The sequence below is a fragment of the Balaenoptera borealis genome (genome assembly GCF_965194805.1).
Source record: "Balaenoptera borealis genome assembly, chromosome: 11".
Taxonomy (NCBI): domain Eukaryota; kingdom Metazoa; phylum Chordata; class Mammalia; order Artiodactyla; family Balaenopteridae; genus Balaenoptera; species Balaenoptera borealis.
Window position 1 is genome coordinate 6,076,059 of NC_138868.1, and position 62,329 is coordinate 6,138,387.

The 62,329-nt window shown below is 44.9% G+C and overlaps 2 protein-coding genes across 29 annotated transcripts; one reads left to right on the plus strand and one right to left on the minus strand.

Annotated features, from left to right (window-relative positions):
* The first annotated feature begins 638 nt into the window (after window positions 1–638).
* LOC309605243 (RNA-binding protein 4B) lies at window positions 639–10,760 on the plus strand. Of its 7 annotated transcripts, none has more exons than XR_014231308.1 (5): window positions 639–811; window positions 1,481–1,904; window positions 6,962–7,638; window positions 9,247–9,563; window positions 10,071–10,760. XR_014231308.1 is itself a non-coding variant. In XM_082340877.1 (4 exons), exons 2-3 carry the CDS (start codon window positions 1,493–1,495, stop codon window positions 7,627–7,629), a joined length of 1,080 nt encoding a protein of 359 aa, XP_082197003.1. In that variant the 5' UTR covers window positions 639–811; window positions 1,481–1,492; the 3' UTR covers window positions 7,630–7,638; window positions 10,152–10,760. The 7 variants fall into 7 exon arrangements, 3 of the variants coding, with proteins under 3 accessions (XP_082197003.1, XP_082197004.1, XP_082197002.1); XR_014231309.1 differs by lacking the exon at window positions 639–811 and adding an exon at window positions 995–1,106; XR_014231310.1 differs by lacking the exon at window positions 639–811 and adding an exon at window positions 995–1,106 and having other exon boundaries at window positions 9,247–9,468.
* Window positions 1,911–52,572, minus strand: LOC309605235 (RNA-binding protein 14). 22 transcript variants are annotated; one of them, XR_014231303.1, is made up of 5 exons: window positions 52,366–52,556; window positions 35,265–35,688; window positions 31,436–32,123; window positions 31,015–31,242; window positions 29,330–29,745 (listed from the first exon to the last, which is right to left on the minus strand). XR_014231303.1 is itself a non-coding variant. In XM_082340834.1 (5 exons), exons 3-4 carry the CDS (start codon window positions 35,674–35,676, stop codon window positions 31,444–31,446), a joined length of 1,092 nt encoding a protein of 363 aa, XP_082196960.1. In that variant the 5' UTR covers window positions 35,677–35,688; window positions 36,802–37,004; window positions 52,366–52,521; the 3' UTR covers window positions 29,330–29,745; window positions 31,436–31,443. The 22 variants fall into 22 exon arrangements, 21 of the variants coding, with proteins under 21 accessions (XP_082196945.1, XP_082196947.1, XP_082196954.1 ...); XM_082340834.1 differs by lacking the exon at window positions 31,015–31,242 and adding an exon at window positions 36,802–37,004 and having other exon boundaries at window positions 52,366–52,521; XM_082340819.1 differs by lacking the exons at window positions 29,330–29,745; window positions 31,015–31,242; window positions 31,436–32,123 and adding exons at window positions 1,911–4,599; window positions 10,789–10,854.
* Between the last annotated feature and the right edge of the window lie 9,757 nt (window positions 52,573–62,329).

Here is a 62,329-nt window from a genome sequence, read left to right on the forward strand (position 1 = left end):
CACGGATCAGGAACTGTGAAGGACACACAATTAGAGCTTAATTCTCTAGGTAGGGAGAGAAAACCAGCCTTCATGTATATGTGACAAAACTTGACTGATTAAGTGCAGCTAGGATAGAATGCCTCTTAGAGCTATCTCGGCTCTGCCATCTTTGGTTCTCCTTTTCCTCACCAATGCATAACGTGTTTGCAATTTTAAAATTTTAAATTATGTATAAAAGCTCTACCAAAAAAAGACTAGGTTAGCTTAAAATGTGGCGCGCCTCTATTGCTAAAGTGTTGTCCCAAACTGCCATAGAGGTTGGCAGGCGCAAAGAAAACCCCCTTTTAAGGGACCCAGTTAGATAACCCTTTGTCATCAGCAGCCGCCTTCCACCCCCACCCCCGCTCCCCCACAGGGCCCAATAGCACGATCCATTGTGATGCTTAGTGATTCTCCCGGGTTTCTGATTTCACCAAGTCAGTGGTTGCGTCCAGGGCCCTTCTGACGCTTGAGCGACGACCGCCCACCTTCCAAGGTGGTGATTGGCTAGTCAGGCCAGAGGGCGGGCTGACCTCCGCTCCGCAGCGCCGTCACCAGTCGGCCCCGCCCCCGTATCGGGGCGACTGCGAGCAGAGCCCGGGGCAGCCATTTGTATGCGGCCGCGGGATTGGTCGTCCGGCTCCCGCGAGGGTGAGGGGGGGGCAGCGCGCACTCGCGCGTGCGTGAGCTGGCGCGCGAGAAAGGGCCCGGTCGCGCTGAGGCTCGAGCGGCCGTCGCCATTTTGCAGGGTTCTCTCTGACGCGGGAGCCGCCGCCGCCGCCACCCGGAGGTGCGAGGGGTTCTTGTGGGTGTGTGGGGAGCCTAGGAGAGGGCCGGGCCGGGCCTTTGGCGGACGGGGTTGGCCCAGGGTTAGGGTTTCTCCTCTTGCTGCGGGAGGTCCGGGGAAGACACCGGGAGGAGGCGGGGCCGGGTTTCCGGAGGGGGCGGGGCAGAGGTCGGGTCGAGTCTTTGTTGGGGCGAAGGAACTGGAGTTGGGCCGCTGGGGCGCGGGTGTCCCAGGTTGGGGCAAAGGGGGCCTTTTAATTCTTAGAGTATCTTGAAAGGTGATGCCGCACGGAAGAGAGGTACACAGATTTCCCTCCAAAACCTTGTTACCAGGGGCAGTAAGATATATGCCTCTTGACCCCTGCTTGGACTCTTCTCTTACCTGCCCCCCAAAGAGAGTATTTTCAGCTAACCCTGTTACTAAAAATGCGCCTCATTTAACGGAGATGATGGGCTGTGCACTGCCTGCTGACACCCGACCTGTTCGCGTGTCACACACAACTCACACTACTCCTTAAGAGTAAATCTTTTCTCCCGCTATTGAAAACATAATGAACGTCTCTGTGAGGATCTTGATGGTGCCAGGAACTTTGGAGGATTAATCCAAAATGCAGTGCACTGAAATTTTTCCCTCCACCCCTAAGTTTTGGAAATCTCCTTTCTTCTTTTCCAGGCTCTTGTCAGGATGGTGAAGCTGTTCATTGGAAACCTGCCCCGGGAGGCCACAGAGCAGGAGATCCGCTCACTCTTCGAGCAGTATGGGAAGGTGCTGGAGTGTGACATCATTAAGAACTACGGCTTTGTGCACATAGAGGACAAGACGGCGGCCGAGGATGCCATACGCAACCTGCACCACTACAAGCTGCACGGGGTGAACATCAACGTGGAAGCCAGCAAGAATAAGAGCAAAGCTTCAACCAAATTGCATGTAGGCAACATCAGTCCTACTTGTACCAACCAAGAGCTTCGGGCCAAGTTTGAGGAGTATGGTCCAGTCATCGAATGTGACATCGTAAAAGATTATGCCTTTGTACACATGGAGCGGGCAGAAGATGCAGTGGAGGCCATCAGGGGCCTTGACAACACAGAGTTTCAAGGTGAACTGCTCTGGGGCCTGGGTGGCAAAACTGAGTGGGGTCTAGCTCTAGACAGAGGCAAGAACACAGGACCATGGGGCTGGCAGGGTGGTTTCTTCCATTCCGTTTTAGCCGGAAGTAATAGAAAGATTGTATGTTTACCACACTTAAGCACAGCTTACTCTTGGAGAAGCAAACACTTCTCCTTTTCAGATTTGCCGAGGTGTTTCTCAGCAACTTTGTAGAATCACAAACGGTGGGTTACTTTATCCTGCAGGCCATCATTCATTTGGGTGCTGTTGGAAGTTTAATCTGCCTGGGCAAATGAGTATCTCATGGGAGAAGGGAGGATAAAGGTCTGTGGGTTACCTGCTTTTTCTGTTATGACAAGGAAGCTTTATATTTGAGAGTTTAAATGCTTAGGGTTTATACTCTTTACTGCCTTGGGTGATGGGCTGTGGTGGGAAAGAACAACGAAGACATCTCGAAGAATCCCTATATTATAAATCTGGGTGGTGAATCTGGATTTGGGGAGTATCTTTTGAGTACTCAGGTTTGTTCGGTCTGAACTATACAAGCAGAGCCAAAAGCCATGCCATGGACTGTTCTGCCCCACCTACTATTATTTAACCCTAAGGGGAAAAAAAGGAATTTCTAAAAATATTAGGTTGAATGGGAATGATGTTCCTGCTTTTGAGGAGATTCCAGTAAGGGTGTTGTATCGAATTATTTATGTCATTAATAAACGTACATATGTTGTCATTAATACCACAAGAGGTTGACTGAAGACTCTCTAGGACTGTGCTAATATGGTAACCACTAGCCACATGTGGCTATTAAACTGAAATTAAATAAATTTAAAAATTCAGTTTCTCAGTTGTGCTGCACACATTTCAAGCACTCAGAAGTCGTATGAGGCTAGTGGAGAGTGTATTCGTGCAGTTATGGAACGTTTCCATCGTCACAGAAAGTTCTCTTGTACAGCGCTGTTCTACAGGTTTTTTGTTGACACTATCTTGGACCGCACGTTTATAGCCGCTTTTCAGGTTCATAAATTAAGACCATTTTTTCTGAGTGCCACTAAAAGGGTTGTTAAGAAGTACTTAAGGGTCCTCTACTAAACCTAGAAAACAGAAAAGAAATGAGGAAGAGGAAAAATTGACCAGAAAAGGGTAAGAAAGTGTGCAAATAGTAGATTACAAATGGTGCGTCAGATATCTTTGGCCTCAGCCAGTGTTGTCTTGGCCTTTAGCTACTCTTTAAAGCACAGGGCAAAAGTTGTAGATACTTTCTACCGTTAACTTGTCATATGACTTTGGACAAGTGTTTTAACCTCTCAATGCTTCATTCCCCACTTATAAAATAGAATTAATGATCCCTGCCATACCTCCTTCACAGGATGGTAGTGAGGCTAGAATGAGGTAATAAGATGTGAAAGTGTTTTGACAGTAAAAGCACTGTATGATGAAAGGTGAGTAGTGTTTGCAACAATGAGTGTTTCTGTTACGGTTAGAAACTTACTTAAAATGTAATAGTCGGCTTTCATTATTAGCTGTTGCACTTCAGACAGCTTTAAAAATATTCTTAATTATTTTCATTTGATGAGAGAGGGGATCATGAATGGACGGTGTTGGGGAAATGGGGGTTCTCTCTTGACAAGTAACAAGCAAAATGTAAAAAGTGCAATTAAAGTCAGGTACAAAGTGCAGAGGTATTCTAGTATAATACTGCATGTTCTTGCCTTTTTAATATGCAATTGAATAAAAGGGTAGGGGCCAAAATAAGTATATGGAAATCAGTTAATTGGGGGGAGTGGACTTGATGAAAGGAATGTTTGTTTTAATGTAGTGAGTTTAATTACTTCAGGAAGCAGATATCTGAGTAACGCAATGATCCATGAGATTTTTTTTTTTAATGTCTTTATTGGAAGAAAAGGATCCTTTATTTGGTTTTCATGTTATTAGCCTGGGCCCCTGGAAAAAGCACTCAACGGCGTACGTACGTACAGACATTTTTATAACCAGCTCTGTTTTTTTCCCAGATGACAAGAGAAAGTTTAGCATTGGATGATAAGTTGCAGTTTTACAGAAAATACAATCTAGATACCAATTTGTCACATTTTTCCATAAAGCCTTTTCAGTCATCTAATGAAGGGGGCCTCTTAAGAGTGCCACTTTGGGCATCTTTTGAACCTTTGTGTTAATGGCTGCCATAGGCTTCCTCATTGTATGACTTCTGAAAGAAAGCAGCGGAATCTGAGTTTACCTGGGTCTTTCAGGATGTTTCCTCTCCACAGGCAGCAGTGAACTGAACCACTATTGAGTTAGCAAACAGTTTGCATTGGAAGACCCTAAAGAAGCTATTCCCAAGTAACTACTCAGGCAGCTGAATTGGGAATGATATGTAAGAGTTTAGACGTTTCATTTTTCCCCAATATGTAAACAAGCATTAAATTGGAGTACAGTTGTATATCAGCTATATCCCTAATCTTCTCTGGATCCTGGCACTTGATAAGAGCTCAGCAATGAGGACCCCAAGTTGCCCGCCTCTTTGTTTCAAAACAAAACACTTTTGCGGGGGCTGGTTTTCTGGGAAATGTTGGCGACACATCTCAGTAATTTTTTGGAGATCTCAGAAAATCTTTAAGCTTTTGGCCTCTCCAAGTGTAGTAGAGTGGTAGAATTTAATCTTCTTTCAATTTTATTTGCCCTGGTTCCTTAAGGTAATAGAGAAGCACAGTATATTTCAATTATAAGAACTTTAGGGCAGGGGTCCCCAACCCCCGGGATCTAATGCCTGATGATAGGAGGTGGAGCTGATGTAATAATAACAGAAATAAAGTGCACAATAAATGCAATGCGCTTGAATCATCCAACCCCCACCACCACCACCATCACCCTGGTCTTTGGAAAAATTGTCTTCCACAAAAAACGTCCCTGGTGCCAAAAAGGTTGGGAACCGCTGCTTTAGGGGATTTAAATTAAAAGCCTAGTTACAACCTCTGGAAAGATTATGTGAAAAAAAAACTTGTCACTTCTGTTGCAGATCTTTTAGTTCTGGGTAAAAAATTTTTTTACCTGAATCCTTTTCACAGCTACTACAGGGGTAGATTTTGCCACAGATGTTTATAAACTTCTGAGTTCCGCTCTAAATAAAGCAGTGGTGAAGACTGGATGTATTAATAGAAACATCAAGGTGGGGGCAAAAAAAACTGGGTTTTATTTCTCAAAAAAAATGGACCCATAATCTATAAAGGAGCAAGTTAAATATTCTCCTTAAAAATGTACTTCTAGGTTTCTGGATTGGCTGCTTTTTAGATTGGCATTGTTACACTGACTTCAGAATTGGAGCAGTTTGTGTCTTTCACACAGATTAATGTCACCATGCATGTTTGAAAGCCAAGTTAACTTGTAATCCTCCAGTCTAAATTATAGGGAATTCTACATTTGGGATATAAATTGGGGCAAAATCAGTGTGTTTCTGTTCTCAGCACAGTTAGCATTTGGCCCATAATAACTTCTAAGAATGGGAATATCTAAATCTCTGAAAATACTGGGATGGCTAACTGCTGCTTTCAGAGAATTATTGCCATTTAGTATTTGTTGACGGTATCAGCGTTGATGGTGGATGCTGCCTCTCTACTAGCAGCTGGAAGTAACCTTTGAGCACCTTTGTTTCTGCTAAAGAAAGGGTTTTAAGTTTGAGGCGGCAACTGCTAGAAACTGGGGTGGTAGGAATGTTGGACATTGGGCAGAACTGAGTTTGACTAAAGTGATATTACTGCACTAACCCGCTCCCCTCTCAGGGTCAGTGCATGGCGCTGTTCTGGCTGCCGTCCTGAATCGGGCTGTTTCCAACAGGATGGTGGAGCACGAGGCCTCCTATCGCATAGCTGCATCCAGAACAAGGTCTGTTAAAGAGAGAGCAACTTACTGATCGCGGAGGGGGGATTTGTTCTGAGCCGCCCATTAGAGTGATGTTCTCTACGTCTGTACTGGCTGCCTTTTGGCTACAATTTGTAAAGCATTGACTTGATCTCCAGAGTCTTAGGCAGTTTGGCACTAAATGCTGCCAAGAATATGCCTTTTCTCAAACTGCTTTTAAAGACCTTGGATGCTTTCATTAGTAAGGGTCCCTTGGCTTGATGGTACACACGGCCAGGGCAAAGATTGTTTCTTCTCTTAGCTGTTCCTCGTTCTGGTCATTTTCTGGAAGTATGGATGTGGCTTGTTTGTATGGGTGCCCAGAAGCCTTTAGGCAAATGCTGCGTTTTTCTAACAAGTAGATAATCCCCTATAAAGAATTGTAAACTACATAGCAGGATGAAATGCCGATCATTGCATTACATGGAAGCACACTGTCCCTGAGAAACCAGTACTGCTTCAAGACCTAATTCTAACTGTTGACAGGCCTAGATCAAGTAGTTTTCTTTTCCACAGTAGGCATGGGTTCACCCTTGCTGAAAAAAGTGGGGGTGGGGTTGAAATGTGGAGGGTCTTATAACTAACTCTTAGAGGTACTAGAGTTGAAGCAGATGATGAGCCAGGTATGATTTGTGTACCCAACATAGCCTTCTGGTGACACCTGGAAAAATGGCTGGAGGAAACAAGATGGACAGCATATTGCTGTGGTTTTTAAGCTACAGTAAATGCTCAGGCCTTATGTGGCCCTGAGTAAATCAGTGAGAGGTAGGATGCTTTCCTCTGTCATAAGTGAGGTTTTGTTGGATATTTGATTCGGAAAAACGGTCAGGTTTTGAATGGTTAGAATTAATAATAGTAGTGAAAAGTGGAAACTTTCTCAATTTCTGTGTTGGAGAAGAAAGTTGTGGAGACGGAAGTAGGAGGGAATCCTGATCTACTGGTGTAAGTAGAAAGTACTGACTGGTTTCTGAGGACTCAAATTTTCTAGCTCTCATCTGTTAAAACTTCAGCTTCTTTTGGAGGGGATTGCTGAAATAGGGTTGCAGGAGTGTGCGTATGTTTGTGTGTCTTTTGCCAACTAGTTCACTTTCATTTTGGGGAGGATAAAGAATGTCAATGAGTTATAATAAATCTTCTTACGTCTATTTCCTCAAGGCAAACGAATGCACGTGCAGTTGTCCACCAGCCGGCTTCGGACTGCCCCTGGGATGGGAGACCAGAGTGGCTGCTATCGGTGTGGGAAAGAGGGGCACTGGTCCAAAGAGTGTCCGGTAGATCGTACGGGTCGCGTGGCGGACTTTACCGAGCAATATAACGAACAGTATGGAGCAGTGCGCACACCTTACACCATGGGCTACGGGGAATCCATGTATTACAACGACGCGTATGGAGCGCTCGACTACTATAAGCGTTACCGAGTCCGTTCTTATGAGGCAGTGGCAGCAGCAGCAGCAGCTTCTGCGTACAACTACGCAGAGCAGACCATGTCCCATCTGCCTCAAGTCCAGAGCACAGCTGTGACCAGTCACCTCAACTCCACTTCTGTTGATCCCTACGACAGACACCTGTTGTCAAACTCAGGCGCTGCTGCCACCTCAGCTGCTATGGCTGCTGCCGCTGCCACCACTTCCTCCTATTATGGAAGGGACAGGAGCCCCCTGCGTCGTGCTGCCGCTGTGCTCCCCACAGTTGGAGAGGGCTACGGTTATGGGCCAGAGAGTGAGCTGTCTCAGGCTTCAGCTGCTGCACGGAATTCTCTGTATGACGTGGCCCGGTATGAGCGGGAGCAGTATGTGGACCGAGCACGGTACTCAGCCTTTTAAAAACTGGAGGTGAGAGTGGGGTGGGTGTGGTTAAGAGATTCCGTTTAGTTCCCCAGGAGGGAGACCTGTGCCCCATAGAGGAGGCTAAAGCCACCTGTTTGCTGTCAGGACAGTATCCAAAAGGTATAAATTGCATGTTAGTCTTAAGTATTTCTCTAACTTAGGCCAGGGGTTCATTTGGCCTGTTGAGGTTTTAGTTTGCAACTCGAACCAACCATTTGTTCCTTCTGAGAGAACAACAGCAACTCAGTTTGTTAGTAAGCATATTGTTCTTTAATCAAGTGTAAGCAGATCTGGGTTACAGAGACATAGTTAAGAGAACTAACACTTGTTGAGTGCCCTCTTTATACATTATATCATTTAATCATACAGCTAGCCTTTAAGATATTTTCTTTTATGGAGAAGGGAACTAAGGCTCAGAGGGGTTAAGTACTTTGCCTAAAGTCATTTGGTAACTGAGAGGTAGAGCCAGAATTCAAACTCAGGCGTGCCTGAGTCCAAAACCACTTTCTCTTTGCACCACAAAAGTCACTGTAGTGTATGCTGAAGAGTACAGGTTCAGGAGTTAATAATGAATGTCACCAGTAAGAATTTAAGCTATAACTTCAGGCTTCCAGTTTGCTAATAAAACTACTACTTCGGTCATGAGCCTTTATCAGAGGAAACTCTTCTAATATATCTATAAGCCACATAAAATCCTCTAAATTCTAGGTGTTTAGTTCCAGGATACTTGCCTGAAAGCAGAACGTTTTGATGCCACTGTCCCATGGTGTCCCTTCCTTGTTAGTAATCCAGAGCATCGTGTTCTGTGTGGGCACTTAAGCCGTATTTCTGCATGGCTTATGCTATCATTTAGAGCCTGACACTTCCCATTTCTTCCAGCAAATTTTGTTTTTTTTGTTTTGAGAGGAACATTTAAGGAGCTAGATAAAACAGGTAATTTTCTGATGTGTGTAAGTCCCATTGGTGGTAACCCTGCAGTTTTTCCTACTTCAGAAAATGTATAGCAAAGATGTTCGAATGTCAAGAATAATTAGGAGTATCTAGAGATTGATAAAACTCTTCATCTTGGTGGAAATTGCATCATCTTGTACCTTGAAATTGAGCATCAGTAGAACTGGAGGCCTCGTAGCAAAGTTAAACTGAGTTACCACTGAGTTTTCAGGGTTCCTGAGTACCCCTTTGGTACATGTGTAGAAGAAAACCAAGTGACAGGAATTTGCCCTTTTACGTAGTGGGAAGCAAATATGATGTGAACCTGTGATAAGTTATGTCCTGTATGACCATGACAAGACAGATCCCCTGAGACCGCTGTGTAGTGTGTGTTCATGTGCATGAAGAGGATAATCTTAAAACTAGTGTAGTTTGCCATTATTTTTACTTTTATTGCTGCTGGATCTGCCATGAAGTAGGATATGCCTCTAAAGTAAGGTGGTATCTTCTATTGGATAACTTATATTTCTCTCAGATATGTTCCAAAGTTAAATATTAAAGTAGTGTATATTGTGGTCTTTAAAGGGTATTGCTAAGGTATTTTTAAGTGATTTTTGACTGCGAGCAGTGGTTGTTCAACTAACCTCTTTTTAGTGATGACTTTTAAAGAAACTTACCTTCCAGGTGTGAACCTCAAATGGACTGAATAACCTTGAGTTGGTTGCAGTCCCAGGAGCCTGATGTTAATGAGGCTGCCAGGATGAAATACTCCAGAACTGCTGGGGATCCAAATTCGGGTCTCACCCTAGCAGAACTGATTCAAGAACGTCACAACTTTTGAAGTCGATTGGCACAGATCAAGACCAAGATTTGGCCCTTTGTCTGTAATAAGTAGAGGAACTTGGTGTGAGTTAACTTTTTTTTTCCCCCAGCCATTGGTGTCTGGAGTTCCCATCATCAGTGGAAGAATTAGAGAATTTAGGATTTCTTCTTTTGATTTGGTAAGGGAGATTTGGTCAATTAAAGGAACTACTGGAATTATGGCTCTAAATCTGTGACAGTATGATATGCAGATATGTTGGAGGATGAATGAACCACTCCTTGAAACCCTTTGTGATTGTCATTTCTGAAAATTTGTTCACTATGAAAGATTAAAAATGAGACAAATTTAGAAGAGTGCAGTTGGCCATATTTGAGACCTTGGCATCTTCTGATTTTTCTGGATAAATTATGGTTCTTGATAATATCTGTATGCCCTTTGTTGCAGCGACAGTAGCCTTGTATCACAGAAGTAGTCTTGCCTAAAAGATTGGTAAGAAAGTGAGAAAGATATGTTTATCACCAGCACAGCAGTCTTCCAGATAGACTGCTTCTTCTATATATAGCTAAAAGTAAACTCCTGTATATAGCCATAGTAGACTCCTAGGTAATTATATGAGTTGTAAGTTTGATCCGGTCTGACTTGGTTTTGTTTTGTTCTGTTCTTTTTTTTCCCCCCTGGAATACAGGACGGGACCAGGGCCCTTGTACTCGGAGCCAAGCTGCTCTCCAGGCATTGTGTAAGCCTCTTGTGTTGTGCTCTCTTTCAGGTAGGATAATTGCGGACTGAACCCTCGGGCTGCGGTCATATATGAGAACTTGCTCCGCGCGGTCCCCTTTGCCGGGATGTTTCCATTGCTTCATGTTTCAGTAAACAAAGGAGTTTGTGACCAACTATGTTTTCTTTCTTAATTTAATTCTTCTAAGTTGACTTTTCTTTCCTCCTGATACTAGTCTCTGTAGCCTTTCACTCTATTCCTTATGTTCTCAGCCTCTGAGCAGCCCTAGGTAAGGATTATGCTGGCATCCCCTTTTTCCTGTACAGTGGAGTCCCTCTTATCTTGCTTTCCTTAGGAGTTGAACCCTTCTCCCTGTCTACCTGCAACATCTCCTTTCCCTTTAAAATGACCATGTAGTGGCAAGCAGCCTTTTACTCTTCTCTGTTAGCTCTGGACTCTAACGTTGAAGCTAATCTTCTGAAATTGCTAGGACCATTGGGGTTTTGGTTATTGTTTTGTTTTGTTTTGTTTTTTTATGTCTGACCTGTGATCATGGTACAGCATTGGCTGAAATTTAGCCTTGTTTTACTCCACTTCTCCCCCCCTTTTTTTTTTTTTTTTAATATTTTGACAAATAAACGTTTCTAACACTTGAGTATCTTTTTGTATTTGTGTGACTGTTATTTACCACCAATATCTTCTGGTTCTTTCTCAGTTGTGCTCAAACCACAAACTTCAGTGACAGAATAGATATCTGAAGTTTAGATGTACAAGGAAGGATTTAGTCAGATAAGTAATACGGCTGCAGCAATAAGTGGAGATAAGTTAGCCAACATCTTGAGACATTGATAAATATGCTATACCTGGTAGTCAGCTGCTTCTCTCTAAATAACCAGAGCTGCTTTTTCCCTTTTATAGGCCAGCAAACCCAGGTTAGTAGTGATAGAAGTAAGCCCCACAGAGAGAACCCTGGATCAGGAAAAGGCTGATCCAGAACAAAGGACCTGTCAGAGTCTCAATTTGACTTCATAGTATATGTTCATTTAAATTCACAATTTAAACTAGGATTAGACTTTGGCTAAAGTGAATACAATAGTTATGATGATATGGGGAAACGTGTCAGTATTTTGAGCAGAAAAGCAAGTAGGGTATTCATAACTGGCAGTGATAATATTCTGCAATAAAATGTGTCCTCTAGAAATTTTTTTTAAGGATTTATGGACATATTTTCTTATTGCTTAGATCCTCATAAAACAAGTTTAATGATGGACTCAACCCCACTTAAGCTTTATTGTATCCTGTATCACATGGTGATATAAATTGTGAACCTTTATCTAACAATTATACAGTACTTTCCCCACATATTTTGTATTTAAAATACTTTTGACATAGGTGAAGCAAAACTTTTCCTTGATTTTTGAGGGTAGGATACAACAATCTAGAGAGGTTAATCTCTCTATGCACACACTCCAACTAGTGATGATGTACATCCAATACCTACGTTAGCTCCAATATTCCCCAAGGAGGCGGGATTGTCCTTGTTTTACAAAAAAGAAGGCAAAGATACTGAGATTTCCTTGTGATTGATCTGCAAGGCATCGGACAGAGCAAAGAAATAAAATATGTACAGCTTTTGTTAGCCTCACCAAAATCTCTGGTCCTTTGTGCTAAGTTAACATAGAAATTTAACATATCTTGATTTCCATATCACTGGCAGGACAAGCTAGAAAAAAAATTGGATTCTGCAAAACAGTTTTACATCAGCACTGTCCAGTAAAACTTTTGGCAGTGTTGGAAGTGTTCTATATCTGTCCTGTCCAATTTGTAGCTACTAGCCACATGTGCCTGTTAAGTACTTGAAATGTACCTAGTGAAGCTGAGAAACTGAAGTTTTTATTTTAATTAGCCACATGTGGCTAGTGGTTACTGTATTGCACAGCACAGTTTAAATGGTAAAGTAGGGACTTGCGGTGGTACAGCGGTTAAGATTCTGCACTTCCACTGCAGGGGGGCACGGGCTTGATCCCTGGTCGGGGAACTAAGATCTTGAATGCTGTGTGGTGTGGCCAAAAAAATAACTTAGAAAATAATAAATGGTAAAGTAAGTTTCTTAGGAGGAGAAAAGCCTTGAAGAATCATATAAAATATTTCTCCCTTAGAAAATCCTTTCACTGTACCCAAAATAGATGACACTGGGAAAGGGGTTAGTTTTCAGCCAGCGTAAGAGGACTGTTGAATAGGAACAAATAGGTTTATTTCTAAACCTCAGTTTAGAAATTGCATGTTGTGGGTAAAAAATTCCTTTTATTCACCAAGACCAAGTTCTTCATTATAGACCATTTTAGAGTCCCACGAGGCCTCTCACACTAAAAGCTCTGGAATTCATTCATCAGTGATTTGAATTCCTTCTGGGCCAAGATTTGGGTGATGAATGAGACATATGTGATTCCTAGTTGAGAAGCAAACTTTGACCACGTCTCTCATAAGCACAACAGAGAGACAAGTACAGGGTGCCTTGAAAACGTAAATAGTGACTGACTTTGGGGGACAGGTGGAGGGGGGCAGTTGCTATTCCAGGTTGAAACAGCATATGTGAAGGATCCTGATCAAGGAAGAGTGTGGTGCCCATTAGGAACCAGAAAGGGAGCTCTGTGGCAGGAGAAATCTGTGTGGCAGAAATCTGAAGAGGTAAGTTCCAGCACAGTTGACGAGAGCCTTGTGGGCTGTGTTAAGGAATTTCATCTTTAAGACTAATGGGGGGGCTTCCCTGGTGGCGCAGTGGTTGAGGATCTGCCTGCCAATGCAGGGGACACGGGTTCGAGTCCTGGTCTGGGAAGATCCCACATGCCGCGGAACAACTGGGCCCGTGAGCCACAGCTACTGAGCCTGCGTGTCTGGAGCCTGTGCTCCACAACAGGAGAGGCCGCAACAGTGAGAGGCCTGCGACAGTGAGAGGCCCGCGCACCGCGATGAAGAGTGGCCCCCACACCACGATGAAGAGCGGCCCCCGCTTGCCACAACTAGAGAAAGCCCTCGCACAGAAACGAGGACCCAACACAGCCAAAAATAAATAATTTTAAAAAAGAAAAGAGTATTTCATTTAAAAAACAAAAAAGAAGACTAACTGGGGGACTTCCCTGGTGGCGCAGTGGTTAAGAATCCACTGCCAGTGCAGGGGACATGGGTTCCAGCCCTGGTCCGGGAAGATCCCACATGCCGTGAAGCAACTAAGCCCGTGCGCCACAACTACTGAGCCTGCGCTCTAGAGCCTGCGAGCCACAACTGAGCCTGCATGCCACAACTACTGAAGCCCACGTGCCTAGAGCCCGTGCTCCTTGACAAGAGAGGCCGCCACGGTGAGAAGCCCGCGCACAGCAATGAACAGTAGACCCCGCTTGCTGCAACTAGAGAAAGCCCGCGAGCAGCAATTAAGACCCAATGCAGCCATAAATAAATAAATAAATAAATAAATAAATAAATAAATAAATAAGACTTAAATGGAAGCTATTAAAGGGTTTTAAGTTTGAAGGTAACAGGATCAGATTCATTTTTCCTGAAAGATCATTGTGATTGGACAGAACAAAAGTGAATAGCATTACACTCCAATGTTCATAGCAGCATTATTTACAATTGCCAAGGTGTGGAAACAACCTAAATGTCCATCAACAGATGAATGGATAAAGAAGATGTGGTATATAAATATATATAATAGAATACCACTCAGCCATTAAAAATGAAATTTTGCCGTTTGCAGCAACATGGATGGACTTGGAGGGTGTTATGCTAAGTGAAATAAGACAAAGACAAATACTGTATGATACCACTTATATGTGGAATCTAAAAAATACAAATAGTGAATAAAACAAAAAAGAAGCAGACAGTGATACAGAGAAACCAACTTGTGGTTACCAGTGGGGAGAGGGAAGGGAGAGGGGCAGTACAGGGGTGGGGGGGGGGAAGTGTTATTATAGGATTATATGAAATTGTGTGAAACTTCTGAAAATTGTAAAGCACTATTGAATTTAAAGAATTCAATTTTTTTTTTTAAGATTTATTTATTTAATTGATTGATTGGTTGCTATGTTGGGTCTTCGCTTCTGTGCTAGGGCTGTCTCCAGCTGCGGCAAGCGGGGGCCACTCCTCATCGCGGTGCGCGGGCCTCTCAGTATCGCGGCCTCTCTTGTTGCGGAGCACAGGCTCCAGACGCGCAGGCTCAGCAGTTGTGGCTCACGGGCCCAGTCGCTACGCGGCACGTGGGATCCTCCCAGACCAGGGCTCGAACCCGTGTCCCCTGCATTAGCAGGCAGATTCTCAACCACTGCGCCACCAGGGAAGCCCAAGAATTCAATTTTTTAATTTAAATTTTTTAAACTTTTTAAAAGTTTAAAAGAAGTGAATAGCAAGATTTGCCTGACATATAACAGAGGTCTCTCCCCTAATCATGAAGCTGATAGAGTTGATGTTTTGTTTTAAAGGAAGAAAAAAATACCTCAAAGACAGGAAAAGAACCATGCATAAGGAAATGTGATTCAAGGGGGCACGGTTTAAATCCTGAGGCTGACTGATCTAGCCTTTACAGGGATGGGTTGTGCCTCTCCCACTCTAACATTGCTAAGCACCTGTTGCGGGCCAGGCCCTACCTAAAGGTTTTACACTAGGCACCACTGAATGCTGAAGGGCGAAGGAGATGAGATAGATCTCAGAGATCTTAAGAGATGAGAAAGTATGACCAAAGCAGTAACTGCTATAAGAAATGTAAGGCTTCCCTGGTGGTGCAGTGGTTAAGAATCCGCCTGTCAATGCAGGGGACACGGGTTCGAGCCCTGGACCAGGAAGATCCCACATGCCGTGAAGCAACTAAGCCCGTGCGCCACAACTACTGAGCCTGCGCTCTAGAGCCTGCGAGCCACAACTACTGAAGCCCATGCGCCTAGAGCCTTGCTCCGCAACAAGAGAAGCCACCGCAATGAGAAGCCCGCGCACCACAACGAAGAGTAGCCCCCGCTCGCCACAACTAGAGAAAGCCCGCATGCAGCAACAAAGACCCAACACAGCCAAAAATAAAATAAATTTATATATAAAAAAAGAAAAAATGTAAAAGCATTGTGAGAGTTCAGAGGACAATTATTTATGCAATCCTACCAAAACTCTACAGCTTATTCTTGGTGCCTTAAGATTAAAACTTTTTTTAATATTTCTCTCCTTTGAAATGAGAATACTTACCAGTAGTCCACAAAGAGGGTGAAATGTTTGCGAGGGGTGAAGGCCGAGAGGACATCCCTGGCCCAGTTTGGAGAAAAGAAAAAGCTAGAATAATACCCGAGGCCTTCCATCTCCGTGAATTTCTTCCTGAGCCCTCAGCTATCTGAGGTGGGGTTCTGGGCACCACTCAAGCAAGGCCCAGCCACAGCAGCAGCACTCTGAGGTACTTCGGGTACAAGGCAAAAGAAACCGCAGACTGATTCAAACACTGCAGCTGGGAGAAAAGCATCCAGATTCCCCCAGGTGGTGTCTCTGAACTCCTGGCTGTTACTCAACACCTTCCTTAGGGCGGTGGGGGAGACAAACAGCTGCGGAGCCACAGCTCCAACCTGGCAAACGCTGAGACCACTGCAGCCCGAACCCTGCCTCTTAGGCCTGTGGCGGACTCCAATCTCCCCTTACCTCCAATCTCCGGCCACACGAAGAAGTTAGACAGTGTGGCACAGAGAGATAAGAGGCCCTCAGGGCACTCAATGCACTGCACAGAGCTTGTCCAAAGGGCAGGAAAGGGTTTGCTGGCTGCAAGGTAGCCCAGGAAAGGGAAGCAACGTGCCTAAGATTGGCTTCATGGCTTGTCAAAATTTGGCTCACAAATCTGGGCCTAAGAGTTGAAGTGTCTCTGGCATACCTGGGAGGAGGAAGGAGGAAATAAAAATACATTCCTAGGAAGAGCTGTCAGCTTTGTCAGAGGAATCCACCTCAAGGCTTTCTTAAGATCAGGGCTATGCTCTATTGCCAAGGAGAACCGAAGTGCAAGAAATGACAGTTCAGTCCCAGGAACCCACAAAGGAAGAGGGAAAGGTCTGGAAAGATGATTTCAGTCAGCAGTGTCTTAGGTTTGCAGGCTCTCTGAGGATCCAGGCCAAATTTAAACCGCACAGCAGCCCTACGGATTTAATGACACCCATTATCTCTAATCCACAAGAACCCAAAGAGGTAGCATCCTTTGTCTCCCCTGGTAATTAAAGCAACTGAGGTTTAGAAAGGTTAAATAATTTGGCCACCCTCCCCACACACAAACAGTGGTGAAGAAAAAAGACCCCCGATTCCTACTGCCTATTCACCACAGCAGAAAGCCAAAGAAAGAAGCTACTGAAATGGAGACGAACAGCTGGCAAAGGCACCCAGCAGTCCTAAGGCTAGACTCTATCTACCCTACTCAGGGGCGGGGTAAGCCTCTGCATTTGGCAAGGTGAACTAGACTTCCACTGACAGTGTCCCTGGCCCACCCTTGGCTCTGGTATCTCAGAGGCAGGACAGTTATTATGAGAATTAGGAAAATGAGTGGTTAGGGAAAAGGCCCTCCCCACCCTAAGTACCATTATATTCCCTCCACGTTGGGGCATGGCCAGTACGCTTCAGTGGCTGTGTTTGTGAATCATACCTCACCTCTCCATAGGGACACAAAGAGGTATTTGGGCCAAGACCACCTAAGCTGAGTAAGTGGCCAACACTCCAGAGACCATGCCACTGCTGCCACACGCCCACCCCACCCCCCCACCCGGAACCACACTGCACTGAACCGGACAAGGTGAGTCAAGCTCAAGATGGGCCGGCGCAGGTCTGGCTGGAGGAAGCTCGGAGGTCCGGACCCTGCAGGGAAGTCAGAACCCCGAGTGCGACTGGGAGTGGAGCTCGCACTGCCACATGTCTCAGGACACTCACTAGACTAATCGATGAAATTCAGGCTCTGGAGCTGGACTTAAATTAAGCCAGAACTTAAATCCAAGCCCTTTCTGTGGTCTTAGACATGCAATTTAACCTTTCAGAACCTGTTTCCTCATCGTAAACTTCCTCTTAGAGTTGTAAACTTCCTCTTAGAGTTGTTCGGAGTAAATGCAAAGCACTCAACTGGCCATCATTATCACAGATGAACTGTGATGTGTGCAAGCAAAAGAGAGGGTTCCACCCTATCCATGTAGGGAGCTAGAGGGAGGAGAGCTGTCATCACTCCCTCTTCAGTCTTCAAAGATTCCAGCTCCCCCTCCTTTCTTTCCCAGCTGTGGGACCTAGACACAAACCCACTCAAACTCTGCCCTTAGGGATCACCAAATCTCAAAGCTGAAGGGCCCTCCTAGGTTATCAGTTCTGCCACCTCTGTCTTTCTTGACTGCTGACTTATGGGATGGGGCACAACACCAACCCTAACAGGGGCCATCCAGGAATCCTCCGGTCCCACCCCCGGGTCTGGTCCTATGCTGGCACTCAGTTTCCTGAATGACTGGTAACTGCTAGGGCAATGAATGGATGAGGGCAAAGGCAGAGGGTAGTATGTTCCCAGGAGGAGCACATCATTCAAATGATAGCTTACATATATACATATTTATTATTAAATGCCTGTTACATGTCAGGCACTGTTGCCAGGCACTGGGGCAGTTTCCTATCCCCCTAACTACAATTCTGTGAGGAAAATATTCACTAAATGAGTAAGCAAAGAAATTGAGATAAGTACCACAAAATACAAAAACTGGGCAAAATGGTAGGGAAGAATAAGGGGGCATCTCTTAGAGGCTGTCAAGGAGGGCGCTCCGATGCTTGATCCTGAAGCTATGACCTGAAGGTAAGAAATCAGTCTTAAAGTGGTCAAGGGGAAAGTCCTTCCAGGTAGAAAGAAGGCCCTGAGGCAAGAAAGTTTTTGGTGAACAGGTTCTGAAAGGAGGGCCAGTGTGGTTAGAGAAAGGCAGGTGGGGAGCCTGCTGATGACACTGGAGTGCAGGGTAGAGGCCAGATATTTCAAGGCCTAAGGACTGGCGTCTTAAACACAATAGGAAGCTGGAGTTATGGAGTGACAATCTAATTTATATCTAACAACACCATCTCAGCTACTGAATGGAGATTAAATTGAAGGATGACCAGAGGAAAAAAAGGAAGGAGGAAAAGAGAGGCCAGAATGCCACTGCAATAGTCCTGGTGGGACTGTATGGTCTCCACTGTGGTGTGGCAAAGACATGGACAGAAGTGGCAACATTTGATATAAAATATGCTAAGGGACAGACAAGGGGGATAAGAAATGAGGGAAGAATCAAGGATGACTACCAGGAATCTGGCTGGAGCGGCTACGTGGACGGTAACACCATTTAAAGAAATAGGGAAGGTTGGAGGAGAAATTATTTTGGAGTGGGGAGACTCAGGAGTTCCATTTCACATGCATCAAGTTTGAGATATTCTGTTAAGACAACCAAGGAGAATGCTCAAGCAGGTCTTTGGATTCCTGAACTTTGAGCAAAAAGAGATTTGGGAGAAGAGATGTAAATTTGAGTCTTCAGCATCTAGATCAGCATTATACAACAGAAATATAAAGTGAGCTGCAAAAGCCACATGCGTAATCATTGAAAACGACTAATAGCCACGTTTTTTAAAGTGGAAAGAAACAGGTGAAATTGTATTATTTTTAATAATGTATTGTATTTCACCTAATATATCCAAAATATTATTTCAACATATGATCATTAAAAAATGAGTATTTTTACATTCTTTTCCATACGAAGCTTTTGAAATCCCATGGGTATTATATACTCACAGCACCATATGTGCCTGTGGCTCTTATACGGGACAGCACAACTTTAGATGGTACACAAAGCCAAGGCGGCTAATGAAATCACTTGGAGCAGGGTTTCCACCTCGGCACTGCTGCTCTTTGGGGCGGGGTAGTTCTCAGTGCGCGAGGGGGCTGTCCTGCGCATCGCAGGCCGTTTAGCAGCATCCCTGGCCTTCACCCAGTAGATGCCAGTAGCATCCTCCCAACTTTGACAATTAAAAAGGACTTCAGACATTGTCAACTGTCCTAGGCAAAGGGTGAGGAGTGAAGAGGGGAAATCACCAGTGGTTGAGAACCACTGACCTAGACAGAGAGAGAGTGTAGAGAGAAGAGGGCCTAGGGAGAACGCTGGGAACTCCAGCCTTACCATCTGCCTTAGGTAGTGTGCATGGGGAATTAAAAGGTTCAATTCTCTGGTTCAATTTTTCTAGGACTGTAGGCCCTAGGGAATTGAAAGGAAGGGGTGGGGTGATTTCATGTGAAAACTGCAGAGGTCCAGTTTCTAGCACATGAAAACACCCAACCAATGTCGGTAACAGCAACAGTAAGAGGTCCTCCCCCACTGTCACTTCTTATATAATCAAGTTTTCCTCTCCTCATCTGATCCCTTCCTCTTGACAAGCGGTAGCATTTACCAAGGACCACTGTCCCCAAAGAGAAACTCCATATAACTATTTGGAGAGATTGGGGGTTATCCAAATTGGAGGAAACCATGGGTAGAGATTCAGTATCAAGCTTCTATGGCCTCGTATGTAGACACACAGCTTGCTTGAGCATAGAGGAGAAAGTTTGGGACTGGAATCTAGATGGTGGGTAAAGCCAAGGAAATTGGTGATAATAGAGGGGCCCTAGCCTAATTGTTAACAGTCCTGAAAACTTATCAGCTTCCTTTCCACCTTGAAAACCCAAATCTGTTTTTAAAACAAACAAACCAGGCCTTTAAGGAACATCTAGAGGACTAGCTGGTGCAAATACTAAGGGAGGAAGGGCCCTGGCATTGACTAAGATGTATAAAAAGTCCGGCGTACAGTGTGGCTGAAGCCAAGTGAGCAAAGGAGAGTAGGACAAAGTCAGCTAAGAGGAGGAGGGGGCAGATCATGTAGGGCTTTACAGACCTTGGCATGGACTCTTACTCTGAATGAAATGAAAAGCCCCTGGGAGGAGGGGGGGTTTGAGTGTTTTGTGATGTTATCTGATTTCCGTTTTAAAAGGATCACTCTGGTGTAGACAATGTAGAAGCAGGGACATTAATTAGTAAAGAATTTAGGAAATCCAGGTGAGAAATGCTGGTGGCTCTGACTAGAGTATTAACAGGGGGATTCTAAGAAGTAGAGCCCATAAGATTTCCTAACGGACTGAATGTGGGTATAACCATCATTTTCAGCCAGAGTGCATCACATCATGATACTCCTCTGCTTAAAAACAATGCAAGACTATTTCATTCAGAGTAAAGACCAAAAGTACCCCAGATGATCATTTAACTACCTGACCTCTTCTACCTACCCCACCCTCCCCCATCACTCCACTCTTGCCTCTGGCCTCCTTACTTTGAGAACTGGCCAGCTACAATCCCATCTCCAGGCCCTTGCTCAAGCTGTTCTCTCTACTTGGAATACTAGAGGGCTGTAATGGCCAACTTCCACCTCATTCAAGTCTATTTAAATCTCAATTTCTCAGTAATCTACACCCACATACATTGCTCTAGCTCTCCCAGTCCTCCTTACGCAACTCTACCCTTTTTAATACAAAGCTCTTATTTCCTAACACACAGTTTATTTATTTACTATGTTCACTGTCTGTCTTGGGTTGGAGTGGAAGTTTCAGATGGTGGAGCTTCCATAGTTTGGGTGATGAGACTAACAAAGAGGAGAAACCACCAGCATGTCAACCATAATAGACATGTGGCATGAACAAGAAATAAGCCCTGACCTTTTTTACGTTTAAGAAAAGATCATTTCACAATTTAGCATGAAATCACTAGCAACATTCCTGTGGAATGGCAGGGGTAAAAGCCTGATTAAAGAGGGTTTAAGAAAAAATGGAAAGCAATCATTAGAGAAAGAAACCATATAAAACAATTTTGAGTTTTGTACAAAAGGAAGTGAAGAAATAAAGTGGTAATAACCGGCAGGGGAAAGAAACAGAGTCAAGACATTTGTAAAATGGGAATGACAGAATGTCTGTAATGCTAACAAGATTGATTTAATAAGAAGGAAAAATGGATGACATGAGAGGAAAAGAACTACAGGAACAAGAAGGGCCCTAATGCATAAGTAGAGCAACTAGCCTTAGATAAATGCACAGTTAATTGGGATGCTGGAAGGTGAATAGGTGTGCTGAGAATGCTAATTCTCTTCTGATTGCTTCAGTTTCTTCTGCAAGGTGGGAAGCACGTTATTCATTAGGTAAATAAGCACGAGAGGAGAGGAAGTGAATGGGAGGGCAAACGGACCAAGGACCTATTCTCTAATTCTGCCTAGCAGAATTATGGGTCTACACCAGATGTAACGTTTGTAATAATTTATTTAAAGTGAGAGCAGTCACTGAGATTGTTTTTCTCCAGCAACCTTCAGCCTCATCAGTCAGACAAATGAATAGATGAACTGCATTTAATCTGGGTTGTGGTTTTGCCAAGTATGATAAAGCTGGGGACTGGGTAGGCTTTGGGCTTGCAAGAAAAATGATGGTGTAGCAAAGGAATGACAGTGATTGGTTATGGTTTTCAAGTTGGATAAGGAGGTGATAATATTAGAGAGGGTGAGGGACAATGAAAAGTAAAATCAATGAATTGGAAGTTTCAATGGGATCAAAAGGATTGGAGTATTAAAGAAAGCAATCTGGAATGACAGAAGATGGCTGAGTTGAAGATAAAAAATAAATTTCAAAAGACTAAGAGGATGGCATTTTTGAAGGATTGTCTCCAAACCAAAAAAACAAAACACACTTCTACATCAACTGGTGTTTAAGAATGGTGCACCACCGAGGTGATTTACCCATTCCCCCTTGTTGAAGGGGGAAAACACTGCCAACCAGATTTCTTACCCATCTGCTATCTTAAGAGACATTCAAGGGCTTCCCTGGTGGTGCAGTGGTTGAGAATCTGCCTGTCAATGAAGGGGACACAGGTTCGAGCCCTGGACCAGGAAGATGCCACATGCCGCGAAGCAACTAAGCCCGTGCGCCACAACTACTGAGCCTGCGCTCTAGAGCCCACGGGCCACAACTACTGAAGCCCACGTGCCTAGAGCCCGTGCTCCGCAACAAGAGAAGCCACCGCAATAAGAAACCCACGCACTGCAACGAAGAGAAGCCCCCGCTCGCCACAACTAGAGAAAGCCCGTGCGCAGCAAAGAAGACCCAACACAGCCAAAAATAAAATAAATAAATTTATTAAAAAAAAAAAAGAGAGAGACATGCAACACCAAAACCTAAAGGAAATTTGTTTAAAGAAATTGTTTAATGACTAAGTTAATTTATGACTGACTTTGGAGGATGCCCAGGTACTGTTTATTATTTCATTCTTTACTTTGGTAAAGCAAATCAGTATGGTTCTAACATGACTCTTTCTAAATCCAAAGGTATATTAACTATATAAGAAATTAATCTCTGATGAAGAATTGGACCAAACAGTAAGAATGCTGGTCTATATACTCCAAGTCAGTCAAATACTTTAGTGAAATTGTGGGGGGGGGGGTTGTTAAAAAAAATTAAAAAGGCTGTTCTTGTTGCAGCACAAGAATGTAGGCGAACAGGACACCAAGAGGGGAAAATAAAAACAAAAAACCCATGGCTTTGGGCACCAAGAAAGTTAAGATATCTGCTAATAAGCTGTAGCTTGACCTACACAACCATTGCAGAAAACCAGTTGGGTAAAGTCTTCCACCCAGTAGGAAATCTGGGGGATAAGATCTCCACTTAGGCCAACATAATGGCCCATAATTTGATAAGTCTAAAGTATGTCTTCCAGCCAGATAACTTACATATTGTAAAAGGCTACCAATAGTCTTAAAGCCTAATTCAAGAAAAAGGCCATGGGATATAAGTAAACTCCAAAATAGCAAACATAAGAACAGGCCAAATATGGCAATGCACCTATATGAAACTGGAACAGATTTATTGCCAATCAAGTAGAAGAGCTCCTTCACCAAATATGAGGTGGTTCTAAAAACATCAGATAAGGACTCCCCTGGTGGTCCAGCGATTAAGACTCCACACTCCCAATGCAGGGGGCCGGGTTCGATAGGGAACTAGATCCCACATCCATGCCACAACTAAGAGCCCACCTGCCACAACTAAAAGATCCTGCATGCTGCAACGAAGATCCCACGTGCGACAACGAAGATCCCACGTGCCACAACGAAGATCCCACATGCCACAACTAAGACCTGGCGCAGCCAAATAAATAAATATTAAAAAAAAAAAAAAAAGCAACCCTCAAATAAGCTTTGTTTTGGATTGCCAAGGGGGGATAACTTGACAAAGAAAAAATTTTCAAAAGTTAAGGGATTAAAATTTATGTATCTACCCCCAACTGTTCTGCATGCTGTCCACCAGAGGTGGAAACAGTGTATGACAGAGAAGGAATAGGTGAGGAGAGAAATGTCATTCTCATCCATCTTGACAAATAGAGGCAGATTGGGTCCCTGTAGGTTCAATCCTATTAGAGAAGTCCTGGGCATTGTCACAATTGGATTGGGGAGCACTACTGGTTGGTTGGTATGTTCTGTAGGTTGACTCCTACAGATTGAATCCCTGGAGGACAGGCATGCCAAACCACAACAAATCTGATTTATACTCTATAAAGCCTAAATACATTATTCAAAGCACTCTAGGCACAGATTTACAACCAGGGTTGACTTTTCCCCCAACGCCAACCCCTACAGACTGTGATTTAATGGGTCTAAGGCAGTGGTTCCCCCTGGATAAGCAGGCTTTGTTCGAGTAGGTAGGACGCATCTGTATCCTGTTCATTCCAGTCTTTCATGAAAAGTGCTAAAATTTCTGCTTCTTATAATCAGAAGAGGAAATATGATGTTCTAACATTATTTTCATTCCTTTAGTTCTACTGCAATTAAATTGAGATTTCTTTCAATTTGGTCCCCAGCTGAGTGGCCACCTAGAAAGCAAAGTCAGGTATCTACCTCATACTCTATATCAAATAAATTCCAAATAGATTAAATTTTTAGTTAAAAAATGAAACCATTAAAGTATCAGGAAAAAAGTAAGAATTTTCTTATGTTCTTCAAGTGCAGAAATCCCAAATATGATGCAAATCCTGAAGTCCTAAGAATAAAGGCTGGAAATTCAACTACCATACATTTTATTTTCTTGCATGGCAAAAACATCATGAATAAAATGACAAACTGGAAAAAACACTAGCAACTCCTACCACAAAGAGCTAATTTCCTAAACATATACATTGCTTCCACAAGTTAGTTAACATGAAGACCCAATTTTTTTAAAAAGGTAAAGACTAAGGATATGAAGAGACAAAAATGAAATACAAATGGCTCTTAAAAATATAGAGATGATCAACCTCATTCATTGTAAAAATAGACGCTAAGTATAACTATAATAAGATACCATTTAACCCATCAGGTTGGGAAAGATCAACAAATACATTGATGAGGGTTTAAAGAAACATTTGAAAAACTGGAATAAATTCTGAGAACAATCTGACATGTAGCAAAATGTAAAATGCCATTCCATCTCTAGGAATATAACTTAGAGATACACTTGCACTCATGCAAAGTAACCATATTTCATCTAATCCAAATGCCACTGATTCTAAGGTCATCGTTGATTTTAAGATGCATAATTATTTTATGTACCACTAAAATCAAAACACTGCCAATTAAACTATGGATATTAAGATACATTCAAATTTCTGATATTAAAAAACGTGGGGGAAATTAAGGAATATATATATATATCCTATAACCTCATTAATTTCATTCCGTAATTTTTTAAATTGAGGTAAATATTCAAAATCTGGTTCCCTATCTTTGCTGGGCATCCTGAATTTTACAAGATGTGCCATGCTGAAGTTCTACAGGAAACCTTTTTGGGCATCTTAGCTCCCAGGCTGCTTCTCTGGCTCTCCAGGAAAAACTTTTCATCATTTACTACGAAAGTCTGCTCTTCAAACCATTTCAAGTCTATAAATAAAATCAGAATGTCCTAGTCCAGCTCAAGCTAGTGGGTAAAAACTATCCTCCTTCCCCTTGCAATAGCCTAGATGGAACAGATCAGGTTGGATGGTCTATACCATCGGTCCCCAACCTTTATGGCACCAGGGAGTGGTTTCGTGGAAGACAATTTTTCCATGAACGGGGGCAGGGGATTCAGGTGGTAATGCGAGTGATGGGGAGCGGCAGATGAAACTTCGCTCACTCCCTCGCCTGTCACTCACCTGCTGCTGTGCGGACCAGTTCATAACGCAGATCAGTACCGGTCCGCAGCCTGGGGGTTGGGGACCCCAGGTACTAAGGAAGCTCCAAACTCAATCTGGTTTCAATATTCCTTACATAGTGAAAATGAGAGGTCCCATCTCGTAGCTTAACTGAGTACAAACAATTCAGCATGTTAAATAGAGGTACTCTACTGAACCAGCAGGCTTAGCCCTGAAAAGAACCAGCCCCAGTGGACTAAGAGCGTAGTACTCAGTTTCCCTATTGGCCTTGACAAGTTAGAGAAAACATGAGCAGTAGTAACATACTCAATTCAACTTTAAGATTTACTATCATTAGCTAAGCCCCTTCCTTCTTTGGTGTCTTATCTCCTTGACAAACTGCTAGCACCACCCCTATCCTGTATCTCAGGGGTGTTATTTACCTGCCAGTGAATAATACTAGGCCCTACTCATGTCAGAAAATTTGCATTTGGTGAGAAGTTGGAAGGTTTCCCAAGTTAAGCCATCATCTCAGGCTTAGGTCAGAAAAAAGCCATTAGCATAAAACTTATTTTTATCAAAATTATCCATGAACATGATTTAGCAAAGCAAATTTAACAAGGCTTTCAAAAAGTCTCTTGCCCCATCCTCCCCAAAAGCAACAGATCTTAGCTCTTTTCAGCGTTCCTTACCTTTGTGTCTGAATAAGATGCTCATTGTTCTCCATTTACCACTTTAAGAAATTATCTATTAATTTTTTTGGGTAATATTTATTTGGCTGCGCCAGGTCTCAGTTGAGGCACGTGGGATCTTCATTGCCGTGTACGGGATCTTCGTTGTGGCGTGCAGGATTTTTTTTTTTTTAGTTGTGTCGTGCAGGATCTAGTTCCCTCACCATGGATCGAACCCAGGACCCCCGCGCTGGAAGCCAGGAAAGTCCCTTTCGATTTCTATTATGAAATTTTGAGTTTTGCTCTTACACACCCCATTACTTACCCACCCACACTTCCCTATTCTCCCAATTTAGTTAGATGACAATTATTTTATTAAATATATAAATCATGCTGCCATGATTATGACTCCGTAGAGCCCCTAATTGTATTTTATGAGTTTTTGTTTACTCTGGAATTAGCATTTACATTTTTTCATTTATTTTCTATTTTCTTATCAGCAATTGAGCTAACTCTTCAAATGAACCAAAATTTCCTCAAGATACTCAAATATGGTAAGTTTTAAAATCAGTCTTTGAGTCATTCTAGAACTCAACTTCCCCTTGCTGCAACCTAGAGTACTGTTCTCCAAGCCAAAGTAGAAAAGTAGTCCTGGGACTTCCCATTGCCATCATTTCTGGGAATTCCATTTGCCTCAGCATGAGACCACATGGAGAATTCCAGTACTAAGCGAACGAACTTTACTGGTAATTTGCACCATCATTTAATACCACAATGCAAACAGTCTACCTCTCGCTACTCCATCCCCCTAGCGTCTAGCTTATTGCTGATGTAGCTCTGGGATAAGAAGCCTGGTTTAATTCAGCATTCCAAGTCAACCCCAATTTTGAGGGTGTCTGGATGACTTTTAAGTGAAAGTTAATCTAACACCAAATCAGTATCATCCTGAAAACTGCCCTCCTAAGTCCTCTGACTCATCCAGAATCGGGCCGGGCTAGACGCCATCACAACAGAACGGTGTAACCATTCCTATCTCCACCTAACATATATACCAGTTATTTGCACACCCAAATTGCCTACGCAGAAAGCTGCCTGTGTAGGCAAAGTAAGGACAGGCACCTAATCATCTTTATTCTCCACAAGGTACTTAACATGTAGTAGGTAACCAGTGAGTACTTCACGATGTGCAAAGCAAGCTCTCAGGTGGATGCTAAGCACAGTTTACTCAACGGAATGAGAAGTGGAAGGCTACATGGGAATTCCCTGGCCGTCCGGTGGTTAGGACTCAGTGCTTTCACTGCTGAGGGCCCGGGTTCAATCCCCTGGTGCAGAACTAAGATCCCACAAGACATGCAGCGCAGCCAAAAACAAAAGTGGAAGGCTACAGAAAGCTAGTGTATTAAAGCATCACTCTTAAAAAGCTACCGTACAACTCCTGAGGCTAAGTGTTAGCAGTATAACTTTGTCAGTGACACAGGGCAGACTATGTGGCCTCAACTCGAGATACATTTGATTGGAAACTCACACAAAAATAATTTCAAAAAATGTAATGTTTAAATATCAGAGAATTCAATCATTTCAAAACACCTTTCTAAAGTTTTAGAACTATTTTTCCACTGTTCTTAACAGCGTTTTTCCTTTCAACAATAATTTAAAAAATCAAAAACAAAAAAACACTATAGTAGAAATACAGCATTAAACCAGCCCAGATTCTGGCAGTCATGAAAAACTCATGTTGTCTGTTACAGGGAGATCATGCTCTCAGAGGGAGAAAGAATGCTTTATAATGCAAAAATATATTACCCTCATATTTAATCCACTGTGACATGTCACCACCTTCACTGACCATTCCCATCTAAATGCTCTACTTGACATCATGTAGTTTCCCTCTCTTAGAATATAAGCTCCAGATCTAGACCTAAAACAGTACCTTGCAGAATATCACTCAAAATTTTTATTTGTTGAATCAATGAACACTGCTAGTCCCCATCTTTTGAAACTTGCCAACCCCACCCATTGGACCAAGGGGTACGTTCATCAGTGCTGATCAGTAATGGGTCCATCTTTGGCGGAAAAAGGAACCAAAGCAGGAAAACCCTCTAAGAAGTGGCAGTGGCAGAAAACCAAGCCAGCCAGGGGAGATAAAGACAAATCCAAGGACCTAGCCTAGATATTAGTCATAATTTTCTTTGTTGATCACTTCTTATCTGTAGGAGCTAATAACTCTCCCCGCCCCTAATCCCAACTCCACCAACAGTTTTCCCAGAACTGTTGTCTTTACCACTCGACCTCTCACGAAACACAACTTCCATATTCAGTAAAATGGTGGCTGGGAGATTAACACATAAAACACCTCTCACAGGGTTTGAGAGAGCAAATATCCAATAAATTACAAGTTGTACTCATAGTTATCCCCATCTCAGCCATCTATGAATGACAGAAACATTAAGTAGGAAAATCTGAGACTACCCAACTAAAAACCAGCTCCTTCTTATCTCCCATTACCACAACCCACCTTTCCTAAAAGCATAATGCCTGGCATACAGTAAGTGCTGAGTATTTGTTGAATGATGCTGGGAAATGCCCTAACCAGACACAACCCCACTATATATATGTTAAAACTGGAGCAAGAAGGTACAGACAAAAAACATCTGCAAGACAGTCTGTTTTGATAAAAGCATGGAACTAAGACGCAGTGGCTCTTCCTTGTACTCACCCCCATCCTTGTTGTTAAATAATCTAAAGCTCACTTCTGGGTCCTTCTTCCATGCCTATCATTCTAAAGGAAATGAGGTACTAGTGGGGCCACAGAGGAATTCTTTGGATTTTGGCAGAACTGTACAAATAGATGGTGAAAGCTATCAAAAAATGTTGCTTACTGGCCTAGGAAAATAGCAGAATGCTGTTGGAGCCACAACTTAATTTTCCATATGGCACGAAGTGAAAGCTGACCTCCTGTTCCCTCAAACCCTTCCTTATTCTAGACCTCTTCCTTGGAAAGTAAGTCAAACTAGATGTACTGATTGACTGGGTGGTTGGAATGGTAGTAGTGAGGGGTGGGTGACAATTGTTTCTCAAGCAGGGAAAAGTCCCACATCTCAAAACTCCCAGTAAGTTGATGGTTTTATAACAAAGGTGTATCAGAGACAAAGTCTTTAATGGAATAAGCCTGCTTGCCTGGGTTCTTCTATATAAGCCCTCTTTTACCTTTGGCACCTATAAATCCTATCTACAATAAAGAAAATAACTGCAGTGATGTTCACCCAGAACTGAATGTCAAACCTTACACCCTCCCCTTCTCTTCCAGGGACAAATAAAGAACCCAGACACAAGCCCAAGTAAGAACTCTCTCAAAGCACACATTCCCTAAGTTGAAAAACCATTTATTTCACCGGAAAGAAAAAAGTGATCCAACTCTATGTGTCTACCTGCCATAAGCCTTTGGGTCAAAAAGACTCAGGAGCAGTGACACTCTCACAACACCCACTGGAAGCAGGAGGTGGGGATACAGCACAACCCCCACCAGTTTCTGCACGCAATGAGGCCTGCTGGGAGAACAGAACATGATGGGAAGCTACAGAAGTATTGAAGGACAGAAAGAACAGGGAAATGGGCAGGAGAGAGGAAAGAAGAGGTGGTCTGAACTTAACAAGGTAAATTAAGGTCCATGGTTCCTGGGGGACTGAACGCACAGAGCTGAGAACGTCCCGGAGATGGGGTACCACGAAGGGTGTATTCTCATGCACAACCGCAGCTCGGAATTTCAGCCCACACACATCCCACCTGAAAGAGAGCACAATACAGGGGCTTTACAGCAAAACTCACAAGGGCTTTCCCACTTACACTTCAAAGAACATCTTTACAAAGTACGGTAACTTGACACTCCTTTTAAGTTTACTTGTATCCATCCATAGTATCATAATAATCTCTAAAGTGAAAAGAGCTTGAAGGCCAGACAGTAACTGGGAAGGGTTCAAGCAATCCCAGACTGGCCTTTCTCTAAACTAAATAGCAAATTTTCTTTCACGAGAGTAGACAGACATTGCATTTCTCTTGATGTTAGCACATTAGCATTCCTCAGAGAAGGCAATTCCACATTTACAAACTGTCATTGGAGGGCAGGAAAAAGGGAAAAGTTCCAATTAGCTCTTAGCTCTCCGGGAGTAAAAAGTATGTTTGAATCTTGGAGTTCCAAGTTAAAAACCGTTTAAGGTCTAGGAAAAAGTGGCGTTAACTGAACAAGCTGTAAGACCTGAGGGCGTCCAACTCTGCCTAGGGAAGAAAATAAAATAAAAGAACATACTGGAGGGCATGTGTAAGCTACACATCAGGTCACTCAAGTTTCTTCTCCAGCCCTATCAGTGATTTCCTATCCAATAACCCTGGGCAAGTCACATACCTTCTGCCCTAACGGAAAAGATGACAGTATCACCCACCCTGTTACTACAGGATTACAGACCAATGGTAATGTCTGGGACACAATGGGAGCTACTCAAGACAAAGGGTGTTGTGAGACACCCTTTAATACAACAGCAATCTCAAACACCTCGAGCCCAAAGCTGGCAAGCATCAGAAGAGAATACACTCAAGTAGAGCCAAATGGATCATTAGGCTCAAAATGTATAGGAAAAAGCCAGAGGACTCAAGGTAGAGCTGGTGGTTCAAGAGTGTTACATGCTCATAGCTGGTGGGAAGATGAAGGGAGTGATGTGCTTAAGGCAAAGCTCCCAACCTTGGATTTCAACATTACTGAAGAAGAGTAGAATTAACAGAGTGCATACATATTTACGTTATTATATACCTTAAAGAAGTGGAGAGAATGTCAAATCTAATACTGTGGGGACAGTTTAAAAACAAAACTGAACAAAGTAAATGGGCTCTTACAGGACAGATTCAAAGATAAAGCAATGGGGTAGGCATTCTATTCAGCTCAGGGAATGAATGTGAACTGAGCAGAGAAGTTGAATTTGAGCCTATGCCCCAGACTCCTTGTTGAAATCAACTTTATAAGTTGAAAGATATCTTTTTCTACTCCTCTCTGCCCCAACTTACCATCAGACCTTTCACACAGCATGAAGAACAGGAACCTTGCAGACCTTAGTAATGTCACACACCTAGGAATTTCAACGAAGGCTCTGAGAAACAGCACACCTGGGTCTGAATGTCTGGTTTCCAGGTTTGGGTCAATTACAGCACACAGGTGTGACCCAAGATTCATCACACCACTGTTTGCTTTTCCAGGCACAAATGGAATCAGATTGACTCCCAGGACTAGGAGCCCTGGAAAAACAGCCATGAGGAATAAGGATGTTTATGTATTTCAGAAAGTAGTTAGGACTTCTCCCTATCCTCTGAACCATTAGCAACCTTACCCTAACCCTGCAAAAGCAAGCAAGCAGGGCAGCCTAACTAGAGCCTTTAGGCTGCAGGAGTGACGGCAAAACCAGAACAAGGGACACCCCACCGCTCTCACCTCAAGCTTTAAAAGGCTGAATACCGCGCCCGATCCGCATACTGCTCCCGCTCATACCGGGCCATGTCGTACAGGGAATTCCGCGCGGCCGCCGAAGCTTGGGACAACTCACTCTCATGCCCGTAACCGTAGCCCTCTCCAACAGTGGGGACTGGGCCGCGACGCAGGGGGCTCCGATCGCGCCCGTAATATGAAGTGGAAGCTGCAGTAACAGCAGCAGCGGCTGCTGCAGCAGCAGCAGCTGTAGCAGCAGCAGCTCCTGAAGTCGGCAACAGGTGTCTATCGTAGGGATCGAGAGAGGTGGAGGTGAGGTGACTGGCCATGGCTGTGTTCTGGACTTGTGGCAGCTGGGACAGGGTCTGCTCTGCGTAATTATACGCAGAGGCAGCTGCAGCAGCCACTGCCTCATAGGACCGGGCAGCACGGCAGCGCTTGTAGTAGGCATCGAGCGCTCCGTACGCGTTGTTGTAATACAATGAATCCCCATAGCTCATGGCGTAAGGTGTACGCACTGCTCCATATTGCTCATTATATTGCTCGGTAAAGTCTGCCACTCGGCCCGAACGATCTACCGGACACTCTTTGGACCAGTGCCCCTCTTTCCCGCACCGATAGCAGCCGCTCTGGTCTCCCATCCCGGGCGCAGTCCTAAGCCGGCTGGTGGACAACTGCACGTGCATTCGTTTGCCTTGAAGAAACAGACGCAAGAAGGGTTGCTATCACTCTTAGTCATAGCCCCAGCCCCTACCCCAGACACTGGTCATAGCAATGGCTTTACCTAGACAACTCTAATGCAGGATTCATCGCCATTTTAAAGATTTTTTTTTTTTAAAAGGTCCAGTATAAATTCAGTATAATGACCTGATTTCAAGCAAAGATCAATTAAATGAAGAAATGTTTCACCTCTAACACCAGTTTAATGCTTAAGAAAGAAACTACGCTCGCTCAAAAATAGGCATTTCATCCTTTGCCAAGTAACTGTGGACAAAAACTACTCTGAACAGTGGCCCAATGTCAAAAGAAACCACAATAATAGTGCTCCACAACATTCTGACACCTCCAATCTTCACTATTCAGACTCCTGAATTCAGTACGCAGGAGAATGCAAAGGCAAGTCACCCACACCACCCCAAAATCAAACAGAATAGAGTAGGACTCTAAAGTTACCATTGATAGTAATCCAGACTTGATCCGTGGCTGAGTGCAGTAGGCAAGTTTCAAGACTTTTGGGAAAAACACTCATGAATGGGGGAAGAGGGGTGAAATACGAGTTGAAGGACTGCCTTCCCCCTAAACTGGGTCCTTTAAATTGTTAGTTCTGATATTCATTCTAACAGGGATTCTTTACAATATTTAGTGACCCCTTATAACAGGCGGTCAAACAAAACAGGGCAGGCAGTTCACAAGATGCCTGAATTTTCAGAAAGAGTATTATGAAAAATGTGGAAGAAAAGGGGGGATGAAAAAAGTGGAGAATGACCAATAATGTTAGTGTATCAAACTGTTCATGTTCGCAAGATTAAAGTACTTTTCCTCCTTTAGAGATCTAAGATCCTAAGAACATGCACTTCATACTAGTTTTTGCTGAAAATTACAATTTGTATTCTGGAAATGAAAAAGTTTAAGTTTTAAACCTTTTCACAGAAGCAGTTTCCACCTAACATGATCTACCATTTTAATAGTAAGCAAAACTCCTGCAAAACCTTTCCAATATAAATGGCTATCATGCACCCAAGCATGCAGATGGCGAAGAAGTGAATGCTTAAAACCAGGGGAGTTAACAGATAGGTCATCTACTCAACTAACATTATAGAAAATGGTAAATATACAATTTCACCTACAAAATTAAAGTTAGGTTCTAGAAGACTAAAAAAGGGAAAAGGGAAGGACCAAAACATCAAAAAAAAGTCCCGGTTTAAACATTTTATCTGATAAGTGTAGGTTGCCAGTTAAAAGCTAAGATGTGCAATTAAGTACTTAAGTGCTTTAAGTGCTAACCCGTGTCCCTCGCATTTGTCCAAGTGGCCACTCTGGCACCTAACAAAACCAGAGAAAGTAAGGGCAACCAAGGAACCAACCATGTCCCTTCAAGACATAAAGGTCATTAATAAATGTCCTGACCTAAAGATTTGCCAGAAAAAATTCCAAAGTCAGAAAAAGAAGCTAAGTCTTTAAAAATATCTAAAATGGATGTTCCTTAAATGGGTGAACAATAAAAATATCCCCAACACTGAGAAACTGAAAGGGAAAAAGACCACCATAATAAATACCGCTACTCTATATACACATAGAACTGTACTAGACAGTGCTAAGGAGAATGACTAATAGTAAGGAAAACAGAGCAAAAATAACTAAACATCAAAGAGCCTAGAGTTCAGATACCAAGAGTTATGCTCTAAGTATGATGTGTCCTGTATCAGTTCACAATATCCTTCCCTCCCTTACACGTGTTAACTGTTACAAGGAGAAACCACCACCTCTTCTATGACTTGGTTAAAGTGTAGAAGAGTATCCAAAAATTAGATATCATAAACCCTCCACCAGAGCAGCCTTTGCTCCCAATTAAGTTGACACAAAATAATTCTCAACTTACCAATTAAAAAAGGAAAACCAGACCTGAGAGACCTGTGACATTTTTCTTTAATAACGCACAGCAATACCCATGACACAGGGCACCATTAACTTGGGGGAAATGATGATCAGACTTCCAGGTCTAAGAAGGTCCAATTTAAGTAAACATCAAAGAGAGCTGAAATGACTCTTAACAAGAGGAGTGCTCAGGAGAAGCAGCAGCCACTACCTTGTTCCGGCTGAAAAAAGTTGGAATATAGATTAAAAATGTTAACAAGGAGTTGTGGGAATACTCCATAATTTAGAAGTAGTTACACTGAAGGGGAAAGGCTCTTTTCTGGCTTTGACACTGGGAACCCAAAGTGGGTGGACGAAGAATAAGAGTTAGCAACTCACCATGGTTACCACCCCCTCCACAACTGCCACCCTTGCCACAGGAGCTTAGATCTTAAACCAAGAAAATAAAATGTCTATCCACAGCATCACTCATGCTGCCTTCCAGGCACACTATTAATCTGGTCAAGGCTCCAAGGTTAACACCCATCTAAACGCTCTATACACCAAGGATGTTAGAGCTCACTCCTCAAACCAGTGAAACGGCTTTGCCGTTATCGCCCCCCAAATCCCAGTACCTTCTCCTCAGAAACTCCTGAAATTAGCCTTCAGTTCTAGAGTGTCCTCGTCCTCCAAACCGAACCTCTTGGTGCAAGCATAACAGAAAAGCAGTAAGAGCTATAGCAATTTAAAAACACTAGTTCTCTAAAGACCTGTTTAACGACAAATTATATTTACTGAGAAGCCATGAATTGGGATGAGGTGGGGGAGCTTCACAGATATTTTGCTCCTAAACATGTGGCTTAAGCCAGCTTTTGCCAGGTCCTTCCACATACAAAATAACACATGGGGTGCTGAGGCAATAAATTTCAGAGTGAAACACTGTTAGGTGCTGTACTACCCCCGCCCCAAAAAAGACAAAACAACTGAAAAAATCTTCAGAGAAAAGGATTTCTGCACTAATAGGCAAAAAAGCCTAGGAGTTCCAAACTAAAACCAAGTGGTTTTTCTCCCAGACTTGATTTGCCTAAGGTAACGCCTCTAAATCCCATGCATTCTCCATTTAAGCCCATCACCCACACACAATCCTCACCATCAGCCATCCAACAGCTGTATCTCTATCTCTATCCCAGACCCCTCCTATCCAGCCTATTTTCTACACAAAACCTTGTGTTCAGCCCTCTTCCCAAAGAGGGTGGTTCACCTTGAAACTCTGTGTTGTCAAGGCCCCTGATGGCCTCCACTGCATCCTCTGCCCGCTCCATGTGTACAAAGGCATAATCTTTCACGATGTCACATTCAATGACCGGACCATACTCCTCAAACTTGGCCCGAAGCTCCTTGTTGGTACAAGTAGGACTGATGTTGCCTACATGCAACTTTGTGGATGTTTTGCTCTTATTCTTGCTGGCTTCCACGTTGATGTTCACCCCGTGCAGCTTGTAGTGGTGCAGGTTGCGTATGGCATCCTCGGCCGCCGTCTTGTCCTCTATGTGCACAAAGCCGTAGTTCTTAATGATGTCACACTCCAGCACCTTCCCATATTGCTCGAAGAGTGAGCGGATCTCCTGCTCTGTGGCCTCCCGGGGCAGGTTTCCAATGAACAGCTTCACCATCTCGGACACAGTCTGGGAGAGAAAAAATGAAATTTCTAACAAAAGACCTCAGGCCCACGTCAGTTAAAAAAAAAAAAAAAAAAAAAAAAATCAATGCTGCCATCTCCTTTGAGTCTGGCAAATATTTCCATTTTCCCCCCTCTCAGACGCCCCACACGCACACCCCCAGATAATAATCAAAGGGAAGTGGGAATAAGGAGGCCCGCTACAATTCCAGCTACAGAACCTACAGAAAGGAGAAAGCATCTGTGATACAGATCCTTAGCAGACACAGACAAAGGATTTGGTAAGAGCTGAATAGTTTTAAACGGGAACGCAAATGAAAGCGGGGCATAAATGCAGCCCTGGGGGTACTGGGCTTTCTACCTACTAAATAGACGGCAAATTTCCTGGAGGTCCGGTTAGGACTCCACGCTTTCACTGCTGAGGGCCCGGGTTCAATCCCTGGTCGGGGAACTAAGATTCCGCAAGCCACGCGGCGGCTCCGTCGCCAAAAACAAAAAAAGACAGAAAACAAAGGTCTAACTACTTGGCTGACCGAACTGACTGAAATTATGAATTGGCTCTTCTTCTCGTAACCGAAGAATTAGCCATTTCCTGAAAAAAGGACCTTATAATAGCTACGTTTTAGGGTTTCCTTTGGAAGCAGTGAACCCGTGACTTAAGCTGGATAGCGAGGCGTTCGGAGAGTACAGAAGTGCTGGAGCGGGGAACGCCTCTCTCGGGGTGCCGTCCTACGAGCTCCTGGAGAACTGGAGAAATGCATGGTCGGAGAAGGGGCCTTGAACCTCATCGGCCAGACGAGTGTCTTGGGGCTTGAAAAATTCTCGAAACGGGGTTGTAATTCCTAAGTCTAAGGGAAGCGCGGTTATCTCGGTAAAAGCCTCGACGCAGTTAAGCCGAGCAAAGTCGGGTAGAGGGCAAGGTGGGGAGAAAGCAAGGTATTCTCGGGGGAGGTCGTGGGGGAAGGGCTGCTTGAGGCTTACCGCGCAACGCCGAGCACCGAGGTCGGCTCTCAGTGACGGGTGCGGAGGCCAGGACCACCCTACAATACCCCTAAAGCCCAAGTCGTGAGATTTAACAGGGCAAAAAAAAAAGACAGTGAAGGGGCTCGGAGTCTCTCACCCGCACGAAAAGCAGCAGGGGCTCTTCCTCGCGGCACGGACGCTTCTGACAAAACGCTAAAATGGCGGCGGCTGCAGCAGTGACTCTGGGTAGAGAGGGGGAGGTGAACCTACCACCGGATTGGCCGTTCAATAAAATAAAAGGCAGGCGTTCCCGTAGATCCTCTTCCTGATTGGTTACCACGAACGCCAATTACCTGAGGCCTGGAAGAGGTGGAAACGTCAGTAACCCCAAAGAGTTTATACGAAAGCCAATGAGCACCTCTCTCGACAAACTGAGGTCACTGATTGGATGGAAGGTCGGCGTGAGGGAGGAACTACCAACGTGGGCTTCGCTGGCGGGGTTCCGCCCGCCATTAGGCGGAGCGAGGTAGGGATCCGGTGTGGTGGTGTTCAGCTTCATGGCGCCAACTTTGTTAAGCTTCCACATTTCGCCACTCCACGTGCGCTCCATTTTGCCTTCTACTCCACACTTCTCCCTCTAATGTCCCAAACGCCATCCCCCTCGCAGCCAGGGTGCTGCGGGCGGTAGCTTACGCAGACCCAGAAGCCAGGTAAGAAAAACAGCAAAGCTTCCCACCTGAAGAAACCAACCTCCTCCTTTGGCCAAGAATCCGCACTGCCGCCCTGGGAGTCCCGGAGCTACCCCCCCATTGAAACTACTTTCATAGGTGGTGAAAGGAACTCTGAAAACGGTTAATGGGCTCAGCTTCAATTAGGGTATAAAGGCCCCGACGTCGGCTCGGTTGAGGGCTGCATTACTCAGGAAGCGCCGAAGAGACAAGTTCCTTCGAGGAACCAGCCTCCCGGGGTCCAAGATGAAGAAAAGGCTTCTCTGTGTGACCGTGGAGATTGCGCATACACCCCCACCCCGCCCTGATAAAAAACTAGAGCAGCAAAGTTTTTTGTTTTATTTTATTGGGCGCCATCAGCCAGAGCTGTTAAGTTTAAACTCCTAGAACCGACCTTAGAGGGAAGAGCCTAAGTCACAACCAGCTATAAGCAAAATACAATCAAAACAGCATTCTCCAGAGGGTCCGGCTTCCCTCATCACATTTTTTTATCATCCTTTGGCTTCTTCACATAATCCCATAATTCACTGAACAACCCTTCTGCAAGGCAGCTTTTGAAGAGGGAATTTTAAAAGGGGGATGGAAGAACTTAAAACATGATAAAAGCAGTGAGGAAAGGGATCATCAGGAGTGAAGATGACAAAAGCAGAACATACTACCGTTCAAAGCAGCCCCCCCAAAAGGGGTGGGGATCATAAAGAGAAAGGTGAAGTCAAAGTTATGGAAATAGATTTTAAAACCTGACGTGACTCAGAAATCAAACGGTGGGTAATTGGTCAAGAATTTATTCTAGGGTGGGAAAACGTAGGAATCTAAAAATGTCAAAATGTCACATTTACAAATGTAGTGGTCACTAATCTTGGTCCGTTTTCATTGTGGATCCTGATGCTGACACTGCGGCTCTGAATAAAGGCCAAAGGATCAGTGATGAAGAAAACCAACTGCATGTTAGCTCCAAGTGTGCCCTCTGGAGGGGCCCTGCATCATCGGGAGGTGGTCACAACTCCATGTGCGCAGAGAAACACATCTGGTATAGAAATCCTTTCAGCTCCTTTGTTTGATCTTCCAAAATTTCTGTCCTAATAGCCTTGGAGATAAAACTTTCTTCCAAAATACCAAAGCATATGAGATCAGCTTACTCTATGAAACTAGGAATCTCTCCAAGTCCAAAGGGGAAAAACTGGGAATAGAAATCTTCTCGGGATAACAGTTCAGGCCAGTTTGCAGACCACCACCCACACCCACCCCCTGATCTAATTATATTCTTGATTTACCTTCTGAAAGCCCTCTAGGTCCAGTTATATTTGTTTCATTTTGCAAGCTCACCCAACTGAGTAAACCACATTAAATCATTCCCCTGCTTTTTAAATTAAAACCCATGGCAACTGGAAAAGTTTCAATTCACACTACCCAATCTGGTTGTTGCCAGAATCTCCCAATCTCTGTAACAATTCTCCTACCCCCATCCCTAACACACCCCACCCCAACTATGCTCCAGCACACTGGCCCCTTTGTCCCAAGCTCATTCAGACTGAAATGTTCTTTCTCCAGGTCCTTCGCTGGCCACCCCACCTAAACACAGCCCCCCACTCCAACGCTACACCTTGGAACTCTATCCCATGACTCCATGTTGTTTTTCCAAATACTTACCACCACTTGAAATCCTATTTGTTCATTCATTTTCTGACTCCCTCCCACCCACTGCCCCCAGCAAATACTTGTTCTACAGGGGCAAGGACCTTTTCTTGTTGTCTACTATTATCCTGTGTTAAAATTGCCCCTGGCACATGGTAAGCACTCAAATATTTGTTGACTAACTTAACAAATAGATAACGCATGAACTAAATTCTTCATAACCAAGAGGAGAGAAATGACTTTGGATTTGCAGTGTCAGCTTAAGAACGTGGACACTAAAAAAAAAAAAAAAAAAAAAAGAACATGGACACTTAGTACTAAAAACAAGCCCTTTTGCTCTTATCACCTAGTATACTTTCCAGTCTCCCTCAAACATAAAAAGCCCAAAAGCCAGGGGTAACTTATGCTACAGCTTCTGATCACCAGGATTACGTTTGACAAATGCTGCAAAATGAAGCTTTAGGTAGGGAGATTTGTAGCTCCAGTGTCTCCATACTGATGTTCATTTTCCCAACTGTATTTTACCAAAATACTTAAAAATTAAGCGTTTTTAAGTTAAGGATATCTGGTCCAAATCCTCTACCTTACCACGCCAACTACAGAGAATCGGATGTTTTAAAAGCACCTTGTCTGGAACACTGCAAATGGCCACTCTGGTGATTCTTCTGATCAGGTTAACAAGCCTCTAAATTAAAAGATAAAGCAACTTGTCCAAAGTCATCTAGCCTTTCTCTCAGACCCAAGCATAAATATGTTCTGGCTCCACATCTTGAAGAGATGAAAGAGGCTGGAGCCTGGACTCTTGAAAGGGAAATGAGAAACAAATCCAAATTCAGGGGGAAACACTGTTGTCTGTGTAGACCACTCAAATGTGAACAAGCAATCTATTTGTTTCACACTCTTAGGAATGTATACAACTTATATACCTAATAACTCTGGCTCCTAATCCAGAAATGAGTTACTGGTATAATAAGGGCTCAAATTAAAAACCAGTAATCTCCAGGGATGTTCAGAGGGAGCCACTAGGCCAGTCAGCAAGCTTCCTAAGCCTCCAATCCCACTTCCAGCTACACACTCTTAAGCCTCCCCTTAATGTCTGTGCAGGTCCCCTACTCCATACCTTTCTTCTCCATACCTAGGAGAATCTGACCCCCAGGACACAAGTGTTGTCTGACACTGGAGGTGGCCAAAACTGGTATGGTCCAGTGGCCTACATCACACCTAGGTACCACTCATTACAGAAATTCCCCTCCTTCACTGTTACTCATACTTGCTGTACTCACACCTACACCCAAAGTCCTTTGCTCAGCTGTGTGCTCCCCTACGCAATCCCAATCTCCCCAGAATGTTCTAACTCCTTATTTCCGAGATGGCTAGCATTTAATGAGCAGTGACTATATATGAGGCTCTACACTTGCTACATGTTATTTGCTCCAACAGTCCTGGATGGTTCAAAATGGCTGGTTCAATTCCTTGATCCACGACTTTCTAGCCATGTGATCTTCAGAAGTTACTTAACCTACAGCCTCAATTTCCAAAATAGGTTTAAAAGTACCTAGTACATTTGAGTTGCAATAAAGGTAAAATGAAATATATGAAAAGCACTTTTAACAATGCTTAGCATGTGTTCAATAGATGTTAACTATTTTCCCTACCTTATAGATGAAAAAACTTAGGTAGAATTCCTGACGTGTTCAAGATCACCCAGATAAGCGGCAGAACCGGGATTCAAACTCGGGAAGCCTGATTTTAGAGCCAGCACCCTCAGTAGTTCTCTGTGCCAAGTCAGTTTTCAAATCAAACAAATCCCATCTCCACAGTTTTCTCTAGTGGGGCTGCCCCATCCTCTCCTTCCTTACCTGTCACTTCCCTAGCATTGCTCATTAACTGTAACTAGTTCATCGAGGTAGGTCCTGCCCCCTCCCCCTGGACTATCGATTTCCCTAGGTCAGCCCAAGGGCTCAGCTACCTGAACACTGTATTTCCAGCACTACAGACACGCAATATTTCTAGTGATTTACAGCTAGACTTGAAATCATTTATTAATAACTTGTTCTTCCTGGAAAACTAGATTCTACCCTTTATGATCTTTTTAAAGGTTCCTATAGAATTTAGGTGAATAAGAATTTTCCACCTATCATATCCATCTTATCTTCTTTATTACCCAAACTCCTATTACATTACATACTAGTCCATTAATCTAGGAAATTAATTTTCATTATGACCTTAGTCATCCCACATTATAGTCAACTGACTTGGCTTGATAGGATAAAACGACTGCAGAACCAACAGTCTGCGCACAGACTCTGGCAGAGCTTAACTGATGGGCAGGACTAGAAAGGCAGCCTACCCATGGAGGCTGACCACTCAGTGATAGTCCCGTTACCTCCAGTACAAGGGATGGGGCCCCAGGCCTACCCCAGACAGAATATGAAACAAGGTCCAAACCGCAGAAGAGAAGAGGCTGAAGAGGGGAGAAGCCTTTACATAGTCTTGTTCCAGGAATAAACCATCTAAAGCTTCTCCAATGAAGGTCAAGTTATAGAGGCGACAGATCAGAAGAGCAAAGATCTGAAGGACACTGGGAGCGCATATTCCCACCCACCTCTCCCAAAACACACATTAAATGTCTATCCTCCCATTCATTCAACCCAACCGTCTCCAAGTTGTAGGACCCTGGAAATCAGAAATCCACAAAAAACAAAGTATGAAGAGTGGGCTATAGGATTAACAGGTGGCATAATTTAAAGAGGGAGGGAATTTTAAAACAATCTGCAAGAAAGAAGAAAATGACAAATGATTTAGCTTTAGCTCCTTCTAGCTTAAATGAGAAGCCTGGCAGCAGAGGCCACAAGAGCATCAGGACCTAAAGATAATAAGCAGAGTGATCATCTAGGCCAGGTCACTCTGAAGAACTTGGGCTGCAATAAAGAAATATCAGCACTGGCCCCGAGAGCACATTAGGCTATTTTTCATAGGAACCATGGGATTGGGACAGCGGCAGAACCCTCACTGGAGAGAAAGATGACAGAAAGCCACTGACAAAGAAAGAAGTAATTACAAATACACAGGCCACAATCACAGCACTACAATTAACCAACCCTTGATTTTCCGGGGAAATAACCAGAGCTAAGCCTGTTAGCTTGGCCCTGAGATTACCCCACCCTCACTGCAGAAAAGTGACAAAAAAACCTATCAAATTTCCCCTCCTCCCAGTCCTGCAAACAAATGAAAAGGAGCAGCAAAGCACCTGAAGGCAAAGAAGTGAGCAGAAAGAAAAGCAAGGAGGCGGCTATGGCCTCAGTATCCCTGAGATTACCCCCAGTTTGCATCCACAAATAGGAGCTCACAGTTAAACAAAGACCATATACTTTTGCCCACTGGGCAGAGGGAAGAGAACACCTGGGGCAAACTACTCTGTCACAGGGAAGTTCACAAGAAACCAGTGAAGGAAGCAGAAGAGAACCCACCTGAACTCCATTTGACTGACACCCCCCCCCCAAAATCACCTTGCCCCAACAGACTCCCAAATCAAATTTCTAAAGCCCCCTTTCCCAAAGGAATGTCAGTCAGTTTCCTGTCACCACCCTACCCAACCAGTCTTTCATTCACCCATCATAGAGCCCAAGCCTCTGTCTTGTCCATGGCTGGAATTGTCTTATTTTGTGCTCAGGTCCTCTGAACCCCTAGTCCCAGAATGAAAGTATAAACAATCAATTCCTCAGCGTATCGCAGCATCCCTATTTGGTTATGCTTGCACCTCACCCCCTTCCCGGAGTCTATCATAACACTTTCAAATATAAACCCAACAAGAAAGGGAATTTGAGTCTCAGGTGACTATGATGACAGGGGTTGGCAGGACGCAGGAAGGACGCTCTGTGCTGTTGTTCGACATGCGAAATACCAGGTCTACAGCCAGAATCCCCCATACCGGCTTCCAACTGTCCCAACCACAGGGCATTACCAGACAGTGACATGACCCCCACACCCCAACTACTGGCTCCTTCCCAGGTCCCAGCCCCAGTACTCACTGGAGCCCACTGCCTGGAAGACCTACTAGCCTCATAAGCACCAAAGCCACCCATTCCCCACTTCTCACCTGAGAAGCCAAACCCCAGAACCACCCTGCTGGAGCCCAGGTTTTTCCTGAACTGGAGACAAGTCAAGGAAAATAGCCAAGCACAGGCGAGGAAAATGGGCAGTAAATTTACTGCATTTTGGTGTGATTAACTCAAGCTGAAGCAACCTGGGCCGGACTCTCCAGTCCTAAAGATGGCAGACTAGCAGAACGACGATGGGTTAAATCCCTCTGGCAGCAGGGAAATCATTCTAATTCCTACATTCAAACCCCTTTCCTCATCTGCCCTGGGTTCTCTGGCCACCCTCCCTTTAGTTGTCATGTCCTCCTGGATGTCAAATTGGCTTCTCTGAAACTGAGTGCAATCAAGACAATGACAACCAGGTTTCCAAACTGCAAATCGCCCCAAGTTTTATTTGTAGTCCATACAAAAGGGAAAAAAAATTAAGGTTTTCTAACACCACCTACTTGGGGAGATGGGGAAGTGGACCGTGCCGCACAGCATCAGCTAGAACATCAGGGGTCAGTAGGGATCTGGACATATACCAACCAACTGTCCCAACAGGAACTCAGTCTCAACACAGTCTATAGAGGGACAAAGTCAGGGCCCCCTGGACAACTGGCACAGCTTGGCGCATAGGAAATGGTCAAGCTAACCCTTTCCTGGCCTCCCTCACATCTAAAAAGAAAAAGGCGCCGCCGACCTCAGCTGCAGGTTGCTTCCCCATCCAGACGACCTTAAATATCGCGCACAAAAATAAAAGGGAGCCAGGAAAAAAATAAAAACATAAAAGAAATTCCCATCCTGGGGAGACGGGAGGCAGGGGAGAGGGGAACCGCAGATCTAGAGCCAGTAGCAAGATTTGCTGCTGAGGCGAAGGAATAAAGTAGGTTACTGCCGAACACTCAAAAGGATCGTCTCCTGGGGAAGGCCCACATGGTAGAGGGGATGAAAAACCGCAAACAGGAGAGGTATGGGCCAGTGGTTATAACCTGCGTCTGCACCCTACCCCACCTCTCCTCTCCTTCCCTCCCTGTGGAGCCCTGTCCCAGGATGGCCCTACATGCGGCGCTGGTAGCCAGAGTGCATCTGAGCTGCCCGCAGGTAATCATTATAGGAGCCCGAATAGCGTGCGTAATCGGAATGGGCATCGGGCAGGCGACGGTAATCCAGCGAGGACTTTGTCGGCGAGCGGCGGAACGAAAGCTGCGACTCTGATAAACGGCGGTAATCAGAGAGCTCGGCTAAACGCCGGTCGGAACCATACCTAGTCGAGAGAAGAAGACAGTTGGTGAATGAGACAATTGAGGGGAGGGCTCCAGGTGGGCACGGGGGAGATGCCAATGGGGATAGGGAGGGTGTAATCAGATTGGTCTCCAACAAACAAGATTTTGTCAGAAGGCTCAACACCCTATCCAGGGCAAGAAATCAAGCCTGGTCCAACTCAGTGGGAAACCAAGCCCACCACTGAAGACCTCCCCTTCTGAACTGGCCAAGGTGGATTCTGGTCCGCATTCCCAAACCACAAACAAACTACCCCACCCTTGGGCCCTGCAGAGAAAGACCTTGGTTGTTTACCAACAGAACGGCGGACGAAAGCAAGGTCCCCAACTTCCCAAAGAGTGGACGCACCACATACACCCTGCCTTCAGCCAGTGACTGCCAAAGGGACTACTCTTTCAAACCCACCCCCACCAAAGGCCAGGACAACCACGTAACAGGCTTAAGGATCCTTCAGACAGTGGGAAAGACTATGGGCCACAATCTTGCAGGCAGCAGCTCCAATAGCACTTGGGCCAGCCTTGACAGGTGACACTTTTCCCAGCCTGACTAGCTGGTACCACCCCAGTCTGAGCACTATGCTCCACTTGAACCCTGGTGACCAGGGAAGTTCACAGACATCACCCCCCTCAGCTTCTGGACATCCCACAGGAGTAGAGAAGACCAAGGGAGGGGCCGATGGCTCCAGTTTCCCTCCCATGCCAACCTCAGCCCCTTGCCCTGAGCCCCAGCTGGGGGCAGAGGCGGGGGGGCATACAGTACCTTTTCGACATGGCGACAGCCTTTTTGTACGGATCGTCGTAGCTGGCCCGGGGTGGGGAGAGGCGCGTACGCTCATAGGGCGGCGGGGTGCTGTTGGCGTTGGCAACGGCCCCCTGGGACATGGACAGGTAGGCTGCAGACGGCTGACCTGCCCCATCGTAGGCATTGCCCGGCTGGCCACGGTAGGAGGCAGCAGCCTGAGGATGCTGCTGTGCAGCATAGGAAGCAGCCAATGAGGCTGACGACTGAGTGCGGTAAGGAGCTGCCAGGGTGGCAGAAGGTTGGGCCCCGTAAGCAGCTGCAGCACCATAGGAGCCAGTGGCCGCAGCAGCTGACTGAGCCCCATACGAGCCTGAAAGGCCCATTGATGCTTGAGCCCCGTAACTATTCAGCTGGGTCTGAACAACTGGCTGGGCCCCATAGGAGCCAGCCATTGGGGTAGCGGCTTGCGCAGCATACGCAGCTGGCTGGCTAGCATAAGCAGCAGCTGTAGCTGGTTGCGCCACATAGGCAGCAGGTTGGGAAGAATAGGAAGCAGCCTGTTGTGCAGCGTATGGGGCAGACTGGGCATTATAAGAGGCCGAAGGCTGGGCACTGTAAGAAGCTGCCTGGGCCCCATAAGCTAGTGAAGAGGCTGCAGACTGGGCCCCATAGGAGGCTGCCTGGGCCCCATAGGAGCCTAGGGAGGAAGCTGCTCCCTGGGTGTTGTAGGAGGAGGCAGCCGCACGAACCCCATAGGAAGAGGCAGCCTGCGCCCCATAAGAGGATGGCTGGTTACCATAGGAGGCAAGGGAGGAGCCCTGAGCCCCATAGGAGTTGAGCGAAGAAGCCGCAGCTGGCTGACCCCCATAGGAGGAGAGGGCCGAGGCCGAGGGCTGGGCTCCACCATATGGACCAAGCGAGGAAGCTGCGGCAGACTGGGAGCTAGGACTAGCCAGCTGGCCCCTGTATGGGGCCCCAAGGGAAACAGAGGGCTGAGCGCGGTAAGAGGCTGCCTGGGCTGTCATGGGCTGAGTCCGATAACCGACACCCAAAGAGGCAGAAGGCTGGGCCCTGTAGGCAGCGCCCAGTGACACTGAGGGCTGGGCCCGGTAGGTGGCTGGCTGGGCCGTCAGAGGAGCCACATACGAGGCTCGGGGAGGTGAACGGCGCAGGGGGCTGCGGTCGCGACCAAAGAAGGGTGGTGTAGGCTGACGGGCTTGCCCATCAAAGCCACCAGTGCTGTTGCCAAAAGCCTGCTGGTAGTCGAAGGTGGCAGAGAAGCCACCAGTTCCGGGGAATGCCGTATCCCCAGCCCCTGGTTTCTTGGTCTTGTCCCCAGACTGGATAGCCAGGCCAGGCCCCTTCTTCTGACCCTTGGTTGAGAGTTCCACGTTGATGCGCTTGCCCTTCACTTCTTTGCCGTTGAGCTGCGCGATGGCGGCTTTGGCATCTGCTTCCTTCTCCATGTGAACAAACGCGTAGTCTGATAAAGCAGCAGACAGAGGGTTAGCAATTAGGGGGGCAGGGCATGCTACCTGATGGGTCCCAAACTGGACACACCAACAGCACCCAGCTGTTGCCAGCTACCTCCAGGCCTCCAAACCCTCCTCTCCAGGAGTAGGTCATAAAATGTGGCTCCCATATAACAAAGCTTCTGACTGTCACAAGCAGGCAGCTTTGTCTATGGCTTTCTTCCCATTCTCCCCGTTCCCCCTGCCACCTCACCCAACTTCCTGGTGAGAGAAGAAAGAGCAAAGATGAACAGCAACACAGGATAAAAATCTTCACATCTCCTGTAAGTATAAACGAGCAGACAAAAAGCAGAAAGCATTCCTGGATCACTCAATTACTCAGTATTGTCTATCCCAAGATCACCAAACACTACTGTTCACCTTTGAGGCTTAACTCTCAAACACTGGAAATGACCACTTATGTCTTGGAATGACCCGTGTCTCAGCCCAGGGTCCAATTAAGGCAGGAGAGCTACACTGCGATGCACAGTCCATGAAATTCCTCCAGTATGATCTCCCCTTTTCCCACAGTACTTCCCTGTTTTCAAAGCACTTCCATGCACAGGACCTCATTTGGGCCTCACAACAATCCCAGGAGGCAGGCAGAGCAAAGGATCATTATCCCATTTTACAGGTGGGCAAACACACTCAGAGAATTTATATGGCTTGCCGCAAAACCATGTGTCAGACCCAGGAACAGAATCCCAGCTCTCCATGCCTCTTCACTACACCAGTCTACCCCGAGAAGTCAACGTGTAAGGCAGGATTGTGTATTAAGACTAGACATTTAAGCTGAGAAGGGGAGAAGCTGGACCCCACGTAAGCCAATAAGATGTGGGAATGGAAACTGAGCCTCCTGGCTGAGTTCAGGCTCAAGGCACACACACACGCCCCCCACCCCCAGGCTACATTACATCAGAGGTTACTCATCAAGAGACAGAAGTATTCCTTACCCCTTGGGCTTCTGTTCACAGAAAAGATTTGGTTTCTCAGCTTCATAGCAAGAAGCTGCAATTACCACAGCTAGCAGGCTCTGCTAAGCAGGTTACCCCTCAGGTCCTCATTCAGTCCTAAATGAGCTGTGGTAGGAAAGCCTCTAAGACAGGATGTTGATCTCAAAGTCCTACTCATCTACCATACAGAACAAGAAAACTTTAGGAAAGGAAGTAATAGGAAGAAATTCTTGTTCACATCCAAATTCACAAACCACAATGGTGCAAGCAGAATCTGAAGAACAATGAAAAAGGTCATGCTGGTGTTAAGTAAGGCCATGCACTTAACCCCATCTGAACCTGTGGCTACTTTTAAAGTCCAAGCACCAGGACCCCATCTCTCTCACATCACTTTAGGAAATGAATTACCTAGATGAAATTACTAAGGTTCCATTCTTGATAAGAAATCCTTTTAAATGGCCTCTAAACAAGTGTCCTAATTTCTAGAAACTTTCATATTGGGATGCCCTCTCTAGCTGTTCCTATAAAGCAAGCCATTTTCCTGGATGTACGGCAATGCCACCAATGTGACTCTCATACAAATAAGAATAAAAATAATCAACAGGTAGAAGTCAGAAGTGCGGTATAGCAAAAGGAATCCTGGGGCTAGGCGCTAAAATGCCTCAGCTGAAGATCCAGTTCACTGACTTGCTGTAAGTTCTTACGGAACTTACAATTTATTTCTCCATCTGACAATCTGTCCTACCCACCTCAGAGTTAGAAGATTCAAATGAGATAAAAATGCCTTGTAGAAAGGCCGCGATAGTGAGAGGCCTGCACACCGCGATGAAGAGTGGCCCCCGCTTGCCACAACTAGAGAAAGCCCTCGCACAGAAACGAACACCCAACACAGCCATAAATAAATAAATAAATAAATAAATTTTTTAAATGCCTTGTAAAGTATAAATAGCTATATAATGATAAAAATCATGATAATCATTCAAGCCTAGGAATAACCACAGGCTTTGTTCCCTACAGATATGATCTTTCATCTCTAATAAAACACAAGAGATACAGTATCATCTGTAAATGCAAATTTGGAACTAGTCAGAGACGATAAAGGAAAAAAATGAAGTATCATAACTGTGTCTTCACACCCCTATGGCCAGAACCTGATTCTTCATCTACCAATTGCAAAAAGCGAAAAGTGTTCCTTTCGGCCTAGCCACAGGGCACCAGAACTGTCCTCTCATCTCTCACCTCCAGTTTGGGTACAGTGAGCTAAAAATCAATGCTGGTGGTCCCAGATCTCGTTAAAAGCAAAGGCTGAGCTGACCCTACCACCAGAAGAATGCAATGGCCAGCAGAAAGCAAGAGTGTAGGCAGATTAAAGGGAATTAAAAAAAAAACTTTCAGGCACTATGAGGGAATATTAAGGAACCATACTACATTCCTGGTTAACTTATCCACAAATTCCTAGGACTGGAATAAGCTAGGAAAAAACACCCAACAAAAACTTTCAGTGGGTTTACAAGAGCAATAGGACGTCACGTTATCTACTCCCTACGCCCTACTTGGCTGGGTTTTATTAAGAGACCAACTTGTGAAACTTGAAAATTGAGATTTCATGTGTACAATTCAATTGACCACACAGGATAAGCTATATAGCTGATAAAAAGAAAACCATCAGATACAATTATATCCAATTTATATCAGAGAGTTTCTAAGCCTGATACTGGAGGGAAGTGCGAATAAGTTGTCCAGCTGACTCCATCACATGAGGGCTAACTAATCCTTATCACAGTGAGCAGCTAAACCCAGACCTAGCCCTACCGAAGATGCCCGGGAACCTAACTACTCCTAGGACAATAAAGAAAAACCAAAGATCTAGCAAACTCCAGGGACCCACCTGCCTAGAGAGGTAGTTCAGGGAAACAGTGACCCCCGAAGGAAATCCATCGCATTTAAAGAGACTAGCAGGCAATGATTTACAGAGCTATCCTAATGGTCTGGTGACATCACAATTCCTCCAGTACCAAAGTTAAGAGAATCCAGAAAAATGAGTTTTCCTTTTCTCAGAAGAGTAAAAAATTCTAATTTGAAACTACAGAGCTGTATGTAGGAGGAAAGAATGGCCACCCACAACAAAGGAAAGGAAACAGTTTCCTATTCTGCCTTTCAGACTTCTCATGAAATCTAAATGGTTCCTAAAGCTGTCAGCAACTCTCAGACTTCATCCTTGAACACCCAACAGAATGTAGCTGTGGAGAGTGGTTACAATCTGCTGTTGCTATGGAAATTTTTACTCTACAAATCATATCTAAGCTCCTGGAACCAAGCAACTACGTTATTCCCCCTGTGAAATAAAACGGAACTGGCTGTCCTGTGCAGTGCCAAGCTTCTGTGCTTTTCAAAAACCTGACAACCAACACAAGATGACTCAGTCAAGTGCCCATTCCCAGACCAAGAAATAAGTAAGCTATTTATAGAACCAGAGCCAGTCTCTTCTACTACATTCCCAACTTAAAAACTTCATTTTCCTTCACTCCAAATAGAAAGGCATCAGTGGAGAATATGATCCTCAAATCTTTACCACAGTCCCTTACATCAAAGTATTATCAGGCACTCTCTTACATATCAGCATAACTACAAACAACAACTAACCACCACTCCCTAAGGAAGTCAGTGCATCTCTGCCAATCAAATGTTCGCAAAGGGACAAAATGCGCAAAACTTTCACTCTAACTTTCACAAGAAAACAGCCAGGAGTTCTAAAAACCACATGCAGTTACACACTTCACCCCACCCCCCCACTGTCACTTGGTGTCAGTCCCAAGCAAATTCAGGCAAATTTTTAGCTTTCTCTACCAACCCAAAGGAGGCTTCTCGACCAATGAGTTCCATAGAGACTGTCCCCTCAGATGCAAGTTTCTAGACTCCCAATCTAGTAGCCACCCTGTCTAAGAACCACACCAAAAAATGTAATAGGTCAATCAAACACAGAACTCTCATAATGAGTCATATACATTTCCTGGCCAGGCCCCAATCTGATGCCCTTCCCACTCTTTCACTCTAAATAAAAGCAAAAATTCATGCACCATACAGCCTGCCTCATCAGAGCACCCAGCAGGAAAGCCTGATTCCAGATAGTCATGAATTTGCATAGCCTGAGTTGAGGAAAACAAAATGCAGTATTAACGCAGAAGAAGGAATTACTCCTAGTGGTGGAGACTGCAACCCTCACACTTCCCCCAGTTACGGAAAGGATAAGGAATGATCCAAACGATGTATCTTGGTGGAAATGAATAAGCACCTGCTCCCAAATTTATTTACTATCCTCAAAACTTCTCACACAGGGTATGAGCAGCTATGAATCCAACACCAGGAGCAAGGGATCAGATACTCACTCCCAGGTTGCGTCCCTGAAGACAGCAAGGCAAAGTTAACTCTGATCTGTTCCCAAGTGGAACAGAAACTGGCCACATACACAAGGGCTATACCTCCAAATCTTGCCAACAAAAAAGAAAAAGAGCTTAGGGATAAGAACCCAGACTATGGAAAAAGTCAACTAAGTCCCAAAAAGGAGGTCAGGCCTAAATTATGGTGATATATTCTTCTCGAAGGCAAAGTAGGGATCTACCCTGACAATTAGACTACTCAAGCAAAGATGACTATTAAGTCCCCACGTCCCGCTCAGAGTGTGCCCCCTTGCAAAATCACCAAGTTTCTAAAAGGATACTGCCCTAGGGCACCGCCTTGACCAGTTAGTTGCTCAGAAGAGGCCGTTTCATAAAACAAGCCTTCGTCCACATGCGAAAAGTCGGGGTTTCTAGTTTATAGATGTAAAATCGATCCCAAAGGGAAAAAAAAAGTTTGAGGGAGTTGGAAAGCACAGAATTGCCACGCCTAACAATACTGAAAGGCCAAAGTGGTTAGGAAGGGGCCCCTCCTGTACCCACGAGTAACTATACCCATCAGCAGACCCACGCCACACAATACTAAAAGATCCCAGCCCAAGAAACTTCCAAGGGCCCCGTTACCTTCCGCTCGGGAGCATTCATCGAGAGGGAACACGACGGTGGCCTTGGGGGGGGGGGTGGGGTTCAGCCCCCACCTTTTCCCTTTTCCCTTGCTCTGACAGACTTCTGGAGAGGAAGTGGGGAAGTGGCGAAATCTTCCCCGCTCCATGATCCGGCTTGTGCCCGTCACTTCCCAATTTCCGCTCGGTGCCAGGCCCAGGAGCCCAGTGGAAGGCGCGCCCCCGGTACCCTCCCAAGTCTCTCAGGCGCGTCCCCGGCCCCGTAGCTCGGCTCACAGTGGCCGCCGCACCCACCCAGAGCCGCTTCCTCCCACTTGGTTAATGGTGCCTGGACCGCACGGGAGGAGGGTGGCTCTACCCAACGCGCCCCCAACACCTCCGGCCTCACTCCCGCGGACTTCCCCCCGCCCCCACCGCCAACCGCGCAGTGACCGACCCCCGGGAAAGGGGCGTGGCTAACAAGCAGAGTGCCCCGAGCGCGCCCGCGCCCGCGCGCCCGCCTCCACATTACCTTTCACCACGTCACACTCGATGACGCGTCCGCGGCGCTCGAAGAGGCTGCGCAATTCCTGGCTCGTGCACGCAGCCGATACATTGCCCACGAATATCTTCCAAGTGTTAAGAGGCCGTGGGCGCGACATCTCCACCACGAGCGCGCGCCCCGGCCGCAGCTCGTGGCCATGCAGGGCCTCGATGGCGCGCAGCGCGCCCGCGTTCTCGCGCATGTGCACGAAGGCGAACTGTTTCATGACGGCGCAGCTCATGACCGTACCGTAGGGCGCAAAGAGAGCTGCCAGCTCCTCCGGCGTCGTATCCGCCCCATCGACGTTTCCCACGAATATCTTCATTTTTCCGCCGCAGCCGCCTTCCCGGAGAGCCTGGACCTCTCCTCCAGCGACAGGCGAAACGTCTGACCCGCCGGCAGTCCTCCCCAGGAATGGCTGGCGACCGAGAACCCCGCCGCGCAGGCGCTCTGACCTAGCCAATCGGAGCCCGGAGCCCGCGTGCCCTGCAGCCAATCAGAGAGGCTGAGAGAAAATGCACTCAGGCGCAGCCAATCCCAGAGGGCCTGGAGCCCGCTCGTTAGCGGAGGGGGTGGGAGAGGGACAACTGCGCGCGACCAACCGCCACTGCCCGGGGGAGGGGGAAGAAGGGCTGGAGAGGGGGATCCGCGTGCGAGGAGTGCAGTGGCTGCTGAGAGGCCTAGTCAGTGAGGCGGCCTCTGGCCTGGGTGGGGCCGGGATCGGCGGGCCCCAAGAAAAAACTTTGTTCAGTCGGAAGTCAGAGCCCCTCCCATTCTGGCAACCTAGGCCAAACCCGCGCCTAGAGGTGGCGGCGAGTGTCCACGGGAAGGCCCGGCCTGGCGGGAGAAAACAGGACAGACGCCTTCCTTCAGCAAACGACTTCCAGGACTGCCGCCTGTGGTCTGAGGGGACCCTGAGAGGCATCTGCCCTGGAGAAACCCTCGTGCCATTAATTTATTCTTTGGAAACACATTCCCTGAGGTTGCTGAGGTCCTGGCAGACGCTGGAGACGCTGAAAAATCAATAAGAGCCCGCCTCTCCCTTTTATGGACTTTGCAAACGAGGAATGAAATATATATCTCTGGTGTATGTTTGAAATTTTCCACAGTAGAAAGTTTAATAAAATAGGAAATTAAGTCAAAAGAACGGTCCTTGAGAGGGTAAAAATTGAGCCTTTAAATAAAGGAGGAAAAACCTCAAAACTGATGGTTGTACGTATGTAAATAAAAAGATTTCGCATGGCAGAAGACGTCAAAAACAAGAACATGTGACAAGTTCAGGGAAATGTTTGCTTACAAGTTCATTCTACAAATTTTGAGAACCTACCCTGTGGGGCAGGACCAAGGATAAAGCAGTGAACAAAAAGTTACAAAAATCCCGACCTTGGAGCTTATATCATGGTGGGGAGAGACAGATAATAACAAGTAAAACATGTAGCCTGCTAGGTAGTGATAAAGACTTGAAGTAACTGAGGGAGCAGACAAGCCATCCTCTGGGGGGAATCATTCCAGCGTGAAAGTACATGTCAGGAAGTCCTGGGGCGGGAGCATGTCTGTCCAAGGAATCACAAGCTAGTATGGCTGGAGGGGGAAACAGAGTGAATAATAGAGCATAAGGATGGGGAGGAGGTGTAGCACCTTGTGGGCCACTGAAGTAATTTTGGCTTTCACTCTTAGTGAGGCCGGAAGTCTAGAGAGCAGAGGGGTTCATCTGATATGACTTATCTTTCATAGTTTTATAAGTATCATTCTGGCTGCTATTGAAATGGGTAAAAACAAAGAGAAAACAGTCATTTGCTCAGAACAATTATCACTATGGCAAAAATCCAGGAGAGAGGGACTTCCCTGGAGGTCCAGTGGTTAGGACTCTGCACTTCCCCTGCAGCGGGGTTGGGTTCAATCTCTGGTTGGGAAACTAAGAACCCTTATGCAGGGAGGGAGGGAGATGCAAGAGGGAAGAGATATGGGAACATATTGTATATGTATAACTGATTCACTTTGTTATAAAGCAGAAGCTAACACACCATTGTAAGGCAATTATACTTCAATAAAGATGTTAAAAAAAAAAAAAAAAAAACACTTATGCAGCACGGCCAAAAAAAAATCCAGGAAAGAGACGATGGTGACATGGATCAGGGTGGCTGCAGTAGAATTCAGGGGAAGTGCTCAGATTTGGATATAGTAGTTTGAAGGTAGAGCCAACAGAATGTGCGATCAGATGTGAGTTGTGAGAAAAGTCAAAGATGACGCCAGGTAAATGGAAACATGGAGTTGCCATTTATTGAGATAGGGAATATTGTGGATGACCAGGACATAATAAGTTGTTTTTTTGTTTTTTTGGGTTTTTGTTTGTTTTTGTTTTTGGCCATGCATCGCCACTTGTGGGATCTTAGCTCCCCGACCAGGGATCAAACCCAGGGCCACAGAAGTGAAAGCATGGAGTCCTAACCACTGGACTGCCAGGGAGTTCCCTGGACATAATAAGTTTGAGATTCCTCTAAGTCATCAAGTGGAGATACCAATGGGCAATTAGATATGTGTCTGGAGTTCAGGGCAGAGGTCTGGGCTGAAGATACAAATTTGTGAGTCTAAAGAGTTAATATCTATACTGTACAAAGAACTCCTACAAATTGATAGGAAAAAAAGATGAGATAAATATGCCAAGGATGCTAACTGGTAATTTTATAGGAAAAGAAGTACAAATAGCCAATAAACAAGAAACTTCATTGCTAGTCAGGGAAATGCAATTTCCTGAGAAAATGAGAATGTTTTCGCTCCTCAGATGTGCAAAAAAAATCAAAAGATTTATATCTGTTGGTGGTAAGGGTGTGAGGAAATTACACTCACAGATTGTATCTATGAACTACATATGTAGTGTGAACTCTACATCCTTCTTGGTAAGTATTCTGCCAATATCAAAACTTTAAATGTAGTGAGCTGGGATTTCCCTGGTGGCGCAGTGGTTAAGAATCCACCTGCCAATGCAGGGGAGATGGGTTTGATCCCTGGTCTGAGAAGATCCCACATGCCATGGAGCAACTAAGCCCGTGAGCCACAGCAAGAGAAGCCAGCACAATGAGAAGCCCCTGCACCACAACAAAGAGTAGGCCCCTCTTGCCATAACTAGAGAAAGCCCGCACGCAGCAATGAAGACCCAACGCAGCCAAAAAATAATAAATAAATAAATAAATTTAGTGAGCCTTTAACATAGTAATCCTGCTTTGGAAATCTAGCCTACAGAAAACTCATCAATAAGGATATTGGTATAAATTTCTTTATTGTAGCATTGTTTGTAGTAGCAAGCAGTGGAAGCAACCTGAATGTCCATAAATAAGGAAATACTGACTTATGATGGAATATTATGTTGCTATTAAAAATAGGTCAGGGGACTTCCCTGGCGGTCCAGTGGTTAAGACTCTGCACTTCCACTGCAGGGGGCACAGGTTCCATCCCTGGTCAGGGAACTAAGATCCCACATGCCCCGAGGCCAAAAAAAAAAAAAAAAAAAAACCTCTAAAAATAAAAATAGGTCAGAATCTATTGGCATGGAAGGATGACCATAATTTAAGAGGGAAAAAATGTAATTATATAACATTACATCTTTCTAAGCTGTAGGTGAAAAAACCCTCAATATAATACACATACATTTTTTCAGCAAAGAAAAATAATATCGGTTACCTCAATGGGATGAGATGGGGGTTAATTTTTTTATGCTTTTCTGTATCATTAGACTTTCAACAATGAGCATCTAATTCTTTTATAATTTAAAAAAGTACACTATAAGGAGGAAAAGAGGGGCACCATTTTGATACCACTCTGATATATTCACAAATCCAAACTGCTGGCACTATTCTCAGAGCAGGGTATCAGCAGGCCTCTGGACACCCAGGGCACATAGTCTTTTAAAAGGATTCGTGGTGGCAGTTCCATGTTTGTTACAAAAAATCCTGGGTTTAGAGTCAGAACACTGCAATAGAAATATAATGTGAAACCCATATGTGCTTTTAGTTTTTCTGGTATCCACTTTAAAATATAAAAAGAAACAGGTAAAATTAACTTTAACAATATATCTTATTTAACCCAATATTTCTAAAAAAATATTCTTTCTTCATGTTATCAATATAAAAATTCTTGATAAGATATTTTACATTCTTTTCCTTCAACTAAGTCTTTGAAATACATTGTGTATTGTACACTTACAGCACATCTCAATTTGGACGGGCCACATTTCAAGTGTTCAGTATGTAGCCACATGTGGCCAGTGGCTGCCATCTTAGCTAGTGCAGGTTTAGCCCTCTTCTTGAAATGGCCTTTAGATCCTGAAGAGACATCCTTTGGAAAAGCAAAACTTCAACGTTGGGGATACATGTGATTTTTTAAAATAGCCCTATATTTTTCAGAGCCAAGTGTGAGGAATGAGGATTAGCAGGAAGATCAAGCTCAGAAATATCCATCAACAAATAGTCTCAGAGCTGCCGAGGATTCCTCAGGATGAGCCAGGCCAGTCCAGGCTGACCCAAACCCTTTAAAGGTCAGAGACTCAGAGTATCCATTAAGGCTGCATCAAAAATACTTCGTTGTTTATAAATAAAATAATAAATAGATAAAACAAATTAGGTTCTGATTATAAACACATTTTTCACCTACAAGGACATCTCAGTTAATTATATTAACAAACCAAAAATTTCTTGGTTTAGTTGGTGACTGTATTAGGCCAAAGATATCAGTTCCTAATCCCTAGAACCTGTAAGTATTACCATATTTAGAAAAAGGGTCTTTGCAGATGTGATGAATTTAAGGATCTTGAGATGGGGAGATTATCCTCGATTACTTGATTAGGCCCTAAATGCAAGTACCTGTATCCTCATAAGAGGGAGACAGAGGGAGACTTGGCACAAATACACAGAAGGAGAAGGTGATGGGAAGACAGAGGGGGGAGAGTTTTAAAGATGCTGGCCTTGAAAGTCGGAGCGATTGGCCGCAAGCCAAGGAATGCCAGCAGTCATCAGAAGCTGGAAGAGGCAAGGAATGGCCAGGATTTTTCCCTAGAGCCTCCAGAGAAACTGTGGCCCTGCTGACACCTTGATTTCAGCCCAGTAGTACTAATTTTCAACTTCTGGCTTCCAGAACTGTAAGAGAATAATGATCTCTTTTAAGCCACCCAGTTTTTGGTAATTTGTTACAGCAGATACGGGAAACAAATAGAGTTGTAAATTTTTGAAATTCCCCTAATTTAATTCATTAGAAGGGGATTTTTTTTTTTAATGGCAGTATTGTTTTTATTTATTTATTTATTTATTTATTTACGCTGTGTTGTGTCTTCGTTGCTATGCACGGGCTTTCTCTCTAGTTGTGGCGAGCGGGGGCTACCCTTCGTCGCGGTGCGTGAGCTTCTCATTGCAGTGGCTTCTCTTGTTGCAGAGCACGGGCTCTAGGCGTGTGGGCTTCAGTAGTTGTGGCACGCGGGCTCAGTAGTTGTGACGCACAGGCTTAGCTGCTCCGTAGCATGTGGGATCTTCCCGGACCAGGGCTCGAACCCGTGTCTCCTGCATTGGCAGGCGGATTCTTAACCACTGTGCCACCAGGGAAGTCCCTTTTTTTTTTTTTTAATTTATTTTTATTTATGGCTGTGTTGGGTCTTCGTTTCTGTGCGACGGCTTTCTCTAGTTGTGGCAAGCGGGGGCCACTCTTCATCGCGGTGCGCGGGCCTCTCACTATCGCGGCCTCTCTTGTTGCAGAGCACAGGCTCCAGACGCGCAGGCTCAGTAATTGTGGCTCACGGACCCAGTTGCTCCGTGGCATGTGGGATCTTCCCAGACCAGGGCTCGAACCCGTGTCCCCTGCATTGGCAGGCAGCTTCTCAACCACTGCGCCACCAGGGAAGCCCTAAATTGTTTTTTTAACAACACAAATGAAGATATTTTCACAGCATGGACTCATAGTATCTTGTTCCGAACTTTTCCCCTTTCGACCCCCTTCCTTCCTGCTCTCCACCCTGTCCTATGTAAGGGTGTGAAAAGCGGAGGCTTGGGGCTGTGGTAGCAGTCACCCTGCAACCAAAATGGGAGGGGGGTGCTAAGAGAAACATACTGGTCAGGGTGACACAGTGTCCTGACACCACCGAGCCACTGGACCGGCTCTGAATCCTCAAACCTCTAGACTGCTTATCTTATGAGATAATTAAATGTCTTAATTGCTTTGACCCCTATTAGGACTGTTGCTACTTGCAGCAGAATTCATCCTAACATAGAATTCAACAGACAGTATCAAAACTGCAAGTAAGAAAAAGCAATACATTTCCCTGGTGATTAGCGATAAATTGCTTTGCTAATCATCAGGGAAATGCAAATCAAATCACCTTGATTTATCACCTCACACCTGTCAGAATGGATATCATCAGAAAGGACACAGGGAATTCCCTGGAGGTCCAGACGGGTGGTGGGAATGTAAATTGGTGCAGCCACTGTAAAGAACAGTATGGAGGTTTCTCAAAAAATTAAAAATAGAACTACCTCATGACCTAGCAATTCCACTCCTGGGTATATATTGGAAAAAAACAAAAACACTACTTGGAAAAGATACATGCACCCCAATGTTCACAGCAACATTATTTACTATTGCCAAGATATGGAAGCAACCTACATGTCCCTCAACAGATGAATGGATAAAGAAGATATGATATATATGTACAATGAGATACTACTCAGCCATAAAAAAGAACAAAATTCTGCCATTTGCAGCAACATGGATGGACTTGGAGGGCATTATACTAAGAAATAAGTCAGAGAAAGATGAATACTGTATGCTTATATGTGGAATCTAAAAAATACAACAAACTAGTGAATATAACAAAAAAGAAGCAGACTCACAGATACAGAGAACAAGCTAGTGGTTACCAGTGGGGAGGGGGGAGGGGCAGTACAGGGCTGGGGAAGTGGGAGGTACAAACTATTGGGCGTAAGACAGGCTACAAGGATGTAGTGTATAACACAGGGAATATAGCCAATATTTTGTAATAACTTTAAATGGAGTTGAGAACTAAATTATTGCCTGCCATATCAGTAAACAAAGGATTTCACAGCCATCAGCCATCACATTACCCCCGTTTCAGTGAGCCCAGACACTTGCATCTTCCCATATATAGAAAAGTGGTAAATTCCTTAACTTGAGATATCTGGTTTTCTTTTATTATCAAGTAATCTTTTGAGGTTCTGACTACATTGGTTCTGTTGCAAAAACTCCTATGTATCCTGGCTCTTCCCCCTTTCTTTTTGGAGCAGTCTCTCAGAGTTATTTGAGATGCTATCTCATGGGCTTGAAGTCCTAAGAATGTCTGCCGAATAAAATATAACTCTCAGGAATTCCTGGCGATCCAGTGGTTAAGACTCCATGCTTTCATTGCTGAGGGCGTGGTTTTGATCCCTTGGTCGGGGAACTAAGATCCCACAAGCCTCGTGGTGCGGCCAAAAAAAGGAAAAACATAACTCTCAACTTTCAAGTTGCGCGTTTTTATTTTATTTTTTCAGTCAACAGAGTATAACCTTTAAAAACTGTATTAAAAATAAATTTTAAAAATTATTTATATTAAAAAAAAAGACCTGGGGCTTCCCTGGTGGCGCAGTGGTTGAGAATCTGCCTGCCAATGCAGGGGACACGGGTTCGAGCCCTGGTCTGGGAAGATCCCACATGACACGGAGCAACTGGGCCCGTGAGCCAAAACTACTGAGCCTACGCGTCTGGAGCCTGTGCTCCGCAACAAGAGAGGCCGCGATAGCGAGAGGCCATGCACCGCGATGAAGAGTGGCCCCCACTCGCCGCAACTAGAGAAAGCCCTCATACAGAAACGAAGACCCAACACAGCCAAACATAAATGAATAAATAAATAAATTTATTAAAAAAAAAAAAAAAAAAGACCAGGGGGACTTCCCTGGTGGCGCAGGGTTAAGAATCAGCCTGCCAATGCAGGGGACACGGGTTCGAGCCCTGGTCCGGGAAGATCCCACATGCTGTGGAGCAACTAAGCCTGTGCACCACAGCTACTGAGCCCACATGCCACAACTACTGAGCCAGCACACCAAGAGCCTATCATGCTCCTCAACAAGAGAAGCCACCGCGACGAGAAGCCCATGCACCGCAACAAAGAGTAGCCCCTGCTCACCGCAACTAGAGAGAGCTCACGTGCAGCAACGAAGACCCAATGCAGCCAAAAATAAATAAATAAATAAATTTTTTTTTAAAAAAGCAATACAGTCATGTTGTCTAAAAATATGGAGGTGAATTCTAGGAGAAATGGCCAAAGGAGTTGAAATCTGTTACCTCTAGAAAGTGGATTTGGGAAGAGATGGGACAGAAATTGCTCTTTTTCATTATAAGCATAGTAGTACTATTTGACTTTTTAAGTTGTGTACCTATGTTACTTAGATAAAAATCAAAATTTAGGACTTCCCTGGTGACGCAGAGGTTAAGAATCCTCCTGCCAATGCAGGGGCCACGGGTTCAAGCCTTGGTCTGGGAAGATCCCACATGCCACGGAGCAATTGCGCCCATGCGCCACAGCTACTTAGCCTGTGCTGTAGAGCCCGCGAGCCACAGCTACTGAGCCCACATGCCACAACTACTGAAGCCCACACGCCTAGAGCCCGTGCTCCACAACAAGAGAAGCCACCGCAATGAGAAGCCCCAGCACCGCAACGAAGAGTAGCCCCCGTTCGCCCCAACTAGAGAAAGCCCGCGTGCAGCAACGAAGACCCAACGCAACCAAAAATACATAAATTAATTAATTAAAAAAAATAAAATAAATAAAAATTTATTAATTTTCAAAGTATTTTTTTTGCGTTGGGTCTTCGTTGCTGTGCGCGGGGTTTCTCTAGTTGGGGCGAGCAGGGGCTACTCTTCGTTGCGGTGCTGGGGCTTCTCATTGCGGTGGCTTCTCTTGTTGTGGAGCACGGGCTCTAGGTGCGGGCTTCAGTAGCTGTGGCACATGGGCTCAGTAGTTGTGGCACGTGGGCTCTAGAGCGCAGGCTAAGTAGTTGTGGCACACGGGCTTAGTTGCTCTGTGGCATGTGGGATCTTCCCAGACCAGGGCTCGAACCCGTGTCCCCTGCATTGGCAGGCAGATTCTTAACCACTGCACCACCAGGGAAACCCTCTACTGCTTTTTTAATGTAAATGGTTTTTTAATATTGAGATATAGGGAATTCTCTGGCGGTCCAGTGGTTAGGGCTCCACGCTTTCACTGCTGAGGGCCAGGGTTCAATCCCTGCTCAGTGAACTAACATCCCACAAGCCATGCAGTGCAGCCCAAAAAAAAGAGATATAATTCATACAACATAAAAGTCACCCCTTGAGTGTATAACTCAGTGGTTTTAGAATATTCACAGGGTGGTGCAACCATCACCACACTATCTAATTCCAGAACATTTTAATTAATCACCCCCAAAAAGCAACCCTATACTTATTAGCTGTCACTCCCCATTCTCCCCTTCATCCATGCCCTGGTGACCACTAATTTTTCTGGCTCTGGATTTCCCTATTCAAGACATTTTATACAAATGGAACAATACAAATATATGGCTCACATGTCTGGCTTCTTTCACTTAGCTTAATGTTTTCAAGATTTATCCACATCGCACCTTGTTTTGTTAATCTAAAATAATTACAAAATACAGCACTTTCAAAAATTGACTTTAGGGTCACGATTTTTAGCTAAAATGTGTAATTTTTTTTAAAGTTTGTAAACAGTTGTAGAATAGTTTCAATGTATTTGTAAGACTTAACAGGGGGACTTCCCTGGTGGTACAATGGTTAAGAATCTGCCTGTCAATGCAGGGGACACAGGTTCGAGCCCTGGTCCGGGAAGATCCCACATGCCGCGGAGCAACGAAGCCCGCGAGCCGCAACTACTGAAGCCCGTGTACCTAGGGCCCATGCTCAGCAACAAGAGAGAAGCCACTGCAATGGGAAACCTGTGCACTGCAGCGAAGGGTAGCTCCCGCTTGCCACAACTAGAGAAAGCCTGTGTGCAGCAATGAAGACCCAAAGCAGCCAAAAATCAGTAAGTAAAGAAATGTATTTTTTTTAAAAAAGGATAGGGACCCACATAATAGAATATCTTTAAAAAAAAAAAAGACTTAGGAAGTATGTTGAGAAGTTTACATTTAGGCTAGGAATCTGTGGTATTTAAGAAAATTAAACATATTAAATACACAAATAC

Excerpts from the sequence above, each read along its gene's own strand:
- LOC309605243 (XM_082340876.1), top strand. Across the intron at positions 1,905-6,961 it reads TGACAACACAGAGTTTCAAG|GCAAACGAATGCACGTGCAG; the intron begins GTGAACTGCTCT and ends TATTTCCTCAAG.
- LOC309605235 (XM_082340818.1), bottom strand. The coding sequence starts at position 52,441 with ATGAAGATATTCGTGGGAAACGTCGATGGGGCGGATACGACGCCGGAG. Across the intron at positions 46,595-52,104 it reads CGAGTGTGACGTGGTGAAAG|ACTACGCGTTTGTTCACATG; the intron begins GTAATGTGGAGG and ends CTGCTTTATCAG. Across the intron at positions 44,354-45,129 it reads GCTGTCGCCATGTCGAAAAG|GTATGGTTCCGACCGGCGTT; the intron begins GTACTGTATGCC and ends TCTCTCGACTAG.